Raw genomic sequence first — 72,089 nt, forward strand, 5'->3', positions numbered from 1 at the left:
GATGCTGACGCCGAAGCGCCGCGCAGAAATCGCGGCGGCGGTCGGCACCGCAGACCTCCATTCCCAAGCTCGCTTTGCAGCGGGCCAATCCCCGAGTTCTCTGGAGCCAAGCTACGAGGAGGAGGAAGCCAATCCAATGTTCATGGCGGAGGTCGTGGCGCAGAAGGCCCCCGATGGGTATGAGACGATGGACGTCGATTTCGTGCCGGTGTCCGAGTCCCCCATGGTGCAGGCGGACCAGCGGTTCAACCTGGCGATACTAAAGGAGGACCGGGAGGCAGAGGCTCAACTCGACGCGGAGCACGCACATGCCGCTGCCATCGAGGCTCTCCTGCAGGTGGAACCGGATGTCGTGGATGTGAATCGGGCGGCGAAGGCTCAACTTGAGGCGAAGCGCGCGGATGCCGCTGCCATCGAGGCCCTCCTGCAGGCGGAACCGGACGTCCTGGACTTGAACCTGGCAGCAGAGGCTCAACTAGACGCGGAGCGCGTATGCCGCTCTCATCGAGGCCCTCCTGCCGGCGGAACCAGACGTCCTGGACTTGAACCGGGCGGCGGAGGCTCGACTCGAAGCGGAGCGCGCGGATGCCGCTGCCATCGAGGCCCTCCTGCAGGCGGAACCGGACGTCCTCGACTTGAACCGGGCGGTGCTCTCATCCGTGCAGAGTGCCCGCACGCTCCACGAGAACGAGTAGCTGGAGGCCGAGGACAACCACGGTGCGGAGACACACGTCGGCAGCTACGACTGGTTCGTGCCAGCAGCCAAAGACGACGAGACCATCTCGGTCCACGAGCAGTGATAGTTTTTCTTTATGTTCTTGTTTTTATGGATCTTTTGCTGTGTAAAAACATATATTGTTATGCAAGTCGCCTGACTTGGGTCAGCCTACCATTTCAGGCGGTTGGATGAATATCCTATGTCTCCTAACCCTTCTTCCTCACCTCTTCTTCTTCCCCAACAGACCACTGCACGGGCCGTACGGATACTCCCCAACATGTGGTTGGATAAACATACTCTATGAATGAAAATTATGTGTCAGAGGTAGGATGGCTGAGTTTGGTTTGTTCACATGCGACAGCACGTGTCAGTGAGGGTGCGTTCCCTTGGTTGGATTTGCGGCATGCAAGAGCGACTGTGTGAGGGTGCGGTGCGACCACGGCGTGCAGGAGCGACCGTGTGAGGGTGCGGTTCGACCGCAACAGCCGTGCGCAAGTGTACCTCCTTTTCATTTTGAAAACTTTAGGAAAGCTTGGCAAAAATGTGTGGCGAAGTATGGAAATGCAAGGCTTAGACCCAAACAGGATAAGTACGTATGTACTAGGAGTACTAGTGTTAAAAAAGAAAGGCGGGGTTTTCCTTCGCGGGATTAATCGATACAAATCCCCGTTTGACGTGTCAATTAATGCGTATTTTTTTCCAAAGCCCAAAGAGCTAACCATCTCACTCCTCATCGCTTGAGTAATGCAGCGCCATGCAAACCAACCTTCTCACTTCTGCATGCATGTAAGGTATATTAATGTCCTTGGTTGCTAGTACGAGGCAAACCCCATTAGTTTTGACTCGATTAGTGTTAGTGGCCTTTTGCAAATTGTAATTTTGATATATTGGCCTTGTGTACAAAAAAATGGAGGTAGTAACTATATTTGACTTCCTTCCCCATTGTGGTGACGTCGACGATATCTCGAACGTTGTAGTTTGGCGAAGTACATTCGACGGAGAACACCATTGAGGGAGACCACGGTAAGTAGTTCGCAGGTGCCGTCTGCAAGCCGAGACAACCGCCTTATTTGCATCCAGGAAGTCCGTTGAACAAAAGGACGCATAAATGTACTAGTACTACTAATACACAATAGCGTCGTCTGCCCAGCTTAGTGCGGTGAGGTGGTTTCTTAAAGAAGACGATGGAGAAGCGGAGTCAGTGAAGAGTGAAATGATGGTTGCTTCGTCTGTGCTTTGTGATTTGACGCCTCACTGCTTTGTGTGATTTGTGATAGACGGGACAGGGGAGTAGACTCTTGTCGGTGGGAACGACACCTATGGGATCCCGGGAATCCCTACTACGGTTGCGGGGCGTGGGGTCGTGAGAAGAGCGGGATCAGCAATGAGCACAAGCACACGGGTCGTTTACCCAGGTTCGGGCCGCGAGGATGCGTAATACCCTAGTCTTGCTTGGTGTGTATATTTGAGTGTTCTTGGAGTTCTTGAGCTAGCTACGATTAACGTAACTTGTCCAAGGGTCCGAATCCTTCTCCTGGATGCCTCGGGCCTCCTTTTATAGTCAAGGGGATCGCCACAGTGGCACACAGGAGGTGGCATCGGTGTACAGTGGCTAAGCTTATCGCTTAGCCGTTACGGGACAAGACGCATTTAATGCGCCTCTTAGGTGTCCCCCTCACTTTACCGTCGCTTTGCCCTGCTTTGACATGTGCCCGGGCCAACAAGGCGGTCAGCGCCATGTAAGCTGCCAAGCTGCCGAGGTGGCGCGGTGGTAGGGCCTTCACGAAGATTTGCATGCCACCATGTAGGCGCTCGATGAGTTGGTTTGGAAGCCTCACATCGACACGCAGGTGCTTGCCTAGCTGGTGGGCTGGCAGCTGCATGGGAGCGGTGGTGGAAACTTGGCGGGCGTGGGCCTGGCTGCGGCCCCGTGGATGTCCTTGGCAAGGGCCTTGCCAGGGCTCCGGCAAGGGTCTTGTCATGGTGTCGTGGTCGTCCCCGGCAAGGATCTTGCCGGAGGTCTTGCGGGTTTCCTCGGCAAGGATCTCGCCGAAGTTCGTCGTCTTCTAATCCTCATCTGACTTGGAGTGTTCGTGATCTTCACAAAGATCTGCATGCCATCATGGAGGTGCCTCCCGAGCCTTGGTTCCAATGTGGTGATCGGGAACCTTGGGCTCGAGGGTGGCGCGCTCCGCTGGCGTTGGGCAAGCTGCCCAAGCAAGGTCCTTGCCGGGGCCGCGGAGGTCGCCCCGGCAAGGGTCTTGCCGGGGGAACCCACCTCGCCTCTTTGCTCTTCGTGTTTCTATCTTGGCGTCGCGTTGACCATCTTGCGGCTTTGACTCCTCCCTCTGCCCTGCTAAGCGTGGCCGTGGGCGCGGCTCTGACTGCCCGTGCACAAGTAAGGGGTACAAAGGAGTGCCCCTACTTTAGTACACCGACAACTCTGTGATCTATACTGTACATGCGTCCAAGCACGGGAGAAAGAGGAGAGATGTTGCATTTTTCTATTCCTTCAATCGATCAATCAGGGAGCTTCGGTTCCATCTTTTTGGCTTTGGCAGCACCTCCACAATGGTTCCCACGATGCCAAAAGCTATTTTCACATTTGGCTACACATTGTGGATGCCCTTAACCGTACCACTTGGTTTTGCGCCTGTGTGCTATCTATACAAATCTAAATTATATTGATCTAAAAAATTATAGAATCAAGATTAGTAAAAAGGAGGTGATTTTGCCGCGCGGATGGCGGGGGAGGTTTCTTATTTTTAGAGGACGTTGTCCTGGCGGTTTGCTAACATGCAGTCCCACGTGTCAGTGCTTTACCAAGCTGATCCGCGTCTCACATGAGGCAGAACAACGATAGAAGCAACACGTGGTTAACTTGAAGAAGATGAGGGAGAAGCGGATTCAGCAACGAGTGAAATGATGGTTGCTTCATCCCTCCAACTTCTTTTTTAGTATTATTACTTCTTCCCTCCAGCTTAACTGCGGGAAAGGTGCAACTTTGTGATTTGATGCCTCATTGCTCATTACTACGCCGGCGCCATGACTGGGGTGCTTCACCCCGGCTGCTCTGCACTGTATTTCGGTATGGCACATGGACCCGGTAGCTTGATGTCCCACATGTCGGCGAAAGGGACTAGAAGATTTATGAAAGCGAGTGCTCCACTCTTATGACGGAGGAGTACACGACACGACGGCCCAGTGAACTGTCACTTGTACTGTATAATACTATAGTTTTGTTGCTTCGCACGATCCATCGATACAAACCGGATTAAACAGGAAAGGGCGGGATTTTTCCCGCGCGGTAGATGATTTAATGTATGCAAACTGAATAATTAAGTAACAATATGATATCTAGTAAAACTAAAAACACATATGATTTAATGTGTTAGATTGTAGTAGTAGTGCTGTATTGCATAGTTGTTAGATGTAACATGCGAGAACGTGTAGAGATGTAGTTTTGGAGGGCCTACAGAGAGAAAAGGGTAATACGGTCACCGAACTTCAGAATAAGCTGATTACGGTCACTATATACATTTTGCGGTGATTATACGGTCACTCGCTCACGGTTCAGCATCGGATTGCACTCTGTTGACCGGCCAAATAGTCTGCGTGGCACCATGTTGACTAGTTAAATTGACCATGTTCCTTGTGGGTCCCACCTATTAGTTCGCATAGGGAAAAGGTCAGATAAACACAAATTTATGCAGGCGCGACAAGACTCCAACCCATGTGTGGGAATCACCTGGTTGTGTATGTGTCTGTCAGGGCCTGATGTGTGCGCATGCATGTGTAGGTTGAGCACTTGAGCGTGAGTGTGTGTGTTGGTCGTGTGGTGTACTCGTGTGTGCATGCATGCGTGCGTGTGTGCGTGTGAGGGTTGCGTGCGTGCGTGGCTGCGTGTGTACGTGTGAGTGTTGCGTGCGTGCGTGGGTGCATGTGTTCGTGTGAGTGTTGCGTGCATGCAATTCGTGTGCATGTGACGTATAATCACCACACCAGCTCCTGTGTGTTAAAATAGACGGCTCAGCATACCAATACGAGGCCACCTTGTCCGCTGTGCCCGCGGTCATGACTTCGAACCACCGTCCAATATTTTTTCATTCTTACTAGCAAGATGCCCGTGCGTTGCACGTAACATCAAGATGCATTTGTATGACTAGTTTATCTTGTGAGAGAAAAGGATGAATGAGGGAAGGCCTTATTTGCAGATGTGGTGTCGGAGTAAATGGCCACGGGTAGCCCAACCGACTACCCCTGGTTCTTCAGAAAAATTATCAGGCCTTTGGGCCTTCAAGCACTCCAAGCATTTGGGCGCCTTCCCTGGCCGGCTATCTCTGAAGCCGACTCCCGGAAGGCGACCCAGCCTCGAGCAACCTCTCCCCAGGACGACTACGGGGTGGCCGACTCCAAGAAGCCGGCCAAGAAGGACGCCGGCTCCCAGTAGCCGGCCGAGACCACAACCACCAAAGCTGTTCCCACATAACGGCGACATGACGGGGTGTGGCCACAGTGCGGCTCGGCACTGTAGCCATGCTGGCCTCAACGTCACCCACGACAGACTCCTGTACGGACCGCGGGCGGCGGGCCCCTTCAGCCAGAGAGAGGCATGAAGGTGGCCCGGCCTTTCCCAGTCGGCCAAGAGCGTAGCCGGCCCCCAGAAGCCGGCTACTCCCTTCCTCGAAGCAAGAGCCCCATTAAGGAGACAAGACGAGGTAAGGCTACAGTGAGAGCCCCCGAGGCGGCCCACTGTAGCCACGCTTACCTCGACAAAGCCCTCGTCATCAGAGGCGCGGCTACAGTAAGAGGCCGCCGACAAGACCCTAGGCGGTGGGGCCGGCCTGTCGACCAAGTAGCCGGCAGCCGGCGGGACCCAGCAGCCGGCGGGACCCAGCAGCCGGCGGAGAAGCCGGCGAGCGTAGACACTGACGGCTGGGACCAGAGCCCAGCCGGATTACCATTGTACCCCCGGGGGGGTAGGCCTATATAAACCCCCCGGAGCACCCATGCAAAGGGTTCGCTTCCAAGCATAGTTGGCCTCTGAGCATAGGGTTGCCTTCTTAGCATAGCACACACACCATAGATAGAGAGAAGCAAGAGCTAGCCTTGTTCTTCTTCTCCCTTGATCCCAACAGCTCTAGGAGCGATTGTAGCCACCTTTCATCGATCCAGTGATCATGCGGAGACCCCGCAGAGCAGGACTAGGGGTGTTATCTCCTCGGAGAGCCCCGAACCTGGGTAAGATCCGCCGGCGTGCATGTCTTCGCCTCATCCCGTTTCCAGGCACCGGCGACGTTTTATTGGCTCCCACAATGATAAGCCATCCCTTGGCGTATGTCACACCAACCACCCGACATTTGGCGCCCATCGTGGGGCCAGGTGCACCGTCGTCCGGAGACATGTTCTGATCGGGAACCCACTTCCTCCCCGCGAGCGCAGCCAGCCTGCTGCGCCCGATGGCGTTTGCCTCGACGCGCTGCAAGGCGTCGACGACGCCTGCGCAGCGAGCCGCCTCACCGATCTGCTCGGTGAGACTCGCCTCTCCGACGAGCCTGCGCCCGATGCAGGCACCGACTACCCCGAGAGCCGCCTCGTCAGCCTCCTCGACCAGCTCCACGTCTCCAGCGAGCCTGCTGCAGACATGGAGTCGGTCGGCTCCACCGACCCGATGCTCATCGACTCCGACACAGCGTCGCTCGACGCCTACCCCTCCGACGTGGTGGTCTTCGACGACCCCCTCTCTCGAGCTGACAGCGGCAGCAGCGCTGTCACCGAAGTGCTGGTCATCAGCCACGTCGCCAACTCGGGTGAGAACGCCCACGACGCCCTACAAGCGGCAATGCACGACCTCTCCGTCCCCATCCCGGCCGATGCCGACACCGAGACCCTGGAGGCACGCCGCCTTGCCCTCATCGCGGAGGGACAGAAGATAGCCTCGATGAGACGCCTCACCGAGGCCCACCAGCGCGAAGTCGACCGCGCCGCCTTCGGTACGCCGCCGCCTAGCGGCCCGAGCCGAGCCGGCTTCGTCCAGAAGCACGGCGCGGCCGTTGCCAGCATGCCGGGCGCAGATCGCCCCGTCTACGCCACCCCGCTCGAGAATCTGCGAGCCGCTCAGGCGGCTGCAAAGGAGCTCAATGGGCTGGGAGCCGACGAGCTCCCCTACATGACAGGACGGATCCAGCAGCTGATCGACGCGGCTGCAGAATGGCATGAAGCCGGCGCCCGTGCTGATAGTCATCCCCCGCGCCGGGGAACACGCCGCGACGTCCCGCTCGCCGGCTGCGAGCGGCGCACGCCAGAAGAAAGACAAGGAGCCGGCTGCCAGCCGCAGCCGGACTCGCATCACCATCGAGCACGACGCGGAGGGCCGCCCTCGAGCAGTAGAGCACCAAGGAAACCTGCCTCCTCCCCCGCCTCGAAGAGAAAGACGCCTCACTCCTCCGCCCATCACACGTCCGACTCTTGGCGACCGACTCGGCCGCCGAGAAGGAGTCGGCGAGAGTGACGCCCGCCACAGGATAGACCGCCTTGCTCGATCCTTGGTGTTAGAAGAAGAAGACGATGTCGGCCCGCCATGCTTTGGCCCCCGCATCCGCGACGAGCCCTTCCCCAAAGGGTTCTCGCTCCCTAGAGACACGCCCAAGTACAACGGCTCGGTGAAGCCGGAAGATTGGCTCATCGACTACTCCACGGCCGTCAGCATAGCCAACGGCAATCGGCGCGTCGCCGTGAAGTATGTCCCCCTGATGCTGCAAGGCACGGCGCGCACATGGCTCAACAGCCTCAAGCCCTACAGCATCAACAGTTGGCTGGACTTCACCGAAGTTTTCGTCCGCAACTTCACCAGCACCTACAAGCAGCCTCCCAAGCCTCGCTAGCTCTCCCTCTGCGTCCAGGGGCCCAACGAGTCGACCCGCGACTACCTCACGCGATGGGCCGAGCTCCGCAACTCCTGCGAGGGAGTGCACGAGGTCCAGGCCATCGAGTACTTCACCGCCGGGTGCCGAGAGGGCACCCTCCTCAACCACCGACTCCTCTGTGACGAGCCGGCTACCCTCGATGAGTTGCTGATCACCGCCGACAAGTACGCCACTGCCGACTCCTCGATGAAGACCAAGCTGCGAGTAGACGCCTCGGGGAAAGTAATTGCTCTGGCTCCCAAGACGCCGGCTGGCGACCCTAATCGGCGCCCCTACCAGAACGACCACAAGCGCAAGGGCCCCATGCCGAATTCCTCTAGTCGGCAGGTGGCCACAGTTGAAGACGAGCAGCCCGAAGAGCGGCCCGCTCCCAAGAAGAAGGGTGGCCGACCGCCCTGGCAGCCGTCTTTCTCCTACAAGCAAGCACTCGACGCCCCTTGCAAGTTCCACAGCGGCGTGAAGCCGTCCAACCACACAACCCGGAAATGCCACTGGCTCACCCGCATCACCAAGGGTGAGGGAATGTTGCCGCCTCCGCCCCCCGGCCCGCCGCCTCCAGCTCCCCAGCAGCCGGCGGCTCGGCCAGCAGTCGGCGCCATCCAAGACGAATTTCCCGAAGAGCACGCCTATGTCGTCTTCACCAGTCAAGCCGACGACAAACGTAGTCGGCGCCGACAGCACCAAGAAGTGAATGCAGTCGCCTCTAGCACCGCCGAGTTCATGCACTGGTCGGAAAAGCCAATCGGCTGGAGCCAGGCCGACCACCCAGAGGTGATGCCTTCGCCTGGCTCCTATGCGATGGTCTTGGACGTCACCCTCGCGACGGAGAGGCGAGCTGCCAGATTTTCCCGCGTCCTGATAGAAGGCGGAAGCAGTATCAACATACTGTACCGCGATACCATGGAGAAGCTGAACATCAAAGCAAAGCAGCTCATGCCGAGCCGCACCGTCTTCCATGGTATCGTACCCGGCCTATCTTGCTCTCCAATCGGCAAGATCAAAATGGATGTTCTCTTCGGAGACAAAGATCATTTTCGCCGGGAAGCAATATGGTTCGAGGTAGTGGATTTGGAGAGCCCCTATCATGCACTGCTTGGCCGACCTGCTTTGGCCAAGTTCATGGCTGTGCCCCACTACGCCTACCTGAAGATGAAGATGCCGAGCTCGAAGGGGATCATCACGGTAGCCGGCGACTACAAGACGTCCATCGAGTGCGCCATGGCCAGTAGCCGGCTGGCCGAGTCCCTCGTGGTGGCAGAAGAGAAGAAGATGTTGGAACGGGTTGTGGCCATGGCCGGCAAGCAGCCGGCCTTGTCCCCCAACCCCAAGGATTGTGATGCGCAGGGCTCCTTCCAGCCTGCCAAAGAGACGAAGAAGATACCTCTGGACCCGGAGAACCCAGAGAGGTTCGCTGTGATTGGGGCGAACTTGGACAGTAAATAGGAAGGCGAGCTCGTCGACTTCCTCCGTGAGAATCGAGACATCTTTGCATGGTCCCCAAAGGACATGCCGGGTGTCCCGAAGGATTTCGCCGAGCACAAATTACATGTCCGAGCTGACGCGAAGCCGGTCAAAGCAACCCCTCCGCCGACTGTCAGAAGAGAAGCGAAGAATTGTGGGAGAAGAGATAGCCCGGCTCCTTGCAGCCGGCTTTATCATGGAAGTTTTCTTTCCAGAATGGCTTGCCAACCCAGTTCTGGTTCTGAAGAAGAATAACAATTGGCGTATGTGTATAGACTACACTAGCCTGAACAAGGCCTGCCCCAAGGATCCATTTGCTCTGCCACGGATTGACCAAGTGATAGACTCCACAGTCGGATGCGAGCTGTTAAGTTTTTTGGATGCATACTCAGGGTATCATCAGATCAAGTTGGACCCGGCTGACCGCCTGAAGACTGCCTTCATCACACCCTTTGGAGCTTTCTGCTACCTGACAATGACATTCGGCTTGAGAAATGCCGGTGCCACTTTTCAGCGTTGCATGCAGAAATGTCTCTTGAAACAACTCGGCAGAAATGCCCACGTCTACGTAGACGACATTGTGGTGAAGACAGAGAAGCGCGGTACCTTGCTGGAAGACCTGAGAGAAACATTTGCCAACTTGCGCCGATTCCAAATCAAGCTCAACCCCGAGAAGTGCATGTTCGGAGTGCCAGCCGGCCAGCTGCTAGGCTTCCTGGTCTCCGAATGCGGCATTGAGTGCAACCCCGTCAAGATCAAGGCCATCGAGAGGATGGAGATTCCCACCAAGCTGCGAGATGTGCAGAAGTTCACTGGCTGCTTAGCCTCCCTGAATCGCTTTATCAGCCGACTAGGAGAAAAAGCTCTCCCCTTGTACCGACTCATGAAGAAGTCCACTCACTTCGAGTGGAATGATCAAGCCGACCAAGCCTTCCATGAGTTGAAGAAAATGCTGACCACTCCGCCTGTCCTGGCTGCGCCGACTGAGAAGGAGCCCATGCTCCTCTACATCGCCGCGACTAGCCGAGTCGTCAGCACTGTTGTTGTGGACCAGCGCCCGGAGGAAGGCCGAGCCCAGCTAGTCCACAGGCCGGTCTACTATCTCAGCGAAGTACTGTCCAGCTCAAAGCAAAACTACCCGCACTACCAGAAGATGTGCTATGGGGTGTACTTCGCTGCAAAGAAACTGAAGCCCTACTTCCAAGAGCACCCCATCACGGTCGTGTGCACTGCCCCGCTCGCCGAGATCATAGGCAGCCGGGATGCATCCGGCCGGGTGGCCAAATGGGCCATTGCCTTGGCGCCCTACACGATCTTCTATCAACCCCGCACCGCCATCAAGTCGCAAGCATTGGCCGACTTCCTCGTCGACTGGGCCGAGACCTAGTACTTACCGCCGGCTCCCGACTCTACCCATTGGCGGATGCACTTTGACGGGTCCAAGATGCGCATCGGCTTGGGAGCCGGCATCGTCCTCACCTCTCCCAAAGGCGACAAGCTCAAGTACACGCTGCAGATCCACTTCGCCGCCTCCAACAACGTCGCCGAGTACGAGGCGCTCGTACATGGGCTCCGGCTAGCCAAAGAACTCGGCATACGCCGGATCCTGTGCTACGGCGACTCAGACTTGGTGGTCCAGCAATCATCTGGCGACTGGGACGCCAAGGACGCGAACATGGCGAGCTATCGTTTCCTCATCCAGCAGATAAGTGGATACTTCGAAGGGTGCGAGTTCCTTCACGTGCCAAGGGCCGACAACGACCAAGCAGACGCCCTAGCACGGATCGGCTCCACCCGACAAGCCATACCGACTGGTGTCTCCCTCCAGCGCCTCCTCAAGCCGTCCATCAAGCCATCTCCAGAGTCGGATTCCATCTTCGTACCGCCTGCGCCGGATACAGCCGGATCCGACTGGAGAAATCCCGCAGGCGGCACGGGGACTTCGACAACTGGCCCGGGGACTGCCGTAGTGGCACCCGGCCCGGGGACTTCAGAACCCGGCCCGGGGACTGCAGCAGTCGGCCCGGGGACTACAACGACACAAGAAGCGGTGGCCGACTCCAATTCAACACCCAACCCACCCACCCGAGTCATGGTGGCCACACTAACAGAAGAAGAAGTCACAGCTCCCTCATGGGCCCAGCCCATCCTCAAGTTCCTAGTCAGCAGAGAGCTGCCGGCTGATGAGATCTCAGCAAGACTAGTGCAACGACGAGCCGCAGCATATACAATAATCAACAGAGAGCTTGTGAAGCGCAGCGTCACTAGAGTCTTCCAGCGTTGTGTCGAGCCAGAAAAAGGAGTGGCAATCCTCAAAGACATCCACCAAGGCGAATGCGGCCATCACGCAGCCTCAAGATCCCTCGTGGCCAAAGCTTTCCGCAACGGTTTCTTCTGGCCGACTGCCTTGGAGGATGCTAAAGAAATAGTCAAGAGCTGCAGAGGATGTCAAGTTTTTAGTTCGAAGCAACACCTGCCGGCTTCTGCCCTCAAGACCATTCCCCTCACCTGGCCTTTCGCCGTCTGGGGACTGGACATGGTGGGCCCTTTCAAGACAGCCCGCGGCGGCCTGACACATCTACTCGTTGCTGTGGACAAGTTCACAAAGTGGATCGAAGCCAAGCCGATTAAGAAGCTCAATGGGCCGACTGCCGTAGCATTCATCACCGACATCACCACTCGGTACGGCGTGCCGCACAACATCATCACCGACAATGGCACGAACTTCGCCAAAGGAGCACTGGCACGTTTCTGCGCAACGCAGGGCATCCGACTGGACTTAGCGTCCGTTGCCCACCCGCAGTCAAACGGCCAGGTCGAGCGAGCAAATGGACTCATCCTCTCCAGCATCAAGCCCCGACTGGTTGTACCACTGGAGCGATCAGCCGGCTGCTGGCTCGAAGAGCTGCCGGCTGTCCTCTGGAGTCTGCGCACTACACCCAACAAGTCAACCGGCTTCACTCCATTCTTCCTCGTGTACGGTGCCGAGGCTGTCATCCCAACAGACATCGAGTTCGACTCGCCTCGGATCACCATGTACACGAAGGAGGAAGCCAAAGAAGCAAGAGAAGACGGCGTCGACCTACTGGAAGAAGGCCGGCTGTTAGCCCTCAGCCGGTCCGCCATCTACCAGCAAGGCCTGTGCCGCTACTACAACCGCAAGGTCAAGCCAAGATCCTTCCAAGAGGGCGACCTTGTGCTCCGGCTGATCCAGCGAACAGCCAGCCAGCACAAGCTCTCGGCCCCTTGGGAAGGCCCCTTCGTCGTCAGCAAGGCACTCGGCAACGACTCCTACTACTTGATCGACGCGCAAAAACCAAGAGCATGCAAGAGAGACGACTCCGGCAAGGAGTCGGAGCGACCATGGAACGCAAACCTCCTAAGACGATTTTACAGCTGAAAAGCAGTATGTATCACGCTCCCCTTTTGTATTAAGTACAAACCAACAGGCCCCCCGAACAGTACTCGGGGACTACCTTTTTATTATCTATGAATGACAAGTGTCATATCCATGAATGTATTATTACATTTTGAATTCTTGTCCGGCACCGGGTTCGACTAGTCGGCCCGGGGACTGGCCGCCTTGAGCTATATTGAAAGTTCTTCCTGAAGTCAGCAAAGTAGTGCGCCGGCTCCCGAGTCCTCTCTTGTTGAAACTCGCAGCTCAAAGAACTGAATGTCCGACTAGCAAGAGGAAAGACAAAAAGGATGCCCACACGAAAAATGGCTAAGGAACAACGAACCTATATAGCAAAAAGACGGCCTCCAAATATGCCTGCCGGCTACCAGAGCAGCCGGCTGGCCGGCTTCCTAAAAAACTTAGCTTTAGTCCAGCAGAGCTAAAGTACTTCCCCCTCCCCAATCGGCCAGGCACTCCCCGGCTACAGATTGCAGAGCAACTGTTTGACTGGGGAGGCGGCAACCAAGGGAGGGCGGCAAAGGAAAAAGCAGAAGGACAAAGAGCAAAGTACAAGGAAAGGCCGAATACATAAGTTATATACATAAAGCCGGCAACAGGCCGGCAACAGACTTAAGTTTGAATACACCCAGTGGGTGGAATTGTGCAGACTTAACCAAACATTGTTCAAAAGTAACAAGACAGGAAAACAAAAGAAAGAAGACTAGGGCGCGACATGAAGGCCGAGCTGGTCGGTGAAGGCGACCTCGCCGGCGGAAGGAGTGGCCGCCTAGCGGGTCCCGGCTTGACCACCTCCTGCGGCAGGAGACGCACTCGCGCGCGACGTAGTGCTGGAGGCGCGGTCAGGCTGAGGCTGGCTGGCTACTCCACCAGCCGGCTCGGCGTCTTCACCCTCCTCCTCCTCCTCTTCGCCCTCGTCGCTGGAGTCGATCTCCTCCGCCGAGTCCTCGCCGTACGCCGTGTCCAGCCCGAACCACTCCTCCGGCTGGGCAACTCCATTGTCGTCCACCTCGGGGGCGAAGACATTGGTGTCGGTGTAGTCGGCGATCGCCGAAGCCCGCCGAATGATGGCCGGCCGCACCGGCTCCAGCTCCGTGTCGGCTTGCTGCCTCCAGGTAGCCAGCTGGTCCAGGCTCAGGCCGGGATACCAGGCCTTGACGAACTCCAGCGCCCGCCTGGCGCCGGAGCGAGCCGCCGAGGCCTTTCAAGCCGAGAAGCGGCCGACTGCCACCTCCAGCCAGTCGGCGGTCCGACTGGGGGTGCGAGGGACCACTTGGCCGGGCCAGAGGGCGGCCAAGACCTGTGACCCAGCGCGCTAAAGCCGGCGGAGCAGCCGGTGAGCCGGCTGGATGCGAGCCTGGATCGCCAGGAGCTGTTCCTCCAGCGAGCGGCCGGCGGTTGGCGAGATCTCAAAGCCGGCTTGCCTCTTTGCTCGGCGACGGGCCTCAATGGCCTGGTTGGCGGCAGTTGAATAGCCAGGGAAATACTCTGCGCGAAGAAGAAGAAAGGAAGAGAAGAACACCAAAATCAGAAAACAAGCCAAAGTGGCAGATGGCAAGAAAGGACGAAGGGGTAGACGACTTACCGTCAACCAGATCCTCGATCTGGCCATAGCCGGAGACCAGAGTCTGCCTGGCCTCTGCCCAGCCGGCCGCCTCCGTCTCGAACTCGGCCTGGAGGGTGGCTTCGTGATCCCGCATAGCCTTCAGCGCCGCCTTGTGGCCTTCCTCCTGGTCGGCCAGCTTCTTGACCAGGCGGTCGCGCTCCTGCACCAAGGCGGCGAGCTCGGCATCCTTGGCACGAAGAGCAGTCTGGGACTCCCCCAGCTGTTCCCTCAGACTGGCGTTGGCCGCTGCAGAAGCGGAAGAAGAAGAACAATAAGAAATCGTCAAGGAAGATCCGAACCGACTGCTCAGCAGTCGGCCCGAATCTCGGGGACTACACCCAGTGGGTGCGCTGACGCGCCCCCACATGAGATAAAGATCAAGTCACGTACCTCGGCTCTCAGTAAGGTCGGCGGTCTTCTGAGTCAGCTCCCGAGCCTGGGAGTTGAAGGCGGCTGCCCAAAGGTTGTGGTAGTCCTGCAAGATGGACAGAAGACCAAAGTAAGAACAAAAACAGCAAAGGCAAATCCTCCAAGAAGTTCCAAGCCGCCTGCTCAGCAGCCGACTCGGAACTCGGGGACTACACCCAGTGGGTGCGCTGACGCGCCCCCACGGAAGAAATCAAGATCAAGAGGAGAAACCAAGATCCAGAAGAAACAAGACGGGAATACTAACCCGGATGGCTGCCCGCGTTGCGAGGAATTCGTCGGTGAACTGCCTCAGCGCCGCGGCTTGGCTTTGGAGCCGGGTTCGGACGTCTTGTGCAGCCACGTTCACTACGGCTGTCCCTCCGCCTGCCGTCCACCCCGAGGTAGCACTGGCCGCCTCCGCGTCTCGGGCCGACGAGCTGGAGCCCACGGCCGGCTGTGGCACCGATGCGGCCTTCTGCGGCTCCGACGCGGTCTTCCCCGCACGCCGGCTTGGCGGAACCCGGACCGCCACCTTAGCCCCCGCGGCCGGCTCGCCCTCCGCCGACTGTGCAGGCGGCGGATCAGGCCGGCCGCCTTGGGCCGCTCCAGTTGGCGGGGTCGGCTCTGGCCCCTTCTCCAAAATGATGACGTCGTCGCCGCTTCCCCCCAGCCCCGGCTGGGAGCCACTGGCTCCCCCTGGCGAGGGCTCCACGTCCCCAGGCGCCATGACGCGCAGGGGGGTGACCATCAAAGCCTCCCCTGCTGCCGCCGCGGCCTCAGCCTCTGCCTGGGCCCTGGCTGCGGCCTCGGCGAGTGCCTTCGCCGCCTCCTCCTCCCGAGCCGCCTGGGCAGCGGCTGCCTTCCGTGCCTCCGCCTGCCGTGCCTCCTGCTCCTCCCGCACCTCCCGCGCGTTCCTTTTCGTCGCCTCCTGGAGGTCGGCGCGGGGGTCCACGCGGCGGGTGGTGCTCCCCGAGCCCCTTGGCGACTCGACGACGGAGCCGGTAGCCGCCCGCTCAAGTGACAACGGAGCTCTGATCGTCGAAGAAAAAGACGAGAGTTCAAGAACCACCAAAGAAAGAAAAGAAAGAAAGAGAATACACAAAGAAAGATTCGGACTTACGCCGACACGGTTTGCGGTTGCTTCACCACTTTGCGGAAACGAGCCGCCTTCGCGGCCGCCTGTTCCCGCCTGGTGGCTGCCGCCCCGCCCCTGGGCTTCTTCGTTCGGCTGCCGAATAGACCCTGGCGGCGCGACGCTTCTGCCCTCCACCCCGAGCAGGCTGCGCGGCAGAGGAGCCCGCGCCGTGTCCAGATGCCGGCTGGCGGCGCGGGACGGCTTCGGCTTCATCCTCGTCCGGCCAGTCGTCGAAGGTAGCAGTGAACCCGGAGCCGCCTGCTTCGCCGCCGGCTTGGCCACCGCCCGGCTCGACGGCGTCGTCCATATGGACCGCCCCCAGTTCGGGGTCCTCCAGGTCGTGTTCGGTCCGGTCGGGGACGAAGCGGCGCTCCGCGTCTGACCCGCTGGCCGGCCGAAGCAGAGGGCTCTGTCGAAGAACAAGCCGACTAAGTCAGAGTCGGCCAAGAGATGCTCGGCAACAAGGCTGAGAGAGAGAGAAAAAGAGACAAGGGGAGCATACCATAGGCGGAGGATTGGCTCGGCTATATGGCTCCTTGCCGAACTGCCACTCTTCAGCGAGTTGGCAGTTTGCAAGGTAGTTCACCATGTAGGCGACCTCATGGCGCGGCATCTCCTTGGTGCACATTCGGCTCGGATCGAGCTGGCCGCTCATCTGACAGATCAGATGAGGCCGGCTCTGGAGCGGAAGAACCCGACGCGTGATGAACGCGGCCAGGAGGTCGGGCCCCGTCAGGCCCTCCGACTGGACCATCACCCGCAGTCGGGCGATGGCGGCGTTTCCTGCCTGCGATAGCGTCACAGCCCGGAAGGACCACTGGGGCAGCCTGCCCGCCGGTGGGCCGGCTACGTAAGCCGGCAGGTTGATGTAGTCGCCCCGTGGAGCGATGTTCCGCACGTAGAAGTACGACTTCTGCCACTTCTTCACCGATTGGATCAGCGTGATGATGGGGAAGGGGTTGTCGGTGCCCGATCTCCGCGACGCGATGAAGGCGCCAGTATGAGCCGGCACGCCCTTGCTGCGCGTGCCCAGCTTCGACTGGAAAAGCTCCCCCCAGAGCTCAAGGGTGGGGAGGACGCCGAGATAGCCCTCGCACAGGGTGACGAAGGCTGATAGCAGCACCACCGCGTTGGGGGTGGGATGGTGCGGCTGGAGCTGATAGAATTCGAGCCAGGAGCGGAAGAAGGCGCTCACTGGCAGGCCGAAGCCGCGCAAGAAGTGCGAGCGGAAGACCACCCGCTCGCCCTCCTGCGGCCTCAGCGAGATTTCCTTCGCCGGCGCGAGGCGGACCTCCACTTTGTCCGCGCTGGGCAGCCACCGCGTGTCGCTGAGGAAGTCGACGTGGTCGTCATGGACGATGGAGCCGTCCCAATCCCCGCCAAGCTGCTCTACGGCGGGAGGCATGGCAAAAGCTAGCACGGCGGCGGAGGAGCGTGCGGTGGAAGAGCGCGGCGGCGAGGCGCTGTCGCGAGAACGGGCGAGTGAAGAAGACGGTGGAAGTAGGAGGAGCGTGCGAGGGTCTGCCGCCCTCCACCTCCCCCTACTTATAGCCTTACGAGGCCAAAGAGGCCGGACGTGGGGGGGGGAGACGTGGGATTAACTGTGCCCACTCCCCCCACGTCTCGCGTTTATTGCGCATAAGTGCGAGCCGAAACTGCCGCACGAAACGTGCGGGCAGTTTCGGGATACAAAGGATCCGCGCCTGGGCCAGGGCGCGGACGTGGCGGGCCCCCTCCCTGCGGTGACGTCCCGTCACGCGCGTGGGCTGGCAGGCTGTCCGGCCACGTGGTTCGCCGACGGCCCGTGGCCGGCCCGCGGCCCGGTGCACGTGCCAGCGGGCTCCCGCCCTCCGACTCCAGAAGATTTCGACTCAGGCGGCGTGCCTGACCAAGGCCGGCTCCCAGCTGCCGGCTTGTCAAGATAGGAAGCTGATCGAGCTTCTCGACCCCTACTCCACCTCGAAGCCCAATCAGCTTCGGGGACTACTGTCGGAGTAAATGGCCACGGGTAGCCCAACCGACTACCCCTGGTTCTTCAGAAAAATTATCAGGCCTTTGGGCCTTCAAGCACTCCAAGCATTTGGGCCGCCTTCCCTGGCCGGCTATCTCTGAAGCCGACTCCCGGAAGGCGACCCAGCCTCGAGCAACCTCTCCCCAGGACGACTACGGGGTGGCCGACTCCAAGAAGCCGGCCAAGAAGGACGTTGGCTCCCAGCAGCCGGCCGAGACCACAACCACCAAAGCTGTTCCCACATAACGGCGACATGACGGGGTGTGGCCATAGTGCGGCCCACTACCCCCGTAGCCCGAGGCGAGCATGGCCACAGGAGGCCGTACGGGACGGCCGTCTCCCGTGCGGCTCGGCACTGTAGCCATGCTGGCCTCAACGTCACCCACGACAGACTCCTGTACGGACCGCGGGCGGCGGGCCCCTTCAGCCAGAGAGAGGCATGAAGGCGGCCCGGCCTTTCCCAGTCGGCCAAGAGCGTAGCCGGCCCCCAGAAGCCAGCTACTCCCTTCCTCGAAGCAGGAGCCCCATTAAGGAGACAAGACGAGGTAAGGCTACAGTGAGAGCCCCCGAGGCGGCCCACTGTAGCCACGCTTACCTCGACAAAGCCCTCGTCATCAGACGCGCGGCTACAGTAAGCAGCCGCCGACAAGACCCTAGGCGGTGGGGCCGGCCTGTCGACCAAGTAGCTGGCAGCCGGCGGGACCCACCAGCCGGCGGGACCCAGCAGCCGGCGGGACCCAGCAGCCGGCGGAGAAGCCGGCGAGCGTAGACACTGACGGCTGGGACCAGAGCCCAGCCGGATTACCATTGTACCCCCGGGGGGTAGGCCTATATAAACCCCCCGGAGCACCCATGCAAAGGGTTCGCTTCCAAGCATAGTTGGCCTCTGAGCATAGGGTTGCCTTCTTAGCATAGCACACACACCATAGATAGAGAGAAGCAAGAGCTAGCCTTGTTCTTCTTCTCCCTTGATCCCAACAGCTCTAGGAGCAATTGTAGCCACCTTTCATCGATCTAGTGATCATGCGGAGACCCCGCAGAGCAGGACTAGGGGTGTTATCTCCTCGGAGAGCCCCGAACCTGGGTAAGATCCGCCGGCGTGCATGTCTTCGCCTCATCCCGTTTCCAGGCACCGGCGACGTTTTATTGGCTCCCACAATGATAAGCCATCCCTTGGCGTATGTCGCACCAACCACCCGACATGTGGAGAGGTGTGTGGGTAACTTTTTGCAAAATTGCCATAGTTTCTTTCCTATCCGTTAGATACAAATCGGACGGCCTATATTGCAGGATGGCAAGCACACCATCATCACCAACTATGTTTTTTATAAGAGTGTATTTTATAAGAGTGTAGATCTAGAGTAGATACAAGCCGACAGGTGGGCCCAATGGTAGTGAGATAATGTGATGCAACACTAGAGGTGCCACGTGGAGCATTTAACTGGTCAACTAGTCGTGTCTTGAGCAAATACAGATTTGCACGGTGAGCCCGTGACTGTATAATAACCACAAAACATAAATGGTGACCGTAATGAGTGGATTCTGAAGTCCAATGTACGTATCGTGCTTTCGCTTCAAATACAATGATCATCACTGTATATATCGCGAGAGAAAGATGAGACATGCGTGAATGTGCTGGGGGCTTACTTTTAGAGGACCTGGAGATAGTTTGTACGTGAAAGGGGCGTAGGGGGGGTATGCGATGGAGAGAGAGATGCTCTTCGTTTCTCTTTATTATGACTCACTTTATATATAGTATAAAAATATACAAATTCACAGTGCTGAATAAATATCATTGTGGGCACCATGCAATGCAAATTAGCGTCCATACTCCTCCATATAACTTTGTAATGTTGTATATATGTAGAAATTCTAAAACAATTTTTTGGCCACACTTTATTCAAAAGGAATGTTGTATGTGAAATAAACGTGAAGAGAGGGATTTTTAGATCAATGGGATACGTGATGTAACATGTGTGAATGTGTAGTTGATTCATTTGGCAGGGCCTACAGAGGTATGTGTGTGTATTATGTATTCCAGAGATGCATGGATAGAGGGGCCGGCGGGGGGGGGAGGGCGTGGGAGAGCTAGCACGAGAAATGAGAGTGGTCTAGACAGAGAGAGACGGATATGACGTCACGGCAAGAGATTCCCTTGAGTGTGTATATGCAAGGGGGAGGGGATAGAGGCACCAGGAGATTTTTTTGTGTGGTGTCTGTGTTGGTATGTGTGGGTGTGTGAAGATAACGAGACGTGGGGGCAGAGGGTCGAGGTGAGGCTCTTTGTTCGGCTCCGTCCTGCGCCACATTGGTCTGCCCGTCACACATTTAGGGAGACCCATGGATGACTAGTCATACAAGACAAAGATAGTAGAATTGTGAAGGACTCCGTGTCCACTGACAAAGCCGGCTAGGATTTGTAACCCTAGGTTCCCAGACTAAGGTAACCCCTTTATCTCTGATATTACTATTCATCTAACCTAACTTTAAGGGGCATCCTACAGAATGCTCTGCTAGAATCATACTTGTCAATTAGGAAGAGAGGTGTGAGACAAAGCGTGAGAGACATGCCTAAAGATAATGTGCGTACAGGAGACACGTAGGCAGGTCTATGTATATAGAAAGGGTCGATGGGGATTGTGCGTGTGTATGCTTGCAAGAGGAAGAGTGCTTGTGATAAAGGTTAGTGAAAACATTCGTAAATGGTTACAAGAGTGAGGGAGGGTTATATCGAGAGCATGTGTGCGAGAAAGACACCTCGGGAGAGATTGTGTGAGCATGTGTGAGAGACCACCGATGGAGAGTGAAACTACACGTAAAAGACTGCTATACACAATGATTAAAGATATAAATTGTATCCAAATATTAGGATGGGATCATGATATTTGCAATTCGCGTAAGGAAAGGTCATTGATCCATCAGACATCTAGATTCTATCGAATTTGAGCATGTCTATGTTATTATTCGACACAATTGATCCACATAGTTAGTATTTTGAACTCCAGACAATGCATCGCTTTAGCAATCGAATATAAACATGAGTATAGTTCATGTTGTGTGTGTAAAGCACATTATACATACGAAAGTTACACAATGAACATTATAAATAGCTACCTATGAACTAGCATACATTTGAATTCAACTTAAGGTGGTTTAAAAAATCGAATTCAACATGAAGTCCATTCAATTATTTGAATTTGATATCATGGCATTTGTAAATCATACCTAAATTATGGGGGCACCAATCTTTGCGCTGATTTTGTACATAATAGCATATGCAGTCGTGTAAAAAATAGATTCAAATTTAGCTCCTCCATTCCAAAATAATTGTTGTTATAGGATTTTCAAGTGTCAAAATTTCAAAAAGGAGCGGATAATTTAATGAGGTTTTCAAACATACAAGGTCAAATTTAATGTTGTCTATTTAGGTCAATCCTCAAAGTTCAAGAGTACTCTAAACGTGAATGCTTGTGTTTCAAAATTTCAAATGAAGCGCCAAAAGAGCCTCTACTCGCCCGAAACTGCGCGAGACCAATGTTTGGTAGTACAAGGAAATTACTTTTCTAATAACCCCAACCTATGAAACCTACCGGCCCGACGTCCAAAGGTCTAAACTGGGGTAGGTTTGTAGCTTCATCTAGACGCCACGCAACCACCTCCTAAAAACATTCATACACAATGGCCGCCTAAGCACACATGCGCGCGGCCGAAATCGCCCCCGCCCACTATTTGGGACACCTGGGATTACCATCCTACCCCCTACCCGCAGTAGGTCCGAAATTTAAGAGGGGGCAAAGTTTGTACTTCCCCAAATTTAAAACAAGCGCGTCCCATCTTTTGTTCAAAAAGGCCAAAAACAAGCGCGTACCAGACTGAAACATGGTTCTCCCTTAGCTCCCCCCTCCCCCCGCCCACCTGTCCGATTCCCCATTCGTACTCCGTGGGCGCAAAAACTACCTCTCCACCAGCCGCGAAACACCGGCGTCCTACGTCCGCCACCCCATTCCACCCATCAACCGCCGCACTCCTCCATCACGCAGGAGCCGATACCCCAGCGTCATTGTCCACCGCAACCTCAACCGCAATGCCCTCCACGGCTAGTAGTTGAAGCCGAGGCCGAGCCGTCTGTACCCGAGCCAGTTCAACCATGCAGTCCTGCGCCTCACCGCTGCTGCTCCAACTTCGCCAGTGTTCACTGCACCGGAGTTGTTCCTGCTACGCCGTCCTTCGCCGCCTCGGATCTGCTTCCCCTCCGCCGATATACGACCACGGCAACACAATCAACAATTTGGCCATGGGTTTGTCCAAGGATCCACCGTTCTCCAAAACATTGGTTCCCCCTGGTGAAATGAGAAGATCGTCGCGACATATGGAGGAGACCACACTGGCAACCGATAAGGGTACTCCTCTTCCCTTATTCGTGCAAATCTTATGTGTCTGCGGTATTCATCCCACATAAGACACTAGTTGACCGCTTCTTCTTGATACTAGATGTTCCTAGTAACTCGCGATGCACAAGGTTTCTCCTCATATACTATTTCACCTTAGCTAGAGGTCTGTCGCCCCACTAAATTTCAATTCCTGTTCAGTTGATTCCCAATTAACAGGCGCTAGTCCGCCTATTACGCCGAGGAAGTAGCGCCTCGGTGTTTATCTTAGGGGCGTGTGGGGCCTAGAGCTACTGGCGCCTGATCTGGAGGTCAGCCGGGAGTAAAGGGATGGCCTGGGGGCGCTGCCAAGCACGGGGTGGTGTGAGGTCGAGGGGAGGGCGGGGCGGCGGAGGCAGGGGTCAGGGCCAGTGGTCGCTGGCGGTTCGAGAAAGATCGTCAACAGTGACTGGCGGGAGGTAGACGAAGGCCATCTGCCCGTTCCTTATAGATCGGACGATTCATTAAAAAATCAACTGACCTATTTATTTTCAGTCGATTGTTATCTTGATATGACAACATGTGGTGGTGTGCTGGCGGAGTACCTGCATTTCCTGTGCTCATATATTACAAAATCATATGGAGTAGAATCTAATTTTGTTTTCCATGCAATGTTGTAGAGCTATCATATGTCTCCTGTCATTTATTTTTCGGCCACCTGCTATCTTCTACTTTTACAGTGCACTAGTTCTGCACACACTTCACCCATACTCTTACTATTGTGTTTTTATGCAAGGGTATTTAAGAGTCTGCCTCGAGAGAAGCAGAAAAGAAAAAATAGAAGTCGCTCCAGCTTGGTATGCGTGTAGGCACGGCACGTTACAACGCTATAAAGGGTGCAGCGTCAGCAGATGGAGACGGTAAACGTAGCTCTAGAGTTGATGACCTCGCTAGGAATGAACCACCATCCCAGGTGCTTGCTTTAACTTCGTGGTGTCATATGTGGTTGCATGTTCCATATGGTGTCTAGCTTGTATTCGAAAGGCCGAAGTCGGTCTTTATTAAGATACGGAAAGATATTTTTTACATGAACCACCATCCCATGAGCACCAGAAGACAAATAGCTAGTCAGGGCACTGGCCGAGCCAGTGACAAGCCCAGCAAAGATAGGCATCACCTGGAAGCCAACTAAAAAGCCGCAACGGTGGCGAAGCAACCGCCTCCCACCAGGCTCTCAGGTCCTAGATGATCATGCTCACCACTCCAGCCGGATGTCTAGCTTGTATTGCTTCCAATTTGGTTAAATTGCATCTGCTTAGCTTACACATTATACCTTTGAATATGACATGCCTTTCTGTTTTGGTACATACTAGTACATCTGTGTATTAACCATGTTCTTACATCAAACTAATGTTCTTGTGTATCCCTCATCAATCACTTATGATGAGGCAGTTAGGCAAGTGGACTACTCCTCATTTAAAGAATGCAGCGTCAGCCTCCCGACATGATTCTCAAGAAACAACAAGGCTAGATGAAGATAGTGAACGTAGCTCTGTAGTTGATTACCGCATTTCCCCTACACTAGCATCGCAGGTGCTTGCTCTAACTTGGCAGCGTGATATGTGGTTGCATGTTGCATATGGTGTCTAGATTGTAATTCTTCCAATCTAGTTAAACTGCATGTGCTATTCTGCTTAGCTTATACATTATACCTGTTAATGTGACATGCCTTCCTGTATTTAGTACATAGTACATCTGTCTATTAAGCATGTCCTTACATAAAACTATTGTTTTTTTGTATCCCGCATCAATCAATATGACGGGACACCTTTAGTATATGCAGTGCGATATTAGTTGCATCTTTCATATGATTTATAGCATGCGCTGCTTCTAATTTGTTGAAATTCCATTTATGATGGGGCGCTTTTAACTTGGCAGAGTCATATTGATTGCATCTTTCATGTGGTGTCCAGCTTGCATTGCTTCTTATTTGTTGGAATGTTTTCTGCTTAGTTTACACAAACAGTTGTGAACATGCCATGCCGTCCGCTTTTTCGTACATATTTCATCCTGGTATCATGTGTTTGCCTTACATCAAAGTAGTGATTGTCAGTATCATGCATGAATGAGTTCTGAAGAGAGAATTTTCAAGATGATTTCCAAGACAACACATGCATAGACACTCTGTGTTTATGATGAGCACGTCTCCCCTAGTGCACCATCACCGGTGCTCCCTCTAACTTGGCACTGTTATATGTGGTTGCATGTTATGTGTGATGTCTAGCTTGTATTGCTTCTAATTTTGTTGAATTCCATCTGCTTACTTTGCACATTATACTTGAATAAGACACGTGTTCCTGTTTCTAGAACATACAATATCTGTCTATCACACCATGTTCTTACATCAAATTACTACTGTTGTGTAACCTGCAACAATCACTTATCATAAGACACGTTTGACTTGGGAGTGTGATATAGGTTACATCTCGCATTCTTTTCTAGCTTGTACTACTAATTTGTTGAAATGGCACTCATGACAAGACAGTTTTAACTTGGTAGAGTGATATTTGTTGCATCTTTCATATGGTGTCTAGCTTTCATTGCTTCTAATTTTTTGAAATGCATTCTCCATAGTTTACACATCATAAGCTGTGAATATGCAATGCTGTGAATATGCAATGGCACTAATGACGAGAGACCTCTAACTTGGTAGTGTGATGTTGCATCTTGCATATGATTTATTTCTTGTACTGCTTCACACCTGTTTAAACGCCATTTATGATGAGACACTGTTAACTTGGCAGAGTGATATTTGTAGCATCTTTCATATGGTGTCTACCTTCCATTGCATTGCTTCTAATTTAGTGAAATGTCTTCTGCTTAGTTTACACATCATAGTTCTGGTTATCTCTTCGGTCCTGTTTTTCGTACATATTACATCATCCTATCATGTGGTTGTCTAACATCAAAGTTCAGTTCTTCTGTACCACACATCAATTAGTTATGAATAACTAAATTGTTATTCGTTTTTCTTGTCGGCTTGACTTAACATGGCATAGAGAAAGAGGAAGAAACACAGAATGGCAGGAAATGGGAAGTGGAAGAATCCTGCAGATTCTACTGGTACTGATGGTGCAATAGAAGGTCAATGTCCAGTGGGAAATCGACAAACAGGGTATCCCATGCTAAACGAGCTGCAGAAAAAGCCAAACAGAAACAAATAGCTGCCACCAAACAAGCAGAGACAGCCCTAGTTCTTGCAACACCTTCCACAGTATTACCAGCTGCATGAGTTACTCATGCGTCAATTGAGCTAGCAGCACGTTCCCAAGCTCCCTTGCCACCTGACACTACTTACCAAGCACTCTTGGCACAAGACGAGTTGGCAATATCAGATGAACCTTTTGAGCTTCAACAACAAGAAGGTAGTTGCTGGAGTCAAGTTACAGTTGCATGCTTCTTTATATGTAGTCTACAGTTTGATGTACACTAACACTTCCTATGTTCGTTGTTGGACTAGCACCTAGGCGCAAGAGGAAACAAACATCAGGGATAATGCTCGATAGGTTAACTAAATCTAGAGGAGGAAGAATGGAGATCCATTTTGAGGCAGGTTTAAAAAGGCCACGTGATGCTACAGAGTCAGCCAAGTTAGTATCAGAGGCAGCGGTTGCCGTTAGGTGTCATTTACATATCCTCCCAACATGGATTCAGTACAAGAATGACAAAGACGAAACCCAGTTCAACACCTTCCTTGACCATTTATCTGTAAGTATGGTTATGTATGGAAACTAGTAATATCGTCTTGCTCTGTCCCAACTCCCATAATTTTCAACAGATGAGGTTCAAGTTGGATAGCCAAGACGATGCAACCAAACAAGCTTGCACCCATGTTTTCAAGTCTGCTCTGCGACAATATCGGTATAACTTGAGGAAAACTCACTTTGAAGGCAAGGATAACAGTGAACTTTCCCAAACATCTCCAGTGGAAAATATATCGGATGAAGACTAGAGAGGCCTCGTTAAACACTGGTCTGATCTAAAGTATCAGGTACATTATATATATGTGATCAGATCACATGTTGAAGTCATATTTACGCATGTGCCACACAAATCTATCTTCTTGTAGGTAAACTATTTAAAGAACAAGGCCAACCATGCGAAAGTGAAATTCCAACAGACGACAGGATCTCGTAGCTATATTGCACAGTACGAGGCTCTTGTAATTAGCTGATGTTTAACTCTTTTCGCTGTACCATATTATCAGATCTATATTGACTTGTTCCAAATGCATAGGAACGTCCGCAAGGACCAAAAAGTACCTGAACCAAATGCTGTGGAAATCTTCAAGGACTGTCACACCAGCAAGAAGAAGGGCATGACTACACCAGTCAAAGCCGCTGTTGTAAGTCCTTAATCCTCATGCCTTTTAACTACTACTTACTCTGACTTGTGCCTTGAACTGCATGGTTTGCAGCCAATGTCTATTACTCTTTTCAATTTTATACACAATTGTCTTAGCGTATCATTGCACCTTACAAGGTTTAAAAGAGAGGAGTGATGTTCCTTTGATCTTGACCTGTAATATAGTTCCGTGCTGGACTTGCCCACACAACGTTACAATTGCCTGTTTGTCTGTTCTCAGTTGTTTTGTGATATGAATGATGTCATACTATGCTTACCATATTATAAACTTCGTCTCTTTATCCTTAGCCCTCAATACAATGTGAAGAAATAGAAAATACATTAGAGATGTTACATGGTCATATGTTTGGAACCTAGTTTTATTATGTACTTTGCAATAAAATACAACTAATATTTTACTGGGTTCACCAGAATAAGTTCTGTATATGGACCAAAGCTATTTTGTTTGGTTTTGCTGCCTCCTTAATATCTTCTATTCTGGTACTACTAATGTAAAAACTCAAATTTTCAGCGAGCTATTGGAAAAAATGGTGGAACTGCCACCTTCTGAAGGTGGCGAGGCAACTATAACCGCAATGTCAGCTCTTTCTACAGTGGGTCAGTACCTGTCCACTAACAGTGCCAAAAGCACGTTCCTGCGTAATACTGGGTTGGTTGTTAAGGCAATCTCGTCCAAACTACCTCATGATCAAGATATGCAAGCTCAAAACAATGTTGTATCTGTGCTCCAGACACAAGTCCATTCCCTAAAAGAGACCCTTTGTGAAACAAGGAGAGACATTGTTCGATGTCGCCAAGATATGCATGGTTTTGAAACCAGACTATCAGACATTTGCTATGTTGTTCAGGAGCCTAGGAGAAATGAAGGCGAAGGTTATGGTGCTCCATCGGACAATACACCATGAAAACGTAACAGTTAGGTCAAATGAACTGAGCTTCTGAACTTCTGGTGGTGCATTTATCTACTAGATTGTTAACTTTTATGCCAACATTCCTTTTGTTTTATAGTTGTAATTTGTTTTGGTGCGATACAATATTTGTTCTTAACGTGCAGCCACCGGCTGAAGAAAACAGCAAGCCATTTTTGTATAGTGTAGGGTGTTCCCTATATTTGCACTGGTGGCGATCTTTGATGCCGAGTGGATGTAATCTGTGCAATCGCCTTAATAGCCTAGCGTTAGTTTCAGCCTTATTTATTTCCTAGTCTTCTTTTTCCCTAGTTTGCTAGTGGCCGCAACAACCATGGGCCATATACGGACCGTGGTAACCTTGACCCTACTACAGGCCGTAGAATCCATGGGTCTACTACGGGCCGTCGATAAATGGGCCTCCAACAGGGCCGTAGAATCGGTGGGCCTCGGGCCGTCGGATAAATGGGTCTACATGGGCCGTAAACGGGCGTAATTGGTATCGTCCCAGCACGGTAACGGGCCGTTAACAGGCCGGAGGACAGCAAAGGCTTAATTCTGTCACAGGCATAACGGGTCGTTAATGGGCCGGGATATAGGACAGGCTGGAAACGGCGCAACGGGTTAAGAGGCCGGAAACGGGCTGACTCTTGCCATGGGCCGAATTTGGACCATTGGGGGAACAGGCCAGTAACGGGCCGGATGTAATCGAGGGCCGGAAAGGAGCCCAAGAACGTATGGGCCGTCAATAGGCCGAAAGCTAACACGGGCTGGAAACGGCCCATGCGAATCACAGACCGTTAACGGGTACAAAGAAATTTACTATTCATTATGGGCTAGAGACACCGTGGGCCTCTAAAGGGCCTAAAGATACGAAGGCCTCATATGGGCCGAAAGACGTCGTGGGCCATACATGGGCCGAAAGTGAAACGGGCTGGTGTTATACATTGGGCCAATTTCCGTTAGGCCCTAACGGTCCGTAAGTTACCGGGCCGTAAAATGGGCTATTTGCAAAGAGACCTTTAACAGGCTTTTCATGGGCCAGCCCGTTAACTTTTGACCAAGTCAAACGGGCCGGCTTTGTAAGCTAAATGGGCCAGTGGTGGGCCGTCACACGTGTCAACATATCATAGGCGCCTATCTGACCCACTGACGAGCTGACACGTGTTTCATCCGGCCAATCAGAATTTTACACGTGGAAATTTCCCATTGGTCCGGGCTGTTAACGGGTTATCGGATCCAAAAGCCGACCCGATAGCTTAACGGTGTTTCGTTACGGTGGATGCCACATGTCGGTCACCCTTGACAAAAGCACTTCTGTGACGCGCGATTTATCCATGGAAGTGGACACTTCCGTGATGATAATTTTGGTAATGTCATGGAACACTTCTACGACAGCACATGTATGACTATCTTGTTTCTGTCATAAAATCGTCATGGATGTACATGCATGACAAAAAACACGACCTACTTTGACAAACACGTATCATCACGGAAGTGTATTTTTTTGTAGTGCAAGCTCTTTTCTAGCGCCGTTGCCGGGGAGGTGAGTGCATGGAGGTATAACTTTAGATCTTCCAATTGAATCTTTTAGTTTCTTGTTTTATCACTAGTTTGGTTTATAAAAAGAAAACTACAAAAATGGAGTTGAGGTTGCATCATATTATTGATCATCTTTATAATACCTTTCTTGAAAATGATGGTTCGGAAAATTGTGCTCAATTGATAGAAGAAGAATTTAATAAAATGATTGGCATTAATGATGAGCATGATGGCAATGTTGTTAGTACGAATTCTTTGAATATCCAGGATGCTAATGATATGCAAGGCCACAAGCTTGGGGATGCTATGTTTGATGAAGATGATGTTTTTAGTCCCCCAAGGTTTGATGTGCAAATTTGTTATAATGATTGCATGCCTCCTATTTATGATGATTATAATGATGAAAGTGGATTCGGAGAGGTCATGACTTTATTTAATGATGAATCCACCATTTTGGATGAGGCTTCAGTAGACTATGAGAACAAGGTCGCTATCTATATGATTATGGTGATGACATGTATGCTATATTGAATAATTATACCCATGAAACTTGTCATCATGATTTTAATTTTCAATCACATGATAGTTATTTTGTTGAGTTTGCTCCCACCACTATTCATGAGAATAAGTTTGCTTATGTGGAGAGTAACAAAATTGCTATGCTTATGTGTCATGAAAAGAATGTTTTATGTGATGGTTATATTGTTGAATTCGTTCATGATGCTACTGAAAATTATGATGAGAGAGGAACATTTGCTTGTAGGAATCGCAATAATATCAAGTTTCCTCTCTATGTGTTGAAAGTTTTGAAGTTATGCTTGTTTTGCCTTCCTATGCTAGTTGATTCTTGTTCCCATAAGTTGTTTGCTCACAAAACCCCTATGCATAGGAAGTGGGTTATACTTAAATGTGCTAGTCATATGCTTCATGATGCTCTCTTTGTGTTATTATTCTTATCTTTTATGCGAGCATCATTGAAATCATCATGCCTAGCTAAAAGGCATTAAAGAAAAGCGCTTGTTGGGAGACAACCAAACATTTACACCTACTGTTCTTGTGTGTTCACATGATTAAGCTACTGTAGTAATCATGTTTTATTGTCTTTGTTTCAATAAAGTGCCAAGTAAAGCCTTTGGGATCATGTTGGGTGATAGTTGATTTGATCTTGCTGAAAAACAGAAACTCTTGCGCTCATGAAAATAGCTCTCATTTTTAATAGAAGAGTGGTTTTGAGTTGATTCTTTTTGCAGAAGATTAATATAAAAATTTCTCACGTGGTCCAATTTTTTTCATAATTTTTGGAGTAGCAGAAGTATGGTTTGAGTACAGATTACTACAGACTGTTCTGTTTTCAATGCATAGTTTGCTTGTTTCCTTGTTTCTATGGCTTATATTGCTCAATATAAATTGTGGAAATGATATGCTACAGTAGGCATTGTGTGGAAACAATTATGAATCTTGTCTTTGACAGTACCAAAAGTGAAATGGTTTGCTCTTTATCATAATAACCTATCTCACAAGGTTCCGTTAAGTTTTGTGTGATTGAAGTTTTCATGTTTTGGGTGGGATGTCGATATGAGGAGAATAAGGAGTGGCAAGACCCTAAGCTTGGGGATGCCCAAGGCACCCCCAAGGTAATATTCAAGGAAGATCCAAGCAACTAAGCTTGGGAATGCCCCGGATGGCATCCCCTCTTTTGTCTCCAACATTATCGGTAACCTCACTTGGAGCTATGTTTTCATTCATCACATGATATGTGTTTTGCTTGGAGCGTCAATTTATTTTGCTAGGATTTGCTTGTTGTTCTTTATAATAATTTTTTGCATAATTTATTTCAATAAAAGTGGCAATGATAGCCTTTGCCATGCTTATTTTGCAAGTATACTCGTTGCTGTTTGAAAACAGAAAGTTTATCGATGTTGCAAAAATTCCCTAGAAAAGTCAGGATACGATAAATTGTTGAAACTTTTTGTAAAATTAGATCTGATAACTTTTCTAAAGTTTAGTATTTTTCTCATAATTTTTGGAGTTAGGGAAGTATAATGAATCTTGCATTCGTTACAGACTGTACTGTTTTGGCAGATTGCTGTTATGTTTGCATTGTTTGCATATGTTTGCTTGTTTAATGATTCTATTTGAGGATAGGAGTATTAAATATGCAGAGACATTTAGTATGCAATGTTGAATAATAGTTTTTTTGATTTGATACAGTAGAGAATGATAAAGGTTTTGCATTGATTTATACTAACTTATCTCATGAGTTCTTGTTGAGTTTTGTGTGGATGAAGTTTTTGAGATTGAGGAAAACCGTGATATGAGAGGAATTAAGGAGACACAAAAGATCAATCTTGGGGGTGCCCAAGACATCCCAAGCTAATATTTTAGTAAGTCTCAAGCATCTAAGCTTGGGGATGCCCTGGTAGGCATCCCACATTTCTTCTTCAACAATTATGGGTTGAGCCTAAGTTTTTGCTTCTTCACATGAGTTGTGCTACTCTTGAAATGTAATTTTATTTTCATTTTGCTTGCTTTTTTAATAAAATATTTAGATTTTAAACTTTTAAATAAGAGAGAGCCCTTACATAGCTATCTATTTACTTAACTACTTGCATGATCTTCACTTATATCTTTTTTGAGTAGTTTGTCATTTGCTCTAGTGCTTCACATATATCCTATGAGTAAATTGTTGAATAAACTGAATATGAAGTTGAAATCATATCATGACTAGTGGTAGCTTCACATTGGGTTTATAAAGTGAAATCTTTTGAGGCTTGACAATCACAATATTTGTCATACAAGCAATTCACGAATAATTAGTATAAGGAAGAGAACTTTCACATGCAAATATACTATCTTGGAAATATTTTGTGATTGTGAGCCCCCATCAAAATATTATATGCCAAAATTGTTGACGTTGGACAAGGAAGACAACGTAATTATTTATGTTTGTTCATATTCACATAGAAGTTATATTGTCATAGATCCTTCAACATGTGGTGCTTGCCCCCCATCTTTGCTAGCCAAAAATTCCGCACCAAGTAGAGATACTACTTGTGCATCCAAAAACCCTTAAACCCAAATCTTATTTTCAAGAGTCCACCATACCTACCTAAGGATTGAGCAATATCCTTCAAGTAAGTTTTCATCAGTGCAATAAGGCAATAAAAATTGCTTCTAAAAGTGTGAGATCATTTAGTGTAAGAGAAAATTGAGTGTTGTAAGAACTTGGATGGGAAAGAATAAAAGCGGCAGACTGCATAATAAAGGTTGCCATCTTAAGGGGAAATACAACATGACGTTGTTTTGCACTAAGGGATTGAGCATACAAACAAATAAGCACATGGCAACGTCTGCTTCCCTCTGCGAAGGGCCTATTACTTTTCTGTATTTAGTTTTATGCAAAGAGTGAAAGTTTTTCTCTCTATTCCTTTTTATTTTTCTCTTTGGCAAGCATCATGTGGTGAGGAAAGATCTAGGCACATATATCCAGTTGAATATGGGTAGCATGAGTTATTATTGTTGACATCACCCAAAGGTGAATACGTTGTGAGGCGAAATTATAAGCCCCTACCTTTCTATGTGTCCGGTTGAAATGTTTTGCTCATGTGTATGCGGTGAGTGTTAGCAATCATAGAAGACTATATGATGGTTGAGTATGTGGAGCTCTTACTTAGACTCTGTTGAATAAGTTGAATTGCAATTGCTTGGTGACTGAGAACATAGGTTGTTGAGTTTCAAGAGAGTTCATTGTTTGAACCTTAACATGTGAATTGGTTGCTACTATAACATGAGAAGTTTTATAAGAAAGAATTGCTGTTATGATGCTAGGCAAAGTGATTGAAATTATCATTGACCAAACTTATGCACTTTGCTAGCATTCACACTTCATAAATTATTTCTTTTATCATTTAGCTACTCGAGAAAGAGTAAGAATTAAACTTGGGGATGCTGATACGTCTCCAACGTATCTATATTTTATGAAGTACTCATGCTAATATATTATTATTCTTGGATGTTTTACAATCATTTTATAGCAACTTTATATCATTTTTTGGGACTAACCTATTGACCTAGTGCCCAGTGCCAGTTGTTGTTTTTTGCTTGTTTTTTACATCACAGGAAATCAATATCAAACGGAGTCCAAACACCGCGTAACTTTTTGGATATTTTTTATGGACCAGAAGGAACCCAAGGGGCCTGAGCTGCACATGGGGGGGGGTGCCCCGAGGGGGGCACAACCCACCAGGGCGTGCTAGGGCCCCCTGGCGCACCCAGGTGGTTTGTGCCCACCTAGGTGGCCTCCAGCACCCCCTCTTTGCACTATAAATTCCCAAATATTCCGAAACCCTTCGGGGTAGCCCTAGATCAGAAGTTCCGCCGCCGCAAGGCCTCTGTATCCACGGAAACCAATCTAGACCCTGTTCCGGCACCCTGCCGGAGGGGGGAATCATCTCCGGTGGCCGTCTTCATCATCCCGGCGGCCACCACGATGAGGAGGGAGTTGTCCACCCTCGGGGCTGAGGGTTTGTACCAGTAGCTATGTGTTTGATCTCTCTCTCTCTCTTGATCTATATCATGGGCTTTGTTAATATAGTCGGATCATATGATGTTTCTCCCCTCTATACTCTTGTTATGATGAATTGAATCTTTACCCTTCAAAGTTTTGTCATGTCGGATTGAATATTCAGAGATGAGAACACATCATATATGTCTTGCAATATGAATACTTGAGGTGACAATGAGGTATCTTATTGATTCACTTGATATGTGCTATGGGATTCAACTTGTGGATTCCCGCGGTGATATTGGGCTAATCTATGCATAGGGGTTGATGCACGTTTTTCTCCAACGGAAACTTTGGGGTCTCTTTATAGTTCTTTGTTTGGATTGAGTATTATGAATATGAATTTTCTTTGGTGTTATTCTAGTATGAACTCTAGGATAGATGAAACGGAAAAATAGCTTTGTGTTATTTTAGTACGAACTCTTGAATAGATCGAACGGAAAGAATAGCTTTGAGGTGGTTTCGTGACCTACAAACAATTCCTATCTTTTGTTCTCCGCTAATAGGAACTCGGGAGTGATTCTTTATTGCACTTTGAGGGATAATCATATGATCCAACTATGTTAGCATTGTTGAGAGGTTGCACTAGCGAAAGTACGGACCCTAGGCCTCATTTTTAAGTATTGCAACACCGTGTTTGTGCCCGTTTACTATTTGCTACCTTGCTGTTTTTATTTATTCAGATTATAAAAATATATTTCTACCATCCATATTCAACTTTTATCACCATCTCTTCGCCGAACTAGTGCACCTATACAATTTGCCATTGTATTGGGTGTGTTGGGGACACAAGAGATTTCTTGTATTTGGTTGTAGGGTCGTTTGAGAGAGACTATCTTCATCCTACGACTCCCACGGATTGATAAACCTTAGGCCATCCACTTGAGGGAAAATTGCTACTGTCCTACAAAACTCTGCGCTTGGAGGCCCAACACGTGTCTACAAGAATAAAGTTGCATAGTAGACATCAACTACATGACATTCACCATTGTTTGCGCCTAGGGGAAGGCATTGGGAAGTAATAAGTAGATGATGGGTTTCTAGAGTGACAGAAGCTTAAACCCTAGTTTATGCGTTGTTTCGTAAGGGGCTGATCTGGATCCATATGTTTCATGCTATGGTTAGGTTTACCTTAATTCTTCTTATGTAGTTGCGGATGCTTGCGAGAGGGGTTAATCATAAGTGGGATGCTTGTCTAAGGAAGGGCAGTACCCAAACACCGGTCCACCCACATATCAAATTATCAAAGTAACGAACGGAATCATATGAGCATGATGAAAACTAGCTTGACAGTAATTCTCATGTGTTCTAGGGAGCGATTTTCTTTATATAAGAGTTTGTCTAGGCTTTTTCCTTTGCTACAAAAAGTATTGGGCCACCTTGCTGCACCTTGTTTACTATTGTTACTTGTTACCTGTTATAAATTACCTTATCACAAAACTATCTGTTACCGATAATTTCAGTGCTTGCAGAGAATACCTTACTGAAAACCGCTTGTCATTTCCTTCTGCTTCTCGTAGGGTTCGACACTCTTACTCATTGAAAGAACTACGATAGATCCCCTATACTTGTGGGGCATCAGGCTATGACAACCAGGTGAAAAGGTCCACCAGTCAAACCCCGTCTGGCAGAAGTCAAAGGGCTAGATCCGGCGGTCGTCTGTGTCAGGGATAGACGGGACAGGGTACCTGGGGGGGGGGTAGCAATGCCGCCAGGTGTTGCGGTGGGCCCTCCTACTCTTGTGGAAGCATGGTGGTAGGCGCATGCACCCGACACGCGGCTCTAGGGTGTGCCCCCCTCACGAGCGTCGCTACCGTTGTGTCTCAGAGGGGGGAAACGGTCACGTCGGCATGACACGGAGGGAATCTTGCGGTAGGTTGGGCTGGGACGGTGTTCGGGGGTGTAGCTACAGGCTGGGCTATGACAACCAAGTGAAAACCTCCACCGGTCAAACCCCGTCCGGCGAAAGTCAAAGGTCTAGATCCGGCGATCGTCTGTGTCAGGGTTAGACGGGACAGGGTACCTGGGGGAGGGGGTTGCAATGCTGCCAGGTGTTGCGGTGGGCCCTCGTACACTTGTGGAAGCATGGTGGCAGGCGCAGGAACCCGGCATGCGGCTCCGGGGTGTGCCCCCTATCACGCCCAATATGCAATCCTATCCGAGAGGAACTCGAAAGTCCCACCAAAGATAGAGCCGCATATTGAAACGTTTTTTCAAGGTGGATATCATTACATCGTACCATTACATAATAGATGAGGATACATACAAAGGGCATACAATGCCACATGGATACAACCACATCATACATATAAGAGCAACATCCGACTACGGATGAAACACAAACATAAACTCAAATGACATCCACCCTGCTAGCCCAGGCTGCCGACCAGGAACCTATCCCTCAATCGAAGAAGAAACAAAAGAGGAACTCCAAAACAAGCAAACATCGCTCTCACGTCATGATCATCACATTACCTCTACCTGAAACTATTGTTGTAGTAATCTGTGAGCCACGAGGACTGAGAACTCCCATTACCATGGGTATCAAGACTAGCAAAGCTTAATGGGTATGGAATGGATGGTGAGGTTGTAGCAAGCTAATAAGCTTTGTATGGTGGCTAACTTACGAGTACAAGAATAAGATGAGAAGCTACGCAAACGGTCGCAAACTAGTAATGATCAATAAGAGATCCTGAACTACTTACGTTCAAATATAACCCCACTGTGTTCTCTTCTCAACCCACTCGAAAAGAGACCGTCACGGTTATGTCACATCCCTAGTTCTGGTCTGCCTAGTGCTAGCATCTGGTGTTGCATCATGTTTAATTCTCCCAGAAAGTTGAAATGGGGATGAAAGAAACCCCCAGCACCACATAAACCAACTAGGGTTTACTAAAATTCTTTTCAATGAACCTGAAATGCCCTTCTAAAATGTTCATCATCTTTGCCTTGGTCTAGAACCTCTGACAAAAATGGTGCACACTTTTCTAGGACAACTGAGGGTCACTAAATTAAATCATATAGTATTTGCATTTGGGCATTTAAATGCTTTAAAATATTTTAAATGCCCAAATAATCATAAACTGAAATGTTTACTGTAGGATATATTCGCAACAGTGGTCATGAGCAGTTTCATGATTTTTGGGATTGATTTAGTATTTTTAATAAAGCCACAAAGTTGCAGAAAAATAGAAAAGAGGAAATAAAAGAGAGAAACAGACTTACCTGGCTTACCTTGACGGCCCAGTAGGCAGCCCACCTGGCTGGCCGAGCCCAGCACCGCTGCCAGTCATCTCCCACCTCTCGCCAGTAGGATGAGAGGCGTGTGGCCGCCATGCGCGCCCACGCGCTCCATGCCACCTCCTGCTTGCCGATGAGCCCCTGGAAGCGTGGCTGACTCCCTCGGTGTCGTCCCAGTCCCTCCAGCTCGCCCACTCTTTTCCCTGCTCTCTCCCTCGCCGTTCCCCACCTCATCGAGCACGCCCGCCGCTGCCGACGAGCACCACCGCGGCCAACGCCTCTCCCTTGTCCTCCCGAGTAGCCCAGAAGCTCCGCCACTTCGTCCTCGACCCCCTCACCGAGCCACGCCCCGCCGGAAGCCCCCGAACGTCCCCACCGAGCTCGTCTTCAACCTCCCGACTGCGAGATCGACTTCGCCGCCCCGCCGACTCCAGACCTTCTCCGAGCCCGCTGAGCACGCCGCTGGATCCGCTGTGAGCTCCTGCTCCTGCTCCGGACCCCTCTTCTCCCCCTCGCTTTTGTGCGCTCTAGCTCCGTTCCCCGCCATGGCCGTAGCTCCTCACCGCCGTTCATGTCGCTGCCGTGGCCAGGGCCACCGCAACTCGTGCCTGCGCATGTTCCCGCGCTCAGCAGCCTCCCAGAAGGCCAACGCCGCCGCCCACAGCTCCTGCCATGCACTGCAGCACCACGCGCGCACCTGGCCGTGCTCCGGCCGCCGCCACGAGCTTGTCTCCGCCGGGCTCCGCCCACCTCAGCTCCCGCCGCTGGCTCCATCGGCTGCGTGCGAGCAACAGCTCCCCGTAGAGCCTCCCCGCACTCAAAACCATCGCCTGTAGGCGAAACCCGAGCCAACCCAGTGCGCCCCGCCGCGTTTTGGTCGCCGCCGGCGTAACTCCGGCGATGGTGACATGGCAGATTAGTTTAGGGCTAATGACGCAGTTAGCTAACACCTAGTGACACTGACAGCAGGGCCCCGCTGCCTATTTAAGCTCAGATTAAGTTTCTACACAGTATTAACTAATCACAGTGGCCCCACGCGTCAGCCTTGTCCATGCTGACGTGGCCGTTGACTGGGCCCACACGTCAGCGACCCTAACCAGCACTGGTTCACTGACTAGTGGACCCCACTGGTCAGGTTTGACCCGGGGCAGCCCTGTTGACCTGCTGACGCAAGCATGACGCAGTAAGTCATTTTCTGGATTTATTCTTATTCAGGAAATTCCAGAAGATGCACAAAACTTCTAAAAATCATAGAAATTAATCTGTAACTCCAAATGCAAAGATTTATATATGAAAAATAATCAGAAAAATCCAATCTATCCATATGTACTGGTTTCATGCATGTTTAAACAACTTAACCTTGCTGTTTAGATCAAAACATGTTAATGCACTTTGGAATTCATAGTTTGAATTTGAATTTGAACCTTTGGTTCAAATCAACCAAAACCCTTCTGTTACTAGTTGCATTAGCTCAAATCATAGCATAATGCCATGTCCAGGTGCGCGCGCGGTGCTGCACCTGTCCCTGTAAGTTAGTGCCACTTTGGGTTCACGACTAATCATGTCGGCCCGGGTTCTCTCTCATATGGATGCTAGCGACACTATCATATACGTGAGCTAAAAGGCGCAAACGGTCCAGGGCCAGGTAAGGTGGGACCTGTGGGAATACCATGCGTGAGGCCGCAAAGTGATATGATGTGTTACATGCTAGATCGATGTGGCTTAATTAGGATCGAGGTCCTGACAGCTTTGGTATCAGAGCCTGACTGCCTGTAGGATTACTAAGCCAAACTGGTCGAAGTTGAGTCTAGAAATGCTTTAGTTATATGTAGGGGAATTGATTGTGGATGGGAACGTAAGGCTCTTTTTACTCCTTTACCTTATGCCCTTCTGATCCGAGTCATCTTATCTTTCTACAGGGTTAAGGAACTAGGCTTTCTCTTCTTTCTATCAGGATCATGTGTTACTAATCCATAGACTTACAGGATTGATGGATTCAAGTCTCAGTTCAGTTTCTAGTACTCCCGTATGTTCATAGCTGGCCTCAGAACCTTGATATTGTGATTCTGAGTGGTTATGCCACCATTTTTGCAGAATGTCCCAAATCTTTTTGAGCATTTACAGCCGTTATGCTGTCCGAGTCATCCCAGGTTTCTAAATAGCCCGATGCATTTGCAAACCCCTTCTTTCCGTTTCTGATGTTCGTTTGGGCCAGATTAATCACACAAATTAGTGTGTTGAGGTACTCCGTTGCCTCGGCATATATGTTGGAGCTATTATTATGACCCTATGTGTCTTAGAGGATCACCTAGTAATCTAGCAATGTTTTGTATCCCCAGTGTGATGATTCTGGCCATTATTCTCGAAAGCATCCCGTGATGCCATTCAATTAGTAGGCAATCTATTCCTGGGTTCTTGAACCCAATATTCACCCTACTTACTTCATGTTTATAGTGTTTGCTAGTTCCTCTAGGATATTAGTAACATTTGTGATAGTCCTCGAGGTCCTTGGTATTTCCTTCTTCCAAATACCATGAACCGTCCTTGGCAGAAATTCGTTCGAATCAAAAGATCACAACTAGACTGCTCGTGATGAGTTCTCCATTATACTTGTGACTCTGCCAGTTCTACCCTTCTGCATGGGTTAACCGGAATAAGTATGTCGAACTCGTTCGACATGCTAGTCTATGCACCCACAACTCAGAAAATCGTATGTTCCTTTGAGTTGTCCCTCTTTAGTTGTTTTCTGATCTCTGTCTATAAATTGATAGTCAGGACTAGTTGTGCATTCGTGTTACAGATGTCTATTATCATTATGGTCTGTCAAGCCATTCTATTACAGAATGACTAGGAAAAACAAACTCCAGTACCTCATCCATATCTAGGATTGGGTCAAAGTAGTTGTATTCCGCAGATCAAAATGTCAAACCAGCTTTTGTTCTGTTCTACCTTCGAGTATTACCCCCTTTTATGTCGAGAATATCGTAGGAATTGCATGACCTCTTATGAATTCTTGACGCAGCGATACTCCACGCCATCATCATTCATTTCTTGGTCCCGTGTTGTTGCAACCGGAATGCCGACAAGTGAACTATGATGTGTGAAATCAATACTCCTAGCAACCCCGTTGCTTGGTAGTTAATGGACAATAAACTCATTGTTAGCGTGTTGGTTATTGAATTATCATTCTAAGATTTATCGTGTTTCCTAGTCCATATTTCGGGTGCACACTTCGATCAATGAGTTAGGATTGTGTAATCCATCACTCTCCTGGTCACATCGTCTTGCCCTGAAAAGCAAGATTGTTTTCGAGCTTAATAACATATCGGTGGTTCGTGATTTTCCGGATATCTTCTCGGAAGTATTACGAGGTTGTCACTTGACCGCTATGTTGAGTTCGTGATCAAGTTGGTTTTTCCATAAACCACCCTTTCTCCAAGGATCTGTGTTGGTTACCCCTGAACTAGTTGGATAAGCTAAACAATAACTTGGAGAGTTGGAAGATAAAAGCTTTATCCGACTTAGTTCATTTTAGGGGATATCTTGTATGTGTGTTGAAGAGAGATGGTATTTCATCGATTGACCCTCGTGATAAAGTAAAGGACCTATCATCTTATCCAATCTTTGATTCAAGTATGGGCTATCCTCAAATCAAATCAGAACCAACGATATTCGTAATGTTGTCTTACTCGTGGTTGTTTCCTCGAGCATACACCATTATATCTTTTGGCTCTGACCAATGCTATCACCTTGTTCACATAGTTGTGGAATTCCATCTCCATTGGAATTTTGATAAATTGTTGTTGAGCCCATCGGCAACATTCTTATCTTCTCCATGACCCGTGTTGAACATTAAAGCTAGCATTGGAAACTTTGTAAGCATTGCTTTCATGTTCCGCTCATGAGGTATACGTTTGGATGAAAGAAGTGACTTCCTCTAATTCACGTGCATTTGATGTAAGTTACCACCGTGAATTCGAGAAAGCTTGTTTTTTCTTCCTCCGGAATCATCCCAAGTTAGTCACGCATATGTGCGAAGTACTCTATGGTTTGATAGGTTGGCCGCCTCCATTCCATATGTGTTTCCTAGCACACCAAGCCACTGATTGATTTGTTCAAGGAAAATAAGTTCCTTTTTAAGAGAAAGACTTATACAAGGACTTCGATATCCTCGATGATGGTTCCCCACCTGAACTCGGTAGTGTTTTGTTGTAAGACTTCTACGTGATCATGCTTGTCTTGGACATCATGTACACATGTATGCAGCAGAATCAGCTCATGTTTTGGAGCTTGCTATCCTAGTTCATTTCCTGAGAATATCGCAACATCATCTCGTCGGTTTGTGTTGCAAAATTTCTTTTCCAGACATGCTGTCTGAAATGTTCCGTTACCAACCAGATCTGAATCTCAGGCAGATATGATGGTTGAAGCTATTCCAAGATCTATGATGTAGGTCCCGACAAGGTTGATGTTCTGGCCGACACACCTAGCCGGAAGATCTATCATTGTAGTGTCTTGATTGAGCAAATTTTTTCCATCTTCTCTATGAGGACTTCGTGCGACTTATTGTAGAAGTTGCTCCCTAGGAATTCTTGTGCTCTCAGTTCCCTCGGTTATACTATAACCATTCAAACAGTGGAATCACTCTTGACTGTTAAGTTTTTCCCTGGTTACTAGAATCATTCCCAACATTTGCATTTTGTTCCCAGCATGCACCCGTTATTGTGCCAGTCTACCATGGGTCCCACCCATTTCCGATGATAAGAAAAAAATCATTCCTTGCGTTGTCTTCAACAAGGTAGACCACATCATCCATTCTAGAACGGTTATGCCATCCTTTCGTACCCCGCCAAACGATTGTTGGTGAATTGCCTCAGGTTGGTATAGAGAATTTCAATGTTCTCTAAATCAAAAGTAATTCTTTTTGCCACTTAAGGGATGATTCTACGGGTCACCCTCCCCCAAGATGTCTCGTTTTGGTGTCGTGGCAACTCAACTCCTCGCTACGTTGGCAACCGTTCACCACCCTCTTAGGTGTGGAATTTTTGCCTACCTAGTGAACCTTTGTCATGTGTTTCACTCCATCCCTCTGGACGTATGCTTCGTGTCTTAGCTCGAGAGTTGTTTCAGCGTCTCGCTCCATGAGTTGATCCTGAGTTGTTCGATCTTCGATAAGATCAATCCTTCTAGAGTTTTCTCTTTCCTCTCATTGTCATGTTAGTGGGAGTTCCCGGGGCAAGACATCGAGACAATGATGGTGATCGAATTAACGTTCTTATGAAGTGCCACCTGGATCATGAAGATTGTGTTAGTTTGAGTTCCCCCTTCATCTTTCCGTACGCTTGAATCTCGCGATGAGATTATTGTTTAGTGGGGGTGAGTTGTCACATCCCTAGTTCTGGTCTGCCTAGTGCTAGCATCTGGTGTTGCATCATGTTTAATTCTCCCAGAAAGTTGAAATGGGGATGAAAGAAACCCCCAGCACCACTTAAACCAACTAGGGTTTACTAAAATTCTTTTGAATGAACCTGAAATACCCTTCTAAAATGTTCATCATCTTTGCCATGGTCTAGAACCTCTGACAAAAATGGTGCACACTTTTCTAGGACAACAGAGGGTCACTGAATTAAATCATATAGTATTTGCATTTGGGCATTTAAATGCTTTAAATATTTGAAATGCCCAAATAATCACAAACTGAAATGTTTACTGTAGGATATATTCGCAACAGTGGTCATGAGCAGTTACATGATTTTTGGGATTGATTTAGTATTTTTAATAAAGCCACAGAGTTGCTGAAAAATAAAAAACAGGAAACAAAAGAGAGAAAGAGACTTACCTGGCTTACCTGGACGTCCCAGTAGGCAGCCCACCTGGCCGGCCTAGCCCAGCGCTGCTGCCAGTCATCTCCCACCTCTCGCCAGTAGGACGAGAGGCGTGTGGCCGCCGTGTGCACCCACGCGCTCTGCGCCACCTCCTGCTTGCCGATGAGCCCCTGGACGCGTGGCCGACTCCCTCGGTGTCATCCCAGTCCCTCCAGCTCGCCCACTCTTTTCCCTGCTCTCTCCCTCGCTGTTCCCCACCTCACCGAGCACGCCTGCTACCGCGAACGAGCACCACCGTGGGCAACGCCTCTCCCTCGTCCTCCCGAGCAGCCCAGAAGCTCCGCCACTTCGTCCTCGACCCCCTCACCGAGCCACGCCCCGCCGAAAGCCCCCGAACGTCCTCACCGAGCTCGTCTTCAACCTCCCGACGGTGAGATCGACTTCTCTGCCCTGCCGACTCCAGACCTTCCCCGAGCCCGCTGAGCACGCCGCTGGATCCGCTGTGAACACCTGCTCCGAACCCCTCTTCTCCCCCTCGTTTTTGTGCACTCTAGCTCCGTTCCCCGCCATGGCTGTAGCTCCTCACCGCTGTGGCCAGGGCCACCGCAGCTCGCGCCCGCGCATGTTCTAACACTCAGCAGCCTCCCAGAACGCCAACACCGTCGCCCGCAGCTCCTGCCGTGCACTACAGCACCGCGCGCGCACCTGGCCGTGCTCCGACCGCCGCCGCGAGCTTGTCTCCGCCGGGCTCCAGCCACCTCAGCTCCCGCCGCTAGCCTCTCTTATGGGGAAATGTAGTCTAGTGCTTGCACCGAGCCATGGTAGTCTGCTACAGCCCAGTTTACCGAAGTCCTGTTAGCCCAGTTGCTACTGCTTTGGAACACTTAGACTGGCCGGCATGTGTCCTTCTTCGATCCTGTGTCTGTCCCTTCGGGGAAATGTCATGCGGTGTCTTTCGGAGTCCTGTTAGCCTGCTACAGCCCGGATTCCCGGAGTCCTGATAGCCCAGTTGCTACAGTCCGACTTCACTCGCTGATGACCGACACGTTCGTTGCTGGGTCACGTATGCCTGTCCCTGTAAGTTAGTGCCACTTTGGGTTTCACGACTAGTCATGTCGTCCCAGGTTCTCTATCATATGGATGCTAGCGACACTATCATATACGTGAGCCAAAAGGTGCAAACGGTCCCGGGCCAGGTAAGGTGGCACCTGTGGGAATATCGTGCGTGAGGCCGCAAAGTGATATGATGTGTTACATGCTAGATCGATGTGGCTTAGGATCGGGGTCCTGACAGGTTACTCACGCGGTTCGTGTGTTTTAAATTGAGTCCGGTGTCAAGTTCTCTATAACCGGACATTCATAATTCCCATCTGCTACATAACCGCGGGCACGGCTCTCGAAAGTTTAAACACTCCAGGGATGTACCAACTTAGCCCATGACAAGCCCACGATCCGCGGAGATAATCCTCCATCGCGGGACATCCGATCAGACTAGGGATCCCGGTGCACAAGACATTTCGACAATGGTAAAACAAATTCAGCAAGACCTCCCGGCGTGCCGACACCATGATAGTAGCCACGCGTATCTCGTCTCAGGCCACGACCGGATGAGCAGTACATACAACAACCGAAAACCCCGGGTGAAGGGGTGGTACCGCAAGTGGCTCTGTTTGGGACCAACACCATCAGCACTGGCCCCCATGTATTATGTGGAACAGAATCCTCGGGTTCAAGACGCCCAATGAGTTAATTAATTAATACAATATTATTATGTTGGTGAATGGTAAAACCAATGTTGGGCCTTGCTAGAAGAGTTTTATTCAAAGCAAACTGTCAAGAGGGGCCCATAAACCATCATCATGTTAGTGATGCAAAATCAAGGAACATAACACCGGTATGTCAGGGAAACCGAACACCTATGGGGTCATAAGGATCCCTTCTACGTTCGGTGGGGGATTAGCTACTCGAAGAGCAGGTCGAACCGTTAGCACACAGGTAATTTTACCTAGGTTCGGGCCGCAAAGATGCGTAATACCCTAGTCTTGCTTGTTTGGATATATGTGTTCTTCAGCTTTTGAACTAGCTATGATGTGTGCCTGGTCTAAAGTCCGAATCCTCTCTATGTATGCCTTGGGCCTCCTTTTATACGCAAAGGGGTTGCCACAGTGGTATACAGGAGGTGGCAAGCTACAGTGCACGAGCTTATCGCTCAGCAACGTAGGACAAACACATTTAATGCGCTGCCTACGTGTCCTCTTGCTTTATCGGGGACAGCAACAGAAGGCATCCTGTCCTTCGCCGCTCCTCCTTGCTTCGACACGCGTCCAGGTTGACGAGGCATGTAGTGCCATGCTGGCAAACTAGCTGTTGTGTTGGCGCGATGGTAGAGCCTCCACGAAGATCTGCATGCCACCACACAGGCGTCTGCTTAGTTGGCACGCCTATCGTCGCACTGGAGTGGTGGTGAGGTGGCGAAACCTTGCCGGGCGCGGGTCTGTCCGCGGCCTAGTGATCTTTCCTGGCAAGGCTTGCCGGGGGCCTTGGAGTCGTCCCCGGCAAGGGTCTTGCTGGGGGTCTTCCTCTTCTGGTCCCACGTGGATCTGTGGGCTGTCAATATTTATGAGGATCCGCATGCTACCAAGTGTGTGCTCTCCAGATCTTGGTCTTAACGTTGTCGATGGTGCCAGAGCTCTCGGCCCCAAGGGTGATGGACTTGCTGGTGTTGTGCAGGTCACCCCGGCAAGGGTGTTGCCGGGGGTGGTCCAGCTCGCCCTCTGCTCCTTGTGCTTCGTGTATATGTTTTGGTAGTCTTTGGGCTTTGTCTCCCTTTGCCTCGCCAAGCCCTGCTGCAGGTGTGGCTGCGACTGCCCGTGCACCAGTAAGGGGTACGGAAGTACCCATACTTTTGTAACCGATAGGAGCCCCCGGGCTTTGGCCACATACAAGCACAAGGCGTAGTTGGGCCAGGCCCAAGGCAGTGCACGGGCAGGCGTGGTAGAGATGGATCGCCATGATCTTTCTGTCAGTTCGCTTCCCCACGACCCACGTCGAGTGCATGACGTGGGGGTCGTGCGTGGGATGGCCTCGGCATGCTCGCATCATCTCGCAGTCGATAGTAAAGAGGTGGTCCGTGCTTTCCTTATTAAAAATAAGAATATGTAGGGGCACTACTCATTTACTAAGTGGACTCGGGCCGCAGCCTGCATGGTGCCATACCCGATGATCACGGCCGTCCCTCCTGCCCCCACGCCCCCTTCCGCTTCGCCGCGTATCCTCCATGCCTTGGGAAGGGCAGGCGGTGGATGCGGAGGACATGGGCATTAACGCCGGGGCGGAAAACCAGGCGTTTGTTGATTGGGGGAGCGGGTCGCTTCCGATTCCCCGTGCCTCAGGAGGCTGCATTGGCCGTGCGGGGCGGCCGCCCTTTGGTCTGGGTGGCCTGGCCCCGGCTTTGCTCTTCTATGAAAAGGGAGAGGGACGGTGCTTCTCCATACTCGACCTCTTCTCCTCCTCTTGCTTATCATCTTCCTCCCATTCGCCATGGTGAAAGGGTGTGCTGGCGCCTCGACGGCGGCGACGAGAGCTTCTGCTGGACAACGCGTTCCTCCTCCTCCGGACCCTCTGACGGCGGAGCCCGCTGCGAGGGGGAGAGGAAGGGACGAGGCCGAGGTCGCCGTGGTGCTCGGGAAGGAGGTGGACGGGGCTGTGCACTAGCTGCGCTTCCGCCGGCGGCCCCTCCTCCAATGGGTGGCCATGTCAGAGACCAGCCCTATGAGTTCTTCATCAGGCTATATAAGCATGTGTGTAGTCGTCTCCAGCTTCCGACCCCATTCGCCCGGGTGATGGAGCAGGACCCACCGCAGGCCTTGAGGCTTCACATGAGGAGCTGCGGGAACGGCAGGTGTGGGCTGACGTTGATTTTCCTCGCCCTCACATCATGTACCTTCGCCAGGGGTGGAAGACTTTTGCATGTGCCCACAGCTTGTCGGAGGGGCACATTCTCCATTTCAAGTTAATGGAGAGCGGCCTGCTCTCCTTCCACGTCTTCGGGAGCTCAGGAATCCGCTTAGGATGCTGCATGGAGAGTTCCACCAACGACGAAAGTTCCTCCTCGAGCGACAGTGGCGAGGAGGACATCGCCAACAACGCCGACGACAGCGGGCGGGAGGACGACGACTCCGACTCCTACTGGCCATCAGTGGCAGCACCATCATCTGCTCCACCTCCTCCTTCCTCCGGCAACACGCCTTGCCGGGGGTTACGTCCTGCTGGCTCTGGCGTTGGTGGTGGACGGGCTTCCTCGTCAAGCTCTCCATCGCCACAGTCCCCATGCCCGTCACCTTTCTTCGCCTGCCGTGCCTGGGAGGGAAGGGGCAAGAACAGGGATTACGGGCACTTATCTTTTTCTCAATTTATAGGCACTTGATGAATTTTAACTTTCTAGAAAATGTAATCCTCCGAGCCCATGCTTATGTTCTGTAATATTCGTACTGGTATCAGCATATCAGTGAAAAAGATAAGCTTTTGCCGGGAGCTCATGCACGTAAACGTTCGTGCAGAAGCGAAATGCCCCTTTAATAAAAATAAATGAGTCTCCCTGGCAAGCCACCTTGCCGGCGCCCCCTGTGCCTGCCGGAGAATCACATCCGCCGGGTTACAGACGCAGGGTCCAGCCCCCCGCCAATCTCTTTTTGCCAAAGGTTACTACAACCACCCCTGCTGAAACAGCGTTCGAGTCGGTGATGGGAGCACCCAAGTCTAATCAGAGTGGTGAGGTTTTCTAATGCACAAGTCACAAGTTACAAACATGAATGGGTAGGGGATGAACTTTATCTTGTTGGGCCTCGAGGAGGACGTCCCGGGCAGTCTTCTCAATTTCTTGCCAGAGCGTTGTTACTGCAGGTGAAAGGAGGAGAGGATAGGGGCACGGAGCCTTGATGGTTCCCCGGTACCTGTTAGAATCTAAGGTAGCACAATATCCTGGGCAAGCATGACATGCATACGTATACATATATATAGACATGGAAACTAGCAGGAAACTATTCATGCTAAAAACTATCGGGCTGTGCACAGTGTCTGTGCCTAGCTCTGTACGTAGGGTTACATGCCTTGCCGACAAGGCTAGTACAAAAGGGGGTTGCCGGAGCTCCCGGCAACCGTGCCCTATGGGTAAAACTTGCGAAGATGTTCGATATTCTAGGAGTTGCTCACTGGAATGCCATCTTCGGTCTCCAGGCTGACTGCACCGGGCCTGGTGACTCGTATTACCCGATAGGGCCTTCCCACTTTGGCGTCAACTTGTTTGAATTCTTGGCAGACTAATCACGCCGAAGAACAAGGTCGCCTTCCTTAAGGCTTCGGGCGTGAACCTTGCGGCTATGATAGCGGCGCAAGGCTTGCTGATAGCGAGCGGCTCGCACAGCAGCTCGAAGACGATCTTCCTCAAGGAGCGTCGCATCATCTTGGCGCAACTACTCTTGCTCAAGCTCATCATAAGCGAGCACTCGAGGTGACCCGTATATGAGTTCCGTGGGCAGAACTGCTTCTGCCCCGTATACCAGGGCAAAGGGTGTCTGGGCCAGTGGCTTGATTTGGTGTCGTTCTGATTGACCAAAGAACTGTTGGCAATTCATCAATCCAGCGCCTTCCACACTTGCGCAGCCTGTCGAAAGTTCTCGTTTTGAGGCCGCGCAACACTTTAGCATTTGTCCTTTCCGCCTAGCCATTCCTTCTTGGGTGAGCAACAGAAGCAAAGCAAACTTTGCCGCCAAGGTCCTGGATATATTGCATGAAGGTGCGGCTCATGAACTGTGTGCCGTTGTCGGTGATGACTCTATTAGGCACACCAAAACGGCAAACGAGTCCTTTGAAGAACTTGATGGCTGACTGTGCTGTCACCTTTCTCACTGGGTCCACTTCCGGCCACTTTGTGAACTTGTCAATCGCGACGTACAAGTACTCAAAGACCCTGACAGCACGGGGAAAGGGGCCTAGTATGTCGAGCCCCCAGACCGAAAATGGCCAGGAGAGAGGGATTGTTTGAAGGGGTTGAGCTGGTTGATGAAGCTTCTTTGAATGAAACAGGCACGCTTCACACTTGGTTACTAGTGCCGTTGCATCCAGGAGGGCAGTGGAACAGAAGAAACCTTGCCGGAATGCTTTGTCGGCAAGGGCTCTTAACCCTATGTGGGAGCCACATATGCCTCCGTGTATCTCTGTCAACAGCTCCAATCCGTCCTCCCGAGGAATACACTTCAATTTCACACTGTTCGGCCTCCTTCTATAAAGGACATCGTCTACAAACTGGTACATGCTAGACTGACGGGCTACTTTCTCTGCTTCTTCCGGCTCCTCAAGGAGCTCCCCTGTTTGGAGGAAACAGACTGTATGTTGTGCCCATGCTGGAGCCTGAGGCTCGACGGCAAGGACTAAAGGCATGTCTTCTGCCACGGGGGAAGCTGTCTCTACGGCAAGAGATTGGGACTCTGCCAGAGGCTGCTGCTACCCGGCAAGCTTGGGGTACCCGACAACTTCCTTGCCGGTGGCTCCTGGGAACTCTATGGGAAAGTATTTGCCGGGGGCCACAGGTAGCTTAAGGGCAGCACGCTTTGACAAGTCATCGACAATGTTGTTCTCTGCTCGAGGAACAAGCTCTGCTTGCAGAACGTCAAAACGCTCTTCCAACTTCCTCACTTCATCCACGTAAGCCTCCATCAGCGAGCTCTGAAAATCCTTGTTGACTTGCTTGACGACAAGTTGTGAAACTCCTCTGAAAATAAGCTTCCTGATTCCGAGGTCTGTCGCGATCCTGAGACCGGCAAGCAGCCCCTCGTATTCTGCGGTGTTGTTTGTCGACCTCTCCCGGGGAAAGTGCATCTGGACCACGTACATGAGGCGTTCTCCGGTGGGTGCGACGAGCAGCTGATGTCTACTACGCAACTTTATTCTTGTAGACACGTGCCGGGCCTCCAAGCGCAGAGTTTTGTAGGACAGTAGAAATTTTCCCTCAAGTGGATGACCTAAGGTTTATCAATCCGTGAGAGGTGTAGGATGAAGATGGTCTCTCTCAAATGACCCTGCAACCAAATACAGGAAATCTCTTGTGTCCCCAACACACCCAATACAATGGCAAATTGTATAGGTGCACTAGTTCGGCGAAGAGATGGAGATAAAAGTGTAATATGGATGGTAGAAATATATTTTTATAATCTGAATAAATAAAAACAGCAAGGTAGTAAATAGTAAACGGGCACAAAAACGGTGTTGCAATGCTTAAAAATGAGGCCTAGGGTCCGTTCTTTCGCTAGTGCAACCTCTCAACAATGCTAACATAATTGGATCATATGATTATCCCTCAAAGTGCAATAAGAATCATTCCCGAGTTCCAATTAGCGGAGAAGAAAAGATAGGAATTGTTTTTAGGTCACGAAACCACCTCAAAACTATTCTTTCTGTTTGATCTATTCAAGAGTTCGTACTAAAATCACACAAAGCTATTTTTCCGTTCAATCTATCCTAGAGTTCATACTAGAATAACGCCAAAGAAAATTCATATTCATAATACTCAATCACCACAAAGAACTATAAATAGACCCCAAAGTTTCCGTCGGAGAAAAACGTGCATCAACCCCTATGCATAGATTACCCTAATATCACCGCGGGAATCCGCGAGTTGAATGCCATAACACATATCAAGTGAATCAATAAGATACCTCATTGTCACCTCAAGTATTCATATTGCAAGACATATATCATGTGTTCTCATCTCTGAATATTCAAGCCGACAAGGCAAAACTTTGAAGGGTAAAGATTCAATTCATCATAACAAGAGTATAGAGGGGAGAAACATCATATGATCCAACTATATTAACAAAGCCCATGATATAGATCACAAGAGAGAGAGAGAGAGATCGAACACATAGCTACTGGTACAAACCCTCAGCCCCGAGGGTGGACTACTCCCTCCTCATCGTGGTGGCCGCCGGGATGATGAAGATGGCCACCGAAGATGATTCCCCCTCCGGCAGGGTGCCGGAACGGGGTCTAGATTGGATCTCGTGGATACAGAGGCCTTGCAGCGGCGGAATTTCAGATCTAGGGCTGCCCCGAAGGGTTTCAGAATATTTGGGAATTTATAGTGCAAAGAGGGGGTGCGGGAGGCCAGCGAGGTAGGCACAACCCACCTGGGCGCGCCAGGGGGCCCTGGCGCGCCCTGGTGGGTTGTGCCGCCCTCGGGGCACCCCCAGGTGCAGCTCAGGCCCATTGGGTTCCTTCTGGTCCAGAAACAATCTCCAAAAAGTTACGCGGTGTTTGGACTCCGTTTGATATTAATTTCCTGCAATGTAAAAAAAGCAAAAAACAACAACTGGCACTGGGCACTGGGTCAAAAGGTTAGTCCCAAAAAATGATATAAAGTTTCTATAAAATGATTGTAAAAGATCCAAGAATTATAATATATTAGCATGAATACTTCATAAATTATAGATACGTTGGAGACGTATCAGCATGCCCAAGCTTAATTCCTACTCGTCCTCGAGTAGGTAAATGATAAAAGAAATAATTTATGAAGTGTGAATGCTAGCAAAGTGCATAAGTTTGTTCAATGATAATTTCAATCACTTTTCCTAGCATCATAATAGCAATTCTTTCTTATAAAACTTCTCATGTTATAGTAGCAACCAATTCACATGTTAAGGTTCAAACAATGAACTCTCTTGAAACTCAACAACCTATGTTCTCAGTCACCAAGATTGCAATACAACTTATTTAATAGAGTCTAAGTAAGAGCTCCACATACTCAACAATCTTATAGTCTTCTACGATTGCTAACACTCACTGCAGAAACCTGAGCAAAACGTTTCAACCGGACACATAGAAAGATAGGGGCTTATAATTTTGCTTCCCAATGTATTCACCTTTGGGTGATGTCAACAATAATGACTCATGCTACCCATATTCAACTGGACACATATGTGCCTAGATCTATCCTCACCACATGATGCTTACCAAAGGAGAGAAATAAAAAGCAATAGAGAGAAAAACATTGACTCTTTGCATAAAAGTAAATACATAAAAAGTAAAGGATAGGCCCTTTGCAGAGGGAAGCAGAGGTTGCCATGCGCTTATTTGTTTGTATGCTCGACCCCTTAGTGCAAAAGAATGTCACATTATATTGCCCCTAAGGATAGCAACCTTTATTATGCAGGATGTCGCTTTTATTCTTTGCCAATGCTCAATTTTCACTTACACTAAATGATCTCACACTTTTAGAAGCAATTTTATTGCCTTATTGCATCGATGACTACTTACTTGAAGGATCTTGCTCGATCCTTAGGTAGGTATGGTGGACTCTCGAAACAAGATTTGGGTTTAAGGGTTTTTAATGCACAAGTAGTATCTTTACTTGGTGCGGAATTTTTGGCTAGCAAAGATAGGCGGCAAGCACCACATGTTGAAGGATCTATGACAATGTAACTTCGATGTGAATATGAAAAAACATAAATCATTACATTGTCTTCCTTGTCCAACGTCAACAATTTTGGCATATAATATTTTGATGGGGGCTCACAATCACAAAAGATTTCCAAGATAGTATATTTGCAGGTGAAAGTTCTCTTCCTTATACTAATTATTCGTGAATTGCTTGTATTACCAATATTGTGATTGTGAAGCTTCAAAAGCTTTCACTTCCTAAATCCAATGTGAAGCTACAACCAGGCATGATATGATTTCAACTTGATAACATTCAATTTATTCAACAATTTACTCATAGGATATAAGTGAAGCACTAGAGCAATTCCATAGAGAAGAGCTTCGTTCACGGGATGTGAATACTACTTACCTTGCCTCCTATTTGAGGACACTATTTTATTTAAAAACTTTCAGGTCTAAGTATTTTATTAAAACAGCAAGCAAAATGAAAATAAAATGACATTCTAAGAATAACACAACTCATGTGAAGAAGCAAAAACTTAGGCTCAACCGATACTGACCGATAATAGTTGAAGAAGAAAGGTGGGATGCCTACCGGGGCATCCCCAAGCTTAGATGCTTGAGACTTATTGAAATATTAGCTTGGGATGCCTTGAGCATCACCAAGCTTGAGCTTTTGTGTATCCTTAATTCCTCTTATACCACGGTTTCCCTAAATCTCAAAAACTTCATCCACACAAAACTCAACAAGAACTCGTGAGATAAGTTAGTATAAATCAGTGCAAAACCTTATCATTCTCTACTGTAGCAAATCACTAAAATTGTTATTCAACATTTCATACTAAATTCCTCTGCATATTTAATACTCCTATCCTCAAATAGAATCATTAAACAAGCAAACATATGCAAACAATGCAAACATAACAGCAATCTGCCAAAACAGTACAGTCTGTAAAGAATGCAAGATTCATCATACTTCCCGAACGCCAAAAATTATGAGAAAAATATTACATTGTAAAAACTTTGTCAGAGCTTATTTTGCAAAAAGTTTCAACAATTTATCATATTCTGACTTTTCTAGGGAATTTTTGCAACATCGGTAAACTTTCTGTTTTCAAACAGCAACAAGTATACTTGCAAAATAAGCATGGCAAAGGCTATCATTGCCACTTTTATTGAAATAAAATATGGAAAACATTATTATAGGTAACAGGAAGAAAATCCTAGAAAAATAAATTGACGCTCCAAGCAAAACACATATCATGTGACGAATGAAAACATAGCTCCAAGTGAGGTTACTGATAATGTTGGAGACGAAAGAGGGGATGCCATCCGGGGCATTCCCAAGCTTGGTTGCTTGGATCTTCCTTGAATATTACCTTGGGGTGCCTTGGGAATTCCCAAGCTTAGGATCTTTTCACTCATTATTCTCCTCATATCGACATCTCATCCAAAACATGAAAACTTCAATCACACAAAACTTAACGGAAATTCGTGAGATAGGTTAGTATGATAAAGAGCAAACCATTTCACTTTGGTACTGTCCAAGACAAGATTTATAATAGTTTCCACACAATTCCTACTGTAGCATATCATTTCCACAATTTATATTGAGCAATATAAGCCATAGAAACAAGCAAACTATGCATTGAAAACAGAACAGTCTGTAGTAATCTGTACTCAAACCATACTTCTGCTACTCCAAAAATTATGTAAAAACTTGTAACATGTGAGCAATTTGTATATTAATATTCTGCAAAAAGAATCAAATCAAAAGCACTCTTCTGTTAAAAATGAGAGCTTTTTTTGAGCGCAAGAGTTTCTGTTTTTCAGCAAGATCAAATCAACTACCACCCAACATGATCCCAAAGGCTTTACTTGGCACTTTATTGAAACAAAGATAATAAAACATGATTAATACATTAGCCTAATAATGTTAACACACAAAAAAAGTAGGGGTAAATGTTGGGTTGTCTCCCAACAAGCGCTTTTCTTTAATGCCTTTTAAGCTAGGCATGATGATTTCAATGACGCTCACATAACAGTAAAGAATTGAAACACAAAGAGAGCATCATGAAGCATATGACTAGCACATTTAAGCCTAACCCACTTCCTATGAATAGGGATTTTGTGACCAGATAATTCATGGGAGCAATAATCAACTAGCATAGAAGGCAAAACAAGCATAACTTCAAAACTTTCAACACATAGAGAGGAAACTTGATATTATTGCAATATGTAAACGCATATGTTCCTCTCTCATAATAATTTTCAGTAGCATCATGAATGAATTCAACAATATAACTATCACATAAAGCACCCTTTTCATGATGCATAAGCATAGAAATTTTATTACTCTCCACATAAGCAAGTTTCTTCTCATTCATAATAGTGGCAGTAAACTCAAGAAAGTAACTATCATGTGATTGAAAATTAAAATCATGATGACAAGTTTCATGATTATCATTATTCTCTATAGAATACATGTCATCACCATAATCATCATAGATAGCAACCTTGTTATCATAGTCAATTGAGGCCTCATCCAAAATGGTGGATTCATCACTAAATAAAGTCATGACCTCTCCAAATCCACTTTCATCATTATAATCATCATAAATAGGAGGCATGCTATCATCCTAATAAATTATCTCATCAAAACTTGGGGGAGTAAAAATATCATCTTCATCAAACATAGCATCCCCAAGCTTGTAGCGTTGCATATCATTAACATCATGGATATTCAAAGAATTCATACTAACAACATTGCCATCATGCTCATCATTCATGCCAATCATTTTATTAAATTCTTCTTCTATCAATTGAGCACAATTTTCCGAACCATCATTTTCAAGAAAGATATTATAAAGATGATCAATAATATGATGCAACCTCACTTCCATTTTATGTAGTTTTCTTTTATAAACAAAACTAGTGATAAAACAATAAACTAAAAGATTTGATTGCAAGATCTAAAGATATACCTTCATGCACTCACCTCCCCGGCAACGGCGCCAAAAAAGAGCTTCATGTCTACTATGCAACTTTATTCTTGTAGACACGTGTTGGGCCTCCAAGCGCAGAGTTTTGTAGGACAGTAGCAATTTTCCGTCAAGTGGATGACCTAAGGTTTATCAATCCGTGAGAGGTGTAGGATGAAGATGGTCTCTCTCAAACGACCCTGCAACCAAATACAAGAAATCTCTTGTGTCCTCAACACACCCAATACAATGGCAAATTGTATAGGTGAACTAGTTCGGCGAAGAGATGGTGATAAAAGTGTAATATGGATGGTAGAAATATATTTTTATAATCTGAATAAATAAAAACAGCAAGGTAGCAAATAGTAAACAGGCAGAAAAACGGTGTTGCAATGCTTAAAAATGAGGCCTAGGGTCCGTACTTTCGCTAGTGCAACCTCTCAACAATGCTAACATAGCTGGATCAGATGATTATCCCTCAAAGTGCAATATAGATTCACTCCCGAGTTCCTATTAGCGGAGAATAAAAGATAGGAATTGTTTGTAGGTCACGAAACCACCTCAAAGCTATTCTTTCCGTTCGATCTATTTCCGTTCGATCTATCCTAAAGTTCGCACTAGAATAACAACAAAGAAATTTCATATTCATAATACTCAATCCACACAAAGAACTATAAAGAGACCAAAAAGTTTCCGTCGGAGAAAAACGTGCGTCAACCCCTATGCATAGATTACCCCAATATCACCGCGGGAATCCGCGAGTTGAATGCCATAACACATATCAAGTGAATCAATAAGATACCTCATTGTCACCTCAAGTATTCATATTGCAAGACATATATCATGTGTTCTTATCTCTAAATATTCAATCCGACAAGACAAAACTTTGAAGGGTAAAGATTCAATTCATCATAACAAGAGTATAGAGGGGAGAAACATCATATGATCCGACTATATTAACAAAGCCCATGATATAGAACACGAGAGAGAGAGAGATTGAACACATAGCTACCGGTACAAACCCTCAGCCCCGAGGGTGGACTACTCCCTCCTCATCGTGGTGGCCACCGGGATGATGAAGATGGCCACCAGAGATGATTCCCCCTCTGGCAGGGTGCCGGAACGGGTCTAGATTGGATCTCGTGGATACAGAGGCCTTGCGGCCGCGGAACTTCTGATCTAGGGCTGCCCCAAAGGGTTTCAGAATATTTGGGAACTTATAGTGCAAAGAGGGGGTGCAGGAGGCCACCGAGGTGGGCACAACCCACCTGGGTGCGCTAGGGGGCCCTGGCGCGCCCTGGTAGGTTGTGCCCCCCTCGGGGCACCCCCAGGTGCAGCTCAGGCCCATTGGGTTCCTTCTGGTCCAGAAAAAATATCCAAAAAGTTACGTGGTGTTTGGACTCCGTTTGATATTCATTTCCTGCAATGTAAAAAACAAGCAAAAAATAGCAACTGGCACTGGGCACTGGGTCAATAGGTTAGTCTCAAAAAATGATATAAAGTTCCTATAAAATGATTGTAAAACATCCAAGAATGAGAATATATTAGCATGAATACTTCATAAATTATAGATACGTTGGAGACGTATCAGCAGCACGCCGGCAGCACCTTGTAACGAGAAAGCCCCATCGAAGTACATAATCCAATGACTACTTGCCTCTTTGCCGAGAAGGGTGGTCTCCTGAACTTGTTCGCCGGGCGTGGATGTCCATTCTGCTATGAATTCTGCCAAAGCCCTGCTCTTGATTGTCGAAGTACTTTCAAATCTGAGTCCAAATCTCGACACCTCCAATGCCCACTCCACAATCCTCCTAGTTGCATTTGGATTTTGCAGGATTCGTTGCAACGGGAGGTGAGTGACGACGGTGATCTCATGTGCTTGAAAGTAGTGGTGCAGCTTTCTTGAGGCCATAAGAAGGCCGAAAGGCAACTTCTGCATGCTAGAATACCTTGACCTAGCCCCCATGCAAGAGGGAGCTGACAAAGTAGACTGGGTGCTGCACCACCTTCTTCTTCTGCTTTACTTCACTCATTTGCGTAGACTCTGTCTTGTCGGGACCTGGCTCTACCGGGGATTCTGTCTTGCCGGTATCGGGTCCTGCCGGCCATGGTTCCTTATCCGATGGCCCTACCACCGTCGTCGCCTCTTCCTCACTTCTCTCTCCGCCACTAGCGCAGCACTGACCACTTGATTTTTTGCTGCCAAGTACAACAGTAACGGCTCTTGTGGTTTGGGCGCGACTAGTATTGGTGTAGAGGAGAGGTACCTCTTTAAATCTGCCAGCGCTTCCTCTGCCTCCGGACTCCATTTCATTGGACCCACCTTTTTCAAACTTTTGAAAAAGGGGGAGGGCACACTCAGCAGACTTAGAGATAAACCTACTCAGGGCAGCAATGCAGCCGGCAAGCTTACGGACGTCCTTGACTCGTTGGGGCGCCTCAATCTGCTCAATGGCTTTGATCTTGTCGGGATTCACTTCGATTCCACGTTGAGACACAAAGAACCCAAGAAGTTTGCCGGACGGGACGCCAAACACACACTTCTCTGGGTTGAGCTTGCGGTTGATCTTGCACAAATTTGCAAAGGTTTCTTCCAGGTCCTGCACGAGCGAGGCCTTGTCTTTGGTTTTGACCACTATATCATCCATGTAGGCTTCCATATTTCTATGGAGTTGGGGCTCAAAACCAATTTGGACCGCTCGGTCAAAAGTTGAACCAACACTTTTCAACCCGAAAGGCATCCATACGAAACAGTACGTGCCACATGCATGGGGTGATGAACGGGTCTTTTCTTCATCTTCCTTCGTCATGAAGATCTGATGATATCCTGAGTAAGCGTCCAGGAACAACAGCAGGTCGCACCCAACAGTGGAGTCCACTATCTGGTCGATACGCGGCAATGGGAAAGGATCCTTTGGAGAAGCTTTATTGATATCAGTATACTCGATACATAGCCTCCACTTCCCATTCGCCTTATGTACTACTACTGGATTGGCCAACCACGTTGGGTGGAGTACTCCCTTGACCAAACCTGCCGCCTCCAACTTCCTGATCTCCTCGAGGATAAACTCTTGTCGCTCCAAAGCTTTCTTTCTGACCTTCTTCTTGACGGGCCGTGCATGGGGGCAGACAGCAAGATGGTGCTCAATCACCTCCCTGGGAACGCCGGGGATGTCGGATGCTTGCCATGCAAACACGTCGACATTCGCCCGTAGGATGGCGACAAGCGCGTCTTCCTATTTGCTGTTAAGGGTGGAGCTTATGCTGGTACCTCCTTGACAGATACCATCCTCCTTGACGGATACCTTCTTGGTTTCCGGTGGGGCCGCCTTAGACTTCTTGCTCTTGCTGGTAGAGCTCTCTGGCACGTCCTCAATGGGAACACAGCACTCCTAAGAGGCGCGTTTGCCGGAGTGATTGCAGGAACTTCTTGCTCTTGCCGGTGGCCGAGGCCTTGCTGGTCTTCTTCTCGGCGGCGGGAGCAGGTGCCTTGGCGACAGACACTGCAACCTTCTTATCGGCGCAGATGAGCGCGTCCTTCTTATCGCAGCTGACGGTGATGATGCTCATCGGGCTAGGCGTCTTCAGCTTGTTATATGCATAGTGCGATGCAGCCATGAACTTGGCCAGTGCTGGGCGACCAAGGTTCCCGTTATATGGCAACAGGATCTCGGCAACATCAAAAACTATTTTCTCTGTCCTATAATTGAGGACGCCACCAAACGTGACCGGCAGCGTCACCTTTCCCTTGGACTGGCTCCTCCCTGGATTGATTCCTTGGAACGTACCCGTTTCTTCAAGATCTTCATCAGGGATCTACAGCCTCTTGATCATGTTGGGCGAGATCAAGTTCAGGCTGGCCCCATCGTCAACTAACATCTTCATCACCTTGAGGTTGCGTATTGTTGGGGATACCAACAATGGCAAACACCCGACCGCAGTTGTGCGAGTTGGCGTCAAAGATGATAGGCGTGTAGGACCACCTCAGCGGCTTCTGGGCGTCGACCATTGGTTCCGTAGCATTAATCTCACGCACCCACTATTTCAGTTGGCGGTGGGAAGAGGGCAACAAGGCACCTCCGTCGACACACATGACTTCTGTTGCCTTCTGAAACTCATGCTCGGTGGATTCGTCGTCATCATCGTGATCAGCATCCTCCTCTTTCTTGTCGCGGCCTCGAGCAGGCCTCTCTTGTTGCCTTTCCTTGTCACCGCGCCCTCCTCGGTCGCCGCGCTTCTTGCCAGATCCTTCAGCGCCTTCTTGTCCCTTCTCCTTGTCTCGTCTCTTGTACTCAGCCCTTTGCTTCTCCATCAGCAGCTCCACTTGACGGCAGTTCTGGAGGTCGTGGCCCTTAGTACGGTGAATCTTGCAGTACTGCTTGTCGGAGCCTTCTGACTTGCCGGCAGCCGCCAAGGCCCGGCAGGCATTGCACCCGATGATCTCCTTGTCGGGGTCATCGACCTTGGCTTTCCTGGCGGTGTCGGGGTCACCGGATTCCTCCACGGGAAGCACGGTCTTGCCCTTGCGCTTCCTCTTACTCGCCGGCCCTTCTTCACCGGGGCGACGACGTCTTTGTATTCAAAGTCACTTCCCGCGTTAGCGTCCTCGCCGGGGTACTTTCTTCCTTCTTCAGCTCGGGCACATCTGTCGGCCAAAACATACAGTTAGGCAACATCCGCAACCTTGTTCATGGCCAACTCTACACGCATCTTACGATTGCACATGTTCTGATGGAACGCGCAGATGACAGCGGCGGGATGAACATCGGGGATGTTGTACTGCACACGACTGAATCTCCGTATGTACTTGCACAAGGATTCACCGTCCCTCTGAGGGATCACATGCAAATCGCTTGCCTGTCCAGGAGCTACGTGGCCGCCCGTGAAGGCACCAACAAACTCGTGGCACAAATCGGACCAAGAAGAGATGGAGTCTGTCGGCAAATGCATCAACCATGACCTGACGTTGGGCTTTAGTGCCAACAGGAAATAGTTGGCGAGTACCTTGTCGTCTCGTGCCCTGGCAGCTTGCATCGCAATGGTGTAAACGCTCAGGAACTCAGACGGATGAGTCTTGCTGTCGTACTTCTCCGGGACCTCTGGTTTGAACACGCTGGTGTTGGGCCACTGGAATAGCCGCAGCTCATGGGTGAACGCTGGACAAATTATTGCATAGGGAAAGTCGCTAGCATCCCGCCGCGCAGGCTTGTATGCAGTGGGCCCAGCACGCCTATCACATTGGTGGCGTGCCTCCCGTCGCTGCTTGATAGTAGTCCGGGCGTCCTCCTTGAGGTGCTCTCGAAGAACTTGACATTGGTCACGACGCGTTCGTGGATATGACGTTGCCGTGGACACGTTGTGACGGGCGTCACCCCTACGGGCTGGCCGTGGTGGAGGGGAGTGCACCGTGGTCGCAGCGCCTCCACCCCTTCCACTGTCCACACGCGCCGGATCGTCAGTCCGGTGCCGCGAGGGCCTTGCTCCCCGGTGGCCATCCCTGTTTGGCATGGCCAATAAGGCTTTGGATGGCAGCCCTCCACTCCTCTTGCTTCCCCAAGGTAGGAAGAAAGTCGAGGAGTAGCTGTGCTCGCGAAAGTGCTTTTGCTCACGTGGGCGGCAGCGACAAACGCGAGGAATGGGAGGAACCCGGACTTCTAACTATGTTAGAAGGAGTCCCGTCACAATTCCACGGTCGCGAGCTCTTTTCGCCAACATCATGGCGTGCATATCGTCCCTGCGTGTCTTGAGAGTGACGCTGAGGGCTTTTGCCGCGGCGACGCCCGCGGTCTTCAACATCGCGGTGCTGTTCGTTGCGCACGAACTGAGAGGACCGTGGCACGTTCGTTGGCGGGGTCGTCTTCCTGCCCTTGGAGGTCCCCGCGCCACCCGCGGGTAGCGCGACTCTATCCTTGGGCGCGGCGGCACGCCGACCGTCGTCGCCGCTGCGGAGGACGCCGGCTGCCTGGCTTCTTGTGTTTGGATGATGTGGACGATCTCGATCTCCTCCACCACTGGCATCCTCCACGTCGCCCATCCGTGCAGGTGCGGGCGGAGCGGCCCCAGACGGTCCGATCGCTCCGATCGTCTTCTTCTTCGGAGCCATCATGGCGAAGAAACTACTGCACTAACTAGCAGACCAGATTCTCACAACTAATTCCCCCTACCTGGCGCGCTAAAGATGTAGGGGAAACCGAACACCTATGGGGTCACAAGGATCCCTTCTACGTTCGGCGAGGTATTAGCTGCACAAAGAGCAGGTCGAACCGTTAGCACACAGGGGCTTTTACCCAGGTTCGGGCTGCAAAATGTGTAATACCCTAGTCCTGCTTGTTTAGATATATGTGTTCTTGAGCTTTTGAACTAGCTACGATGTGTGCCTGGTCGAAAAGTCTGAATCCTCTCTATGTATTCCTTGGTCCTCCTTTTATACGCAAAGGGGTTGCCACAGTGGCATACAGGAGGTGGCAAGCTACAGTGCACGAGCTTATCGCTCGGCAACACAGGACAAACGCATTTAATGCGCTGCCTACGTGTCCTCTTGCTTTATCGGGGACGGCAACAGAAGCCTTCCCGTCCTTTGCCGCTCCTCCTTGCTTCGACACGCGTCCAGACTGATGAGGCATGCAGTGCCATGCTGGCTAACTAGCTGCTGTGTTGGCATGATGGTAGAGCCTCCACGAAGATCTGCATGCCGCCACGCAGGCGTCTGCTTAGTTGGCATGCCTATCATCGCACTAGAGTGGTGGTGAGGTGGCGAAACCTTGTCGGGCGCGGGTCTGGCCGTGGCCCAGCGATCGTCCCTGCAAGGCTTGCCGGGGGCCTTGGAGTCGTCCCCGGCAAGGGTCTTGCTGGGGGTCTCCGTCTTCTGGTACCACGTGGATCTGTGGGCTGTCAATCTTTATGAGGATCTGCATGCTACCAGGTGTGTGCTCTCAAGATCTTGGTCTTAACATTGTCGATGGTGCCAGAGCTCTCGGCCCCAAGGGTGATGGACTTGCTGGTGCTGTGCAGGTCACCCCGGCAAGGGTGTTGCCAGGGGTGGTCTAGCTCGCCCTCTGCCCCTTGTGCTTCATATATATGTCTTGGTAGTCTTCGGGCTTTGTCTCCCTTTGCCTCGCCAAGCCCTGCCGGAGGTGTGGCTGCGACTGCCCGTGCACCAATTAGGGGTACAAAAGTACCCAGACTTTTGTAGATCCACACGGTATGACGGAAACTAGGGCGGGAAGAGTGAAACAAAACACCAGGCATAAGGCCGAGCCTTCCACCCTTTACCAAGTATATATGTGCATTAATTAAATAAGAGATATTGTTATATCCCAAGATATCCATGATTTCCATGTCCCAACACAACCTGCAGCTACACCTACAACTAGCAACGCTATAAGAAGGGCTAAGCAAAGCGGTAACATAGCCAAACAACGGTTTGCTGGGATGGTGGAAAAGGTTAGAGGCTGTTTCATGGCATATAAGGAGGCTTGATAAACAAGTGGCAGGAAGCGCTACATAGCGATAGCATCGAGACAATTAGCATAGCAATGATAGTAGTGAGATCCAGGGTAACGGTCATCTTTCCTGAAATCCCGCTAGGAAGAAGATCGAGGCCATGTAGAAGACGAACGGGCGTAGACGAACGAATCCTAACGATCACAACGAAATAGGAACTATCGAGAAGAAGCACAACCGGAAAGAAGCAAACAACATGGTAAACACCCAACACATAAACATGGCATGATGCTCAACCAAGTATGATGCATGACAAGGCTACATGATGCTACTCATGGAAAGAGATGATGCATACAAGAGCACCACATCAAGGCAAGTTTAAATGAGGCCGGAAACAACATATAACAATTCCGGTAAGTCCTCATATGCAAATTTCAAAATTGGTCCAGATCTGAATAACACATTATGTTCAATTTGTTAAACAGCAAGTTAAGATGCACCATTATGATCTACACGAAATTCTAGTCAAGTTACATAAAAATTTCTTTTAATTCGGAGCTACGGCCTAGAAGATATGAGCAAAACAAGTTAACATGGCATTGATGCAAAATGCATTCAAACATCAAGCAAACACACTCAAAACATGGATGCAACAATATAATATAAATCTAGATGCAATTCTAAGCAAGTTTCATATAGAGCATGCTTAAAACGGAGCAACGGTGCAACACATACACACGAAACAAATACAAAGGACAAGCTGTCCAAAACAGCAACTAGGCACTTTGCAATCATCAAAACAACATGGTACAGGAAACATATGAACACAAACTTAATATTCATTTAAATTACAGATAACATGCTTCAAATATTATTTAGTTTCAGGTTCATAGGCATCAGGATTAATCCAATATGATCAATGCAAAAAGCAAATTTATAACACAGATTAGGACTTGGTCAAAAACGGGGCATATGCATGAGGAGAGTTAATATGACGACATGTTGGTGGCATGAAACTATGATTGTATAGCAACTATAGATAGCAACCAAGGGCATTGCATCCAATTACACATAACAATGAGAAAATAACATCAAGGCATCATATGCATATTGCTCATGGATTAGTGGGAACTATCAGGACAAGTTTGAATGTTGTAACAGTTTCAGCAAGTATAAAACAACAACATCACCATATCATGTTTGCAAGCTTGGAACAGAGACTATATGTAGTCCAAAATTATCAAACTTGGCTTGTGGATATATTACGCATAGCATACTTCAATTCATGTAATTGTAGCATCTCCAAAAGAGACATAGATTAACTAATATCAAGCTCAAAACATGACATCATGAAGTTAACAGAAAACTGGAACATCATTTAGGCAAGTTCATGGTAATGAAAACATATGCTACAGAACTTAGATGAGGCATCAAAAGGCATGTTATGATAGAGCATAACATGTACATCAAACCATGTCAACTAGGCATCTCCAGATTATGAATGGAATTGATGGTAGCATGAAGCAAACATAGCAACATGATATAACAGATTCAAACTTAGCAGAATATTCACAGCAAGTAGCCCACTTCACAAGCTTGTTGCACTCACCACAGGGAATATCATGGAAAATAAATACATCAATGCAAATATGACATGATTATTGTCCTAGAACATGTTGACATGATGCTCAAAAGAAAATCACACAAAAAGATATAAAAAGGACACAAGGGCAAGTTATAGCAGTTTTCAGCAGTTAACATCAGCAAGCACTATTGCAACAGAGGTAATAGTAGCTAGATGTACTTAAACAAGCGTCCAACAGTAACCAGAGTTTAGAGAGCAAAAAGCATACCATTTTCATATCAATATCTCTACCATAGGATCAACAGGGACAAAGTTACAATACTCACAAGATGCCTAAATGATGTTAACAGGCAGCGGTTTATATCACTTAGCAGTTCTGCAACGACGATTAAAGCATCAATATGAACAGTAACATGAAAGTAAATGCAACCACCATGTAGAGCATTCAGAGATGAACATTTTGACATATTATGCATGCAAAACGGAGCAATATTCACAAAGATACCAACATCACAATATGCACACATAACATGAGTTTTTCTGGGACCTGGTGAAAAAAACGCGGGGCAAAGTGGGCTTGGGCATCACCTCGTGGGCTTCGGCATAGGAAGTAGAGAGGCAGGCCGGGGAGCTGGGCTGGGTCGCGGGGCCCACGCAAGGAGGAAATCTGGCAGGATCCGGGCGGAGCGCCGCGCTCCGGCGACGAGGCGAGGCGCGGTGGCCGTGGTCCGGCCTGGAGGCGGAGATGGTCGGCGGCGGCGGCTCGAGACGGGGGGACGGGCAGCGGCGCACGGTGCTCCGGCGGTTAGGCGCGCGGGGGAGCCCAGGCGTCGGACGGCGAGGTCGGGCGCAGTCGGGAGCGACGGAGCTGGAGTGGGGAGGCACGGGAGCCGGGCGACGCTCCCCTACAGAAAAAAGACACATCCGTGACATTTTGGGCTGAACGAATTTTTTTTGTCATACTTATGACACTTCTATGACGATAATTGTGACAAAACCCGGTATCATCATAGATGTGGTGGGCTCCTACTTCTATGACAAAAAATCATGACAGAAAATGGGCTTTTCATCCTGGGCGGGCCGGAGACGCAGCTGCATGACATTCTTTGGGCCGTCCATGACAGAAAAAACCGTGGTAGAAGCGAGGGCGAGGAAAATTTTGGGGAGTTCCCGGTTACGGTGGGTGGTCGGGGGCCGAGCGATGCGCGTTTCTCTCGTACACGTACGCGCGTGTGTGTGAGGCGTTGGGCTCTAACTGAACCCGGGCGATTGCACTAGCTACGTTACTGAACCCGAGTGATTCCTTCGCTACTGCTGCTAACTGAAGACGATCGATGCTGCCTCTGGATGAACAGTGAGCGTTTGCTTGGGGGGTTTGGGAACAGTGAGCGTTGCTGGGGGTTTGGATGAACAGTTCCCGGTAGGGGTGGATGAATAGGACCCCGTGGTGTTGCCTCTGGATGAACAGGACCCTGATCGATCGAGCCGGTTGGGGCTGGATGTACAGGACCCCGTGGAGGGCTGGATGAATAGGACGACCCCGTGGAGGGCTGGATGAATAGTAGACGGTGGAGGGGTGGATGAACAGTAGCCCGTGGAGGGGTGGTTGAACAGGAGCCCGTGGAGAGGGCTGGTTGAACAGTAGCCGGTGGAGTAGCGTGCGGTGGAGGCTGGATGAACAGGAGTCCATGGATGAACAGTCGCAGGTGGAGGCTGGAGGAGGTCGACGATGGATGAACAGTAGCCCGTGGAGGCTCGAGGAGGTCGACGGTGGAGATGAACAGTATCTCGTGGAGTCCAGTTTTGCGGTACGCCACACCCCTCCCGATGAACAGGACCCCGTTTCGACCGTAGCGCTCCAACAAAAGTCTGTTTCCTCCGTTTTGCTGTACGCCACACCCCTCCCGATCAACAGGACCCCGTTTCATCCGTAGGAGGTCCAACACAAGTCCGTTTCCTCCGTTTTGTGGTACGCCAGACCCCTCCCGATGAACAGGATCCCGTTTCGAACGTAGTCGGTCGAACATAAGGCCATTTCCTTTGTTATGCGGTACGCCAGTGCTCGTTTCCATCGGCTATTCCATCGAAGCCGGTTGGCTCCCACGCGTTTCGTTGTCGCCCGATAAACACGACGCGTTCCGTCTCCCCATGAACACGAGGATGACGCAGTTTCTACGTTCTGACCCAGCCATGTACACGAGCCCTGGCCGTACGTATGCGCGAGTAGGCGTTCGAGACCACGCCCGTATGTACGTACATGGCTGTATTTTCTTTCTTGCACACTGGCCGCTGTACATATCATGTACATGCTACGTGCGCGCCTCTACTATGACATGTGCCGCCTCTACATCGACCAGTATGTACGTACACGTTCGCGACTAGAATGACAACACTACGTACGCATCGACCAGGTGGGTCCCGACTGTCAGGCACTGCCTTGCGTGCGAAGATGTAGCTGGTGGGTCCCAGCAGTCAGGGGGGAGAATCTTTTTTTTGCCCGGACGCACTTCCTTGCGTGCGAAGATATAGCTGGTGGGTCCGAGCAGTCATGGGGGAACGTTTTTTTCGTGAAATACAGTGGCCCGTCCGGTGGGTCCCTGGTGTCAGGTGGAGGAATAATTATTTTGCGCGTAATAAGGAGCCAATTCCTTGCGGCTGCCCTGGACCCAACTGTCACCCTATCAACGTACAGTACTCTTCCGATGGAAGTCATCCTTGACCATGTTGACCACGCCACGCCGAGAGCACCAGGGCGATGGACAACGGCGAGGCCTAGAAAGGGGACGACGCGGAGCCGGGGAAGACATGGCAGTGGATGCCCACGCGTAGAGGAGTATGAGGGTTCACTGGTTCGGCTGCGGTGTGAGGCTACCGTCGCCGCAGAATAACAGGGGGTGTGGGTGAGTAGAGGGATGGCTTGGCCAGCGGTGGGAGTAGTAGGGGGCGGTGAGGCCTCCGCGGCATCACAGCCGGCCACGGAAGGCAGGAGCACGCGGCACGACCGGCGCTGGTTTGGGCGGCTGGAGCAACAAGACCAGAGGTTGAAGAAGCACTAGGGCCGTTGGATGGACATCGTACGGTCACTGGAGCTAGAATCGTTCATATTGACTAAGTTGACAAAGCCCTCCGTCCCCGTCAACTTAGTTGGCCCACAAGTCAGACTCCCACTATGGTGGGTCCCAGCTAGCAAAGGGGTATTCATTTTTTGTGCGTAATAAGGAGGCACTTCCTTGCGTGCGAAGATATAGCTGGTGGTTCCGACTTGTCAGCAGGGGGAACGTTTTTTCGCGAAATACAGAGGCCCTTCCGGTGGGTCCCAGCTGTCAGGTGGAGGAATCATTATTTAGCGCGTAATAAGGAGGCATTTCCTTGTGTGCGGCCGTGGACCCAGCTGTCAGCCTCTCCACGTACAGTCCACGTCCGATGGATGTCGTTCGTTGACCACGTTGACCAGGCCGCGCCGAGAGCACCATGGCGGTGGACGACAACGAGGCCTAGGAAGGGAACGACACGGAGCTGGGGAAGACTCGGCAATGGTTGCCCACGCGGTGGGGAGTACGAGGGTTTACTGGTCCGGCTGCCGTCGCTGGAAAATAACAGGAGGTGTGGGTGAGTAGAGGAATCGCCCGGCTAGCAATGAAGTAGGGTGGGGTGGTAGTAGGGTGCGGCCTGTGCGGCAGCACAGCCGGCCACGGGAGGCGGGAGCAGGCAGTCCCACCGGCGCTGGTTTGGGCGGCTGGAGCAAGAAGATCAGATATTGAAGAAGCAGCACGGCCCTTGGATTAACATCCAACGGTCACTGCTGCTAGAATTGTTTGTGGACTAAGTTGACAAAGCCTTTCGTACACGTCAACCTAGTAGACCCACAAGTCAGCCTCCAAATCTGTCCCAAATAGCATACAACCCAAAATTTCTAGCCAGATTCAAATTAATTTTAAAACGAAATATACCTTAATTTAAATTCAATGAAATTTTACCCGCACAAAAACAATGAAATTTAAAATATCAAAATACGAAAGAAAAAAGTATTTTGGAACTAATTTCCTGTTTGCTGTATTTTTTCATTTTACAGCCCATTTATTATTACTTATAACCCATTTCTTATTACTTATAGCCCATTTTCTGGGCAAAATGCATCCCTCCTCGTCTTGAAAGATTTCCGGCCCAGCAGGGCGTAGAAAAGCAAGTAGGCCTACGGTGGTTATTCGGCAAGAAACAAAATAGCTGGCTAGCCATTTTCAGAAAGAAAAAAAACAAACTGGGCTGGTCATGTGCTAAACAGATGAAATAAAAGCCTGGGCTAGACGGGCCACATGTCCCGCACAACCCAGTTGATACCCTTCTCCGCTCCGAAAAAACAAAATTATTGCGCACGCTGATGGGTCCCTACTGTCATCCTCACCATGTACAATCATCTCCTTATTCCTCTCGGTTGTTGACCATGTTGAGAACACCGGAGGGCGGCGCCGCGGCAAGCGAACCAAGGCGGTGGACGATGGTGAGGCCTCGGACGGGAACGAACAGGGGCCGGGGAAGATGCGCAGAGTTTTAGGGTGTGATGTGGCCACGATGTGTGCGCGGCAGCACATCTAGTGGTGGGAGGCGGGAGCAGGCGGTCCCGCCGGCGCTGGTTTGGCTTTGGCGGCTCGAGGAAGAAGAGCCTGAAGAAACATGACAAACGTTGAATGTCAATCCAATGGTCAAGGTTGGCACAATCATTTGTTGACGAAGTCGACACCAAGTAGCATACTTTTTTATATATAGGAAGAAAAGAAAAACTCGGCTCGTTCGCCTGATAACATTCCCGAAACTGCGACCATTTGATCTTGTGTCGCAACTAAAACTATGAGGAAAATGCGTTCGTCTGCCGTCGTCCTCCCAGGGAACGTTCGCCACACAAGTGACTAGCACCCTTGGTTTTCAACCGAGAGTTCTTGGGTTCGAGTCCCAGGAACTCTCAATTTTGTCCTCCTTCCTTCCTCGCGAAAAAAGGGAAGGAAAATCAAAGACTTGAGAAGGCGTACAGAATAAGCTAGTGTACCAGTAAAGAGACGTTGCTGTGTTTTAGAAAATAGAGAGACGTGCTCATGTAACTGGTTCGAATCCAAACCTAGACTATGACTATATATGGTGCTATGCTACTCTGCAAGTAATGAAACTGACATATCCAACATTCGCTTCTCCTCTTCTCTACTTATTCTGCCTAGCATCAGAAGCTCTGGCCGCAGCAACCATGTCCGATGGCTGCTCGTCCACTTGCTCTTCAGCAGGCAACAACCAGATATGTGCCAAGTCGCCACCCGTACCATCGCCTATGGGTCTCATCACACCCCCGCCGGCACGCGCAACGCAGCCGGTTGCTCATCGCAACCCGCTGCTGTTGGTGTGGTGCCACTGCTGCAAATCACGCAGAGTCATCCGTCGCGTCTCAACCACAATCCTCAACCCTGGCCGAGTCTTCTACAAGTGCCCGAATCATGGGGTAATAATATGCTTAAGTGTTGTTCTGCTGCTTTCAGTTGCTGATTTTTTTAGTAGTTTGGTTGATGATCTTCCAATTTGATTCGTGCAGAAAAGGAAAGATTCGTGTGATTTGTATTTCTGGGAAGTTGCTGATGTGGGGAATGCAACTACGCTGATTATTTGGTTAGCCGAGAAATCCCAATACCAGCAGGTTGGGGTGTTGGACAAGTAACTGAAGGAACGGCAGAAGAGGAAGATGCAGAGCAAAAGGTTAAAGATGTAGTTCCTCTGATCATGGCCAAGCAACAACTGCTGAACGGCCTTGACAGCAATGAGGAGATGAAAGAGCTTGTGAAGATAATGGGCAAAATCGATGTGCTCTGTAGGATGATTGTCTCTTTATTTGCAGTGTATGTAGCACTCGTGATGTATTCAGTGGCTATGACATGAGCACTTTGCTGAAACTAGTAATGAATGAAACCTGTGTAGTAGGCTGGGCGTAGTGTTGTGAACATCTAATGATTTCTATTAACGGAAATCAGGGGGTATCCCCTTTTGCTCATAAATAAATAAATAGCAGAGGCCCTTTTGGTAATAAATAAATAAATTAGTAGAGGCCCTGTCGGGTCAGCTTTGTTCTCATTCAAAGATGTCGAGCAAATTGCAGTCCAACAGCAAACTATGTCATCAAATTCAAGTTTCACAGCCAAATATGAGTACAACTAAACAACAATGTCATCATGTTTTAGTCGTCATACAATCACCAACCACAAATCAGCATACATAACAAGTGATGTTCTCACAACAAAATACTAAACAACATGTTCATCAGGTTTCAGTTGTCATAGCAAACACAATTTCACATAGTAGATAAAAAACATCTTCTGACAAGCAAATACGACAAAAGCAATGTAATCATCATCCGCAGCAGCAGCGTCAGCATCTTCGGCACGTGTATCAGTTTGAATCGTAATTCCCCATGGTCTCATCTTCTTCTTCGTCCTCAACGTCCCGAACATTGGCTTCTTCTTAATCAACTCTTGTATGTCCACAGCACGACAGGCAATCTTTTCGCCGGCGTCATTGACGTGATGGTTCTCAAAGATATTAGGAACATCTGTGTTATCCTGTACATCAGGAGCACTGTAAGCATCATCTTGTTGTGCAACTTCATTAAACAAATTCCTCTACTCAAACCTTTGCAATACTCTCCACTCATCACTACGTGCAAATGTGTCTTCCAAGAAAATATCTGTGTTGCTTGATTTGCCAAAATAAAAGGCTCGTTGGTCTGGTACGCAGCCTTGACATTGATGGATTTAAAATAATCATCAGCTCTGGGTTTTGCGATCCTAGAAAACATGTTATACCAACGGCAGCACAACAGAACCACACACCGATCATCCTCGAAACTGGAGATATACTGCAACTGAACAATGTGTGTTATGTTAGTATACATTTCAGTTGTCTCTTTGTTATACGTATCCGTGCTCATGATGGCACCATTTTGTGTCTTCCTGCCTTCGTCTCGTGCAAGGGTGTTGTAGCACACATCTCCAACAACGCAAGATTCATAATGTCTTACCCGAGTATCAGGACCCATTGCTAGTGAGTAAAGGGCATCATCAACTGTCCGCCCATCCTCCCACATCTTCCTAACATATGGTTAGAAAATAGACAAGCTGATCATCTTATGTACTCAATATATTTAAAAAAGATGACAGTGCAATTCAAAAGCTGTCATAACCAGTTTGTCATAACCAGTCATAACCAGTTTGTCAATATTTCATGGATTTTGCGGCAGTAACTCCTTTTTGTAGATGCTGCACAACATAGTGATCGCGTCAAACATCTAAATATATAAGAATGTGCTGGAAGTTTAGTAGATTACGATGTATAAGATGCAGTACTTAGCACTTACCTGATATAATGTAGTATATCAGGAGATTTATTCAACACATACCAAACCATTTTGTCCAAATCTTTAGGTTTGTCCTCTTGTTGACTCTTCTCTGTAACTCGAACAGAATAATCGAAAACATTGAGCCCGGGATTGACTTCACCCACCTCTTTGCTAAGCTGATCAACTGTTTCAATGTATTTTGAGCAGAATGTCAATGCTTCTGTAGCAATGTAGGCCTCTGCAATGGAACCCTCGGGTCTAGCTCTATTCCTACCATAGCCCTCGAAAGTGCCTAGCCGCCTTTCAATAGGGTACATCCATCCATACTGTACTGGACCTCTAAGTAGTGCCTCGTCAGGTAGATGAACAGCCAAATGCACCATCACATCAAAGAAGGCTGGAGGATATATCATCTCAATGTCACATAGGATAGTTGGTATCTTGTCTCTAAGACGCTCCAAAGCATCTATCCTGACATTTCTACTGCAGAGTTCCCTGAAAAATTGTCCCAACTCTGCAACTACTCTGTATAAGTTAGGGCGTCTCAAATCCTCTAAGGATAACAGGTAAAACCCTTCGAAGTAGGACATGGTAGTCATGAGTTTTCAACCCTTGTACCTTGTTTCCATCTGCACTGACTCTCCTTTCGGGGTTGGAAGCAAATCCATGTGGGAATCTGACACGTGACAGGACCTCGCATAATTCTTTTCTTTTTACCTTGTCCAAGA

The sequence above is a fragment of the Triticum aestivum genome, chromosome 5D (assembly GCF_018294505.1).
Source record: "Triticum aestivum cultivar Chinese Spring chromosome 5D, IWGSC CS RefSeq v2.1, whole genome shotgun sequence".
Lineage (NCBI taxonomy): Eukaryota > Viridiplantae > Streptophyta > Magnoliopsida > Poales > Poaceae > Triticum > Triticum aestivum.